This window comes from Capsicum annuum, chromosome 6, assembly GCF_002878395.1.
Source record: "Capsicum annuum cultivar UCD-10X-F1 chromosome 6, UCD10Xv1.1, whole genome shotgun sequence".
NCBI classification, from domain to species: domain Eukaryota; kingdom Viridiplantae; phylum Streptophyta; class Magnoliopsida; order Solanales; family Solanaceae; genus Capsicum; species Capsicum annuum.
Window position 1 is genome coordinate 171,224,032 of NC_061116.1, and position 62,303 is coordinate 171,286,334.

The 62,303-nt window shown below is 34.2% G+C and overlaps 2 protein-coding genes across 3 annotated transcripts; one reads left to right on the forward strand and one right to left on the reverse strand.

The window, feature by feature from the left end:
* The first annotated feature begins 9,141 nt into the window (after window positions 1-9,141).
* Window positions 9,142-13,743, forward strand: LOC107873011 (aspartic proteinase Asp1). The gene is made up of 9 exons (XM_016719700.2): window positions 9,142-9,545; window positions 11,310-11,427; window positions 11,587-11,813; window positions 12,027-12,260; window positions 12,352-12,490; window positions 12,566-12,760; window positions 12,844-12,916; window positions 13,175-13,259; window positions 13,359-13,743. The coding sequence occupies exons 1-9, from the start codon at window positions 9,379-9,381 to the stop codon at window positions 13,471-13,473; spliced, it is 1,353 nt and encodes a 450-aa protein (XP_016575186.2). The 5' UTR covers window positions 9,142-9,378; the 3' UTR covers window positions 13,474-13,743.
* On the reverse strand, window positions 13,484-37,996 carry LOC107873012 (kinesin-like protein KIN-7C, mitochondrial). Of its 2 annotated transcripts, none has more exons than XM_047414965.1 (26): window positions 37,519-37,996; window positions 37,343-37,440; window positions 35,878-35,967; window positions 35,057-35,109; window positions 31,594-31,659; window positions 31,449-31,502; window positions 28,958-29,017; window positions 26,560-26,638; window positions 25,645-25,712; window positions 24,345-24,404; window positions 24,051-24,155; window positions 23,717-23,821; window positions 23,438-23,545; window positions 23,199-23,342; window positions 22,533-22,715; window positions 22,183-22,353; window positions 19,887-20,123; window positions 18,855-18,995; window positions 18,627-18,752; window positions 17,578-17,628; window positions 17,446-17,493; window positions 17,057-17,365; window positions 16,263-16,985; window positions 15,205-15,294; window positions 14,552-14,610; window positions 13,484-13,802 (listed from the first exon to the last, which is right to left on the reverse strand). In XM_047414965.1, the coding sequence occupies exons 1-25, from the start codon at window positions 37,731-37,733 to the stop codon at window positions 14,590-14,592; spliced, it is 3,405 nt and encodes a 1,134-aa protein (XP_047270921.1). In that variant the 5' UTR covers window positions 37,734-37,996; the 3' UTR covers window positions 13,484-13,802; window positions 14,552-14,589. The 2 variants fall into 2 exon arrangements, with proteins under 2 accessions (XP_047270921.1, XP_047270920.1); XM_047414964.1 differs by having other exon boundaries at window positions 28,952-29,017.
* Between the last annotated feature and the right edge of the window lie 24,307 nt (window positions 37,997-62,303).

Consider the following 62,303-nt stretch of genomic DNA (forward strand, 5'->3'; position numbering starts at 1 on the left):
TTTAATTATTGTGATTTATAATACTTTTCTTCTATTCCAATTTCAGTGACACTATTATAATTTCAAGAGTCGACCAAATATTTTATATCTTTTAAATTTTTTAAGTTGTTAATTATTGTGATCTCTAGTATTTTTCATGTATATTTTTTTGAAATATATAATAGATTAAATTATTTTTAGATATTTTAAGTTGTTAACTATCGTAATTTATAATACTTTTTATGTAATTTTTGAATAATGTATGCTAATCTCCTTGTCCAGAGTTTTGTGTCAACGATAACCAATTATATTTTTTAAATAATTTAAATTTTTTATCATTGTGATTTATAATATTTTTTCTATTTCAACTTATGTGGCACAATGCTTAAATGATCATAATAATTAATTAGGGGTGATATAGTAAAATCACGACTGAAGCAGTGAAGCATAAATGTCTTAAATGACTTACAACACCTAATTAGAAGTGACATAGTAAAATTACTATAAAAAATACTTGTGAAAAATTTAAGTGGACCTCATATAAGACGTCAAGTTAATTGAAAACATCAAGAGTTAATTTATCATTTTTATATCTATTTTATTTTTATTAAATATTATTAATATTTTAATTCTTAAATGACTTATAATAATTAATTAGGGGTGATATTTAGTAAAACTATGGTTGAAGCAGCTAAAGCAGACATGTCATAAAAATCTATTTTAATTTTTTATTAAATACTATTAATTTTTAATATATAAATGACTATAGTAATTAATTAGGAGTGATATAATAAAATCACGATTGAAGCAATTTAATCAGACATGTCATAAATATTTATTTTATATTTTTTAATTAAATATTATTTTTTTTGATACATAAATAACTTATAATAATTAATTATAGGTGATATAGTAAAATCATGGATTCAATACTATTATTTTTTCAATACATAAGTGACTTATAATAATTAATTACGGGTGATACATTAAAATCACGATTGAAACAGCTGAAGCAGAAATCAGTCAACTTTTTAAATTTTTTTGTTAATTATTGCTATTTGCAGTACTTTTTATTTCATTTTCAAATAATATGTTGTTTTATATCTTCTTCTATCCCGTCTCAATTTATGTGGCACTAATACAATTTTGATAGTCAATCAAATATTTTATGTTGACATATCATTTTATTCTTCTTAATTTTCTAATACATACAACAACAACAACAACAAACCCAATATACATAAATGACTTATAATAGGGGGTGATATAGTAAAATCATCATTTGAAAGACGATAATTTAATTTGAAACATCAAGAGTTAATTTCGTATTTTATTTCTATTTTATTTTTTATTAAATATTATTTATTTTCTTAATACCTAGATGACTCTTAATAATTAATTAAGAGCGATTGATTATGTTATTACTATAAAAATTAATATAATTTTATCATATCCAATAGTAATCATCGATAACTCACCGAAGTGGTATATTAATTAAATACGGGATGTTATATTTTGCATATGCAAAATATGATTTTATTAAACATTATTGGATAGTGCATTATATTTATCTTTCACAATAGTAAAATTTTACTATATATTTTTCTTTATTTCTTTTTAACTTGATACATATTGACCCAACACAAATTCTAAGAAAATATTTATTAGAAATTTATTTTATTAAATTAAATTTATTAATTTTGTACTTTAAAAATTTAAAGTTAAGTTTAAATATTAGTATTTCTATATAAGAAAAAAATAAATTTAAAATTTAAATATACTGAATAAATAAATAAAAAGATTAATTTTCTATATAAAAGTCAATTAAAATAATAAAATTGATTTAATTTAAATTTTTAGTTGCAATTAATTAAGATAATTTTTTATTTTGTCATGATTTATGCTGCACCGATAAAATTTTGAGATTTGAATAGAACTTTTATCTATTTTTAAAAAAGTATTTTACCTTTTTAATTATTGAGGTTTATAATAATTTTTACGTAATTATTGAATAATATATTTACTCCTTGTGTCCCAATTTATGTGGCTTCGATACAATTTTGAGAGTCAACTAAAACTTTAATATATCTTTTAAATATTTTAAGTTGTTAATTATTATGATTTGCAGTACTTTTTTTTGTCTCAATTTATGTGGCATTGCTAAAATAATGAGAGTCAATAAAATTTCTATATGTTTTTTAAATACTTTAAGTTATTAATTATTGTGATTTGTAGTAAGAATTTAGTTTTGAACATGATAGCCAATTAAATAAATAAAAAAAAATTACTTCCAATAATATAATTTTATGCTGCACCGATAAAATTTTGAGAATTGAATAGAACTTTTATCAATTTTTAAAAAGTATTTTAACTTGTTAATTATTGTGATTTATAATAATTTTTACGTAATTATCGAATAATATATTTACTCCTTGTGTCAAAATTTGTGTGGCTTCGATACAATTTTGAGAGTCAACTAAAATTTTTATATATCTTTTAAATATTTTAACTTGTTAATTATTATGATTTGCAATACTTTTTCTTTTGTCTCAATTTATATGGCATTGCTAAAATAATGAGAGTCAATAAAATTTCTCTATGTCTTTTAAATATTTTAAGTTATTAATTATTGTGATTTGTGGTAAGAAACTAGTTTTGAACATGATAGCCAATTAAATAAATAAAAAAAATTTACTTCTAATATGTAGTTATAGTTAATTAATATAAATTAATAGAATATATTAAATATTTAAACAATTATGATGAAACAATAGAATCATTATATATTGGGCATGGTATGTAATTAAGTGGAAGTAGGTGGGTTTTTTGGTAATTACATGAGGGGTCGAAACCACCTATTCTATATAATAGATTTTTTTTTTTACTTTCAATATATAGTTATAGTTAATTAATATAAATTAATAGAATATATTAAATATTTAAACTATTATGATGAAACAATGGAATCATTATATATTAGGGCATGGTATGTAATTAAGTGGAAGTAGGTGAGTTTTTTGGTAATTACATAGGAGGTCGAAACCAGCTCTTCTATATAATATTAATAATATTAAATAAATATTAAATTAATAGAATATATTAAATATTTTAACTATTATGATGAAACAATGGAATCATTATATATTGGGGCATAGTATATACTTAAGTGGAAGTAAGTGGGTTTTTTGGTAATTACATGAGAAGTCGAAACCACATCTTCTATATAATAGAAATAGTTTGGCCAACATTCTTTACCTTCCTTGTATATAATTTGATACTCCCATGTCTTATATTATTTGTCAACATTATTTAAAATATTTATATAAATTAAATAATAATTAGTTTTTGCTATTTTGTCTTTAATATTAATTATTCTTAAATGAACAATATTAATTATATAGCATAAAACTTATAAAACTGAAAAGTTCAAATAGTAATTATTACTTGGCGTTTTATATATATATACACACACTAGTAGGATTAGCTTAGCCATGTTAAACATTTAGGCTTTGTTTTTTTTAAGATTCAGACGTCTAAATTTGAATGCACATCTGAATGATTAAGATGTTGTCTCTAGATCTAAAAACTGAATGATTAAGACTGTTTGTTTTTCAACATCTGAATGTGCAAAAAATTTTAGATGCATATATAATAAAATAAAAAATACAATTCAAGTAAAAGACTAATTATATATCAGAAAAGTATGTAATTTAATACAACAAAATTATTATTTAATTAAAAAAATACTTATATTTGTTAGTGATAGTGGAGATGATTTATAATGGTGGTTGCGGTGACAATGATTGATATTAGTGATTAGTAATGTTGGTGGTGATAGTTGTGATGGTTGGTATTGTGGTGACTATTATGATGGTGGCGGTTGATAATGGTGCTGATAGTTGTGATGTGACGTTACTTGATGTTAGTAGTTGAAGGTGTTGATTGTGATAGCTGAAAAATGAATGCATGATGGTTGACGATGTGTTGGTGCTAGTTGGAGACGTTGTTAGTTGCGATGATGAAGATGGTTGTTAGTAGAAATAAATTGTAGCGATAGTAGTGGTTGAAGTGGTGGTAGAGGTGGCGTTACTAGTGACAATGGTGGTGGCGACCAAAGAATGTGTGGAGGTTGTGATGTATTAGTGATAGTTCGCGGTGGTGCTAGTTGTGATAGATGAGTTGGTCGGTACTAGGGATTGACGGGTAGTGGTTGATGATGGTGTTGTTGTTGACGGTGGTAGTGGCGGTGAATATAATTAGATCAGAATAATAGAGGTAGTAGGTGTAGTAACGGTTGACCATAGTGGTTAGTAGCGATATTTGTTATCGATGGTAGAGGTGGGTGATGGTTGACAAAGGTAGTGGTGGTGACGGATGATTATGAATAGAGTGACAGTGAATATTACCCAACACCAGAATACCTCTTCAGACATATTAAGACTTGATTCTAGATCTGAATGATTAAGACCTATTCAGACCTATTAAGAGCTAAAATTTTAATAAAAAATAAATGTGCTTAATGGTCTGAAGTCTGAACCATTCAGATTCAGATCTCCGTTTAGTGCAAACAAATGAGCCCTTAGTCGAGACAAAGAAATAATGTGTAAATTTATTGAAGAGAGGCAAGAGTAATTAGTAAAGGATACTTCTTGTTTATAATCTCTTAAGGGACATGTTTAAAAAAAGTACTAATGACAACTAATTGAAACGAATCGAGTACATGTTTGATGAAAATCTCTCGAAATCCTTGAAAAAAAATGAAAAAAAAAAAAGATGAAGGGAATACAAATATTAGCAAATTTTGTATGAAACTAATTATGTGTGTTTTCTCATCCGGTATTATGGTACCCGTGTTAAACCTAACTAAATTCAGATTTAGTTATTATAGATCCCATTTTTGGAGGCGACACTTTCAATAGGATTTTTTTCATTTCTAAAAACTCTGTGTCGAGATCTCTGGTTAAGATCGGTAAAAGGATCCCAACTATTCCACCACAATCCTGATATCCTTGGTCGTTTTTGACTTGTAATCACGGGTGAGAAACTAATTTTGGCGCTTCTAATTAAAATTACATTAGTATTTATTTTTCAACTAGATGTCGGGGCCCCGTGCCAGCACGAGCCTAATATATGTTATTTTCTAGTCTCACTTTATGTGACATAAATAAAATTTAAATAATCAATATCCAATTATATTTTAAAAATAATTTAATTTTTTAATTATTGAGATTTATAATAATTTTTTTCTATTCCAATTTAAGTGGCACTGATATAATTTCTGGAGTCAACAAAATATTTTATATCTTTACAATTTTTTGAGTTGTTAATTATTGTGATTTATGGTACTTTTTACATTATCTTTTTTTAATATATAACAAATTGTTTTTTTAGATGCTTTAAGATGTCAACTATTGTAATTTATGATGCTTTTTATGTGATTTTCAAATAATACATGTTACTCTTCTTGTCCCAACTTTTGTGGCGTTCATATTCAATTATAATTTTAACTATTCTAATTTAAGTGGCAGTGGTATAATTTTGAGAATCAATCATATATTTATATCCTTTAATTTTTTAAAGGTGTTAATTATTATGATCTATAATATTTTTTACGTATTTTTTTGAAATATATAATAGATTTAATTTTTTAAAGATATTTTAAGTTGTTAAATATTGTAATTTATAATACATTTTATGTAAATTTTAAATAATATATCTTAATTTTCTTGTCCAAAATTTTGTGGCATAGATAGTCAATTATATTTTGAAAATAATTTAAGCTTTTAATTACAGTAATTTATAATACCTTTTCTTCTATTCCAATTTAAGTGGCACAATGCTTAGATGACCATAATAATTAATTAGGGGTGATATAGTAAAATCATGATTGAAGCAGTGAACTAGACATGCCTTGAATGAATTATAATACCTAATCAGAAGTGATATAAAAAATTATTATAAAAAATATTCGTGCTAAAAAATTAAATGAATCTCATATAAGACGTCAAGTTAATTTAATATTAAATTTTATTATTTTTTAATATCCAAATGACTTTATACTAATTTTTTAATATTAATTTTTAATATTTAGGTGACTTATAATAATTAATTAGGGGTGATATGGTAAAATAACGGTCGAACTAGCTGAAGCGGCCATGTCAGAAATGTCTGTTATATTTTTTATTAAATATTATTAATTTTTAGTACATAAATGACTTATAATAATTAATTAGATATGATACATTAAAATAACGGTTGAAGCAGCTAAAAAAAATCCTCCAATAATAATAAGTGAAATTTTGAGGAGTTTAGTTGTCATTTTGAAAATTATTCTTTTATTAAATATTATTAATATTATAATACTTAAATGACTTAAAATAATTAATTAGGGATGATATAGTAAAATTACACTGAAGCAGCTGAATCAGATAGATGAACCAGCCAGGATGACCCTAAGCTGCTCAACATTCATGGTTCTTATATATAGTAATATGAGATTATTTTTCGATTGAAGTCTTATCACGTTAAATCGATTTTATAATTTTTTTAATGAATATAGAAATTAGTGTATGAATAAAGAGTTTTAATAATAAAATATTTTAACATGCTTAAAATTTTGTTACTTTACATTTTTTTATAGATAGATATATTAACAAAACACGTTGTAGTTAAATGTAAAAATTTATTTTGCTAAATAATTTAATAATAATTTTTGTTTCCATAACATTCGTAGAAAGATGTGGCTAAAATTTATTTATCATTTTTAATCGTCTATGATTAAGAATTTATACTCATTGCTATGAAATTTATTAATTTTTAGACTGTAATTATAATAAAATATTTATTTTACAAGCGATATACTTCAAATGTACCAGTAAAATTCGAATCAAATGATTAACACATTTATTTATCTTAGATCGATGGTGTTTGATTTTATAATAAAGATTATTCAATCACTATATAGACATAATACCTCACTATCAAATGTGATCTTTTTTAATTTCTAGTGTTGTTGCAACAAATTTCTACTCATAATAAAAAGTAATTATTAGGTACAAAATTTTATCAGAAATCATTTCACTACTATATGAAACTTGAAGAAAAATTATTTAAAACTTGAAATAAAAATACTTATTTAGTTACATTATTTTGTTTGAGGTAAATTATTGTACCTAAAAAGTTAATAATATTGCTGAAATTTTATTATGTCAGAGACTTGTCAAATTATACTTATGCGAGAACATCTTTTTACTGACAAAGGATAAGAGTAGATTTCACTTTCAAGCAATTAATGATTAATATGTGTAATTTTTCTCTACTGTTTTACTCCTCTTATGCCTTCTTTTTTAAAATTATCATGAAATTGAACCAATATTTTTGATGAGTAATTAATTCTCATTTATTATTTTCATTTTTTTTTTAAATAACCGAGGTGTGAAAAAATTGTGGAATTGCACTAGGCATGTTGTAGGTGAAAATTAAAAGAATTAAAAAATTGAATAACTAAAATTAAATATAGGTAAAATTTACCTGCTATTACCTAACACTGATTTTATCACATAAAAAATTAATTTTAATTTTTTAAACATAAACGTCATTTAAATTTAAAAATTAATATATTTGTGTCATAAAAGTATTCTATCTTTAAAAATTAGTACACAAATTTTTTTTATTTATTTGTTTAAAAAGTGTTTACAAAATTTATTATCCGACTACATATACTAGTGCAAAAAAATAATCAAATCACATTTTCTTCAATATTAATAATATTAAATTAGAATTATTATAGAGAAATCAAACTAAGGAAGAAAGTATAATATTGTATACCCCCAAAAAGTTGTGTTAAGAAGTAAAATATTAGAGATGTTTCTAATATCATCCTGAATCTATATTATATTAAAGGTGTGAAGTGCCCTATAAATATTGTTTGAAATTTTTTGGCCTTCATTAAAAGTCTTTACTGTAGACAAAATCTTCTTTTCACTATTTTTTTCTGATATTTAAGAGTTAAAAATTATTTAAATATATTTATGGTAAAACATTTTCTTATATAGAAGTCATCAAAACTAATGACAACTAACACTTTTTCATTAGTTTAAGAATTGTAAATAAACTAAATTTAATTTTCAGATGATTTAAAAAATCTAGAAATAAATATCAAAGCTTTAGAATAAGAAAAATTTAAGAAGTGGCAAATTTTAAAAAAGTTTTAAGTACGCAATAAGAATGTAATTAATGATTTTGTAAAGATTTGACTTTAAAAATAAGGAAAGATTTTAAATATAGGAAAAAAAGAAAAATAACTGTACTATAAATATGGTTCAAATTGATACGTCTCTTTTAGCTTTGACAACAAGAGAAGAGGTACTACATGAAAAACGCAAAAGTAATGATCTATTAACCATTTAGGACTTCTGGTGGTAAAATTTCTATATGCCTATACTAAAATATATGTTTATGTTTACACTATTATATTAAAGTGTGAAGGATCTTCAAAAAATAATTTAAATTTTTTATATTTTATTAAAAATCCCGCAATAAATAAAATTATTTAATTTTAAATAAGCAAATGTTACACATGCAAAACACATGTGGTTACACTAGCGTAATTAATTTGTTTTGAACCTCTGTTATATTGATTTAGCAAAATTCAGATGAAATTTAATTTTTAATTAACTTGATATCATCCATTTTCTTTCTTTTTATTTCTCAATATTTACTTCTTGTAATTTTATATAATTGCTTGTAATTTTAATTTTTATTTATTTTTTTCATTTAGCAAAACTGATTAACTTCATTATTATTATTTTAATTTTTGAATTAAAGTAGAATTACATTATTGAATGAGGTTATAGACTCATGTTTATTTGTCTTTTGGATGTATTTAATTAAGTTACATGAAAAGTTATTGAATAATATGTATTAATTACATTTAAAATTAGTTACAAATATATAATTATTTATATATTTTTAATACATAATATATGTACATTAAATTTATTAATTATTCTTATATAAATTAATTTTAGTTGTTCAATAAGTTTAAAAAATAGTAAAAAATTACTGTATTTATTAAGAAAACTTGGAGGAAATTTATTTGAAAAAATATGATAAAATCTAAAATAAAGCTATATAAATCTTTTCACAATTATGATTAAATTTGGGCCAAAAAATTATGGCCATTTATCACTTTCCGAATATTTTGTAGAGTGTGCCTGAAAAAAACTTAAATACCAGACACCGAGTTAAAAAAAAAACATTTTAAAGTAAATGTGCATTGACTGCAAGTGTGCAACTCTTTGTTCTCTTTATCCTTGAATTGAACCTTTTCTGCTTACCTTTTTGAGATCAAGAAAGTGCCTTTTTCTTGATTTTGCTCCAACTACTTTTGCCAACAAAATGATGATGAAAGCGCCATTTTTGATACTGTTGGTGTTGCACTTTCTGCTGCCATTCCAAAGCTGCTTCTCTGCTTCTATTAATCTTCCTTTGTGGAAGAAGAAGCAGTTAAAATCTGGTTCCTCCTCTCTTGTGTTCCCTCTTGCTGGAGATGTATATCCTAATGGGTATTCACTTCTTTGTAATGTGATTTTCATGAGCTTTGTTAATTTTGGAATTTTGATTATTTTTAGATTTTTTTTTTATTTTTTTTTAATTGAAGTTCAACAATTTTTGAAGGTTCTGATGGGTATTCACTCATTTTCTTGAATTGTGATGTTCTGTCAATGTGATTTCATGGGGTTCATTTATTTTGGAAATTTTGATTGTCAATGAGTTATTTTCTTGATTGAAGTTCACAAATTCTTGAATTGTACTATCACTTTTTCTTCCATCTGTGTGTTCATTAAATTTGGAATTTTAGTTGTGCTTGAAGTTAACAAATTCTTGAAGGATTCTGTTGTAGCACTATCATTTTTCTCCTAAATTATCATCTATCTCTGTTTTTCATTAAGTTGGGAATTTTGATTTTCAATGAATTCTTTAAAAACTGGCATGTGATTAGGAGCTCACGGGTTGAAGCCGTGGAGACACCTCTTGCAGAAATGCAAGTAAGACCGTGCATAATAGACCCTTGTGAGCTGGCCTTTCCTCGAACCCCGAGCATAGATAAGTTTTTTTTCTTGATTGATGTTCACAGATTCTTGAAAGGCCCTATTGTACTATCATTTTTATGCCAAAGTATCATCTATATGTGTTTTCATTAATTTTGGAATTTAATTGTCTTTTTGAAGTTTTTTTTTTGTTGATTGAAGTTCACATATTCTTGAAAGGTTCTGCTGTAGTATCATTTTTCTTCTAGAGCATGATCCATATGTGTTTTCATTAATTTGGGAATGTTGATTGTCAATGAGTGTTTTTTAAAAGTTTCTGGTAAAGTTGCATGTGATTAGGACGCCATGGGTTCAAACCGTGGAAACAACCTCGTGCAGAAACGTAGGGTAAATCTGTGTATAATAGACCCTTGTGGGTCTGATCTTCCCCGAATCACACACATACTGTGGGCTTCAGTGTACCGATCTACCCTTTTTTAAAATGATTTTTTCGTTAGTTTTTTTTTTCTTGATTGAAGTTCACATATTCTTGAAAGGTTCTGTTATAGTATCATTTTTCCTTCTAAAGTATCGTCAATCACTGTTTTCATTACTTTGGGAATTTTGATTGCCAATGAGTTTTTGTAAAGGTCTGTTTTTCTTGATTGACGTTCACTGATTCTTGAAGGTGCTGTGTATTAAATTAGTACTGGTTTATTGATAAGTCATGGATGTTTGTTTTGTGATAAGGTATTAAATTGTGCTTTTCAGGGGGAAGGGAGATTTAATCATGGTTTTGTGCTGCTTTTCATTATTCTCTTTGTTCCCTCTTCCTTTCGCTAACTGGCAGGTCATTTGCTCCAGTCTTAGCTATATGAAAGGAAATTAAATGAAAGTAATCAAGTATCAGGAGTTGAAGGGAAAGTTGTGACTGATTTGAAAACTTCAAAAGAAGTGCTAAGTGATGGCATTTTGGTGTGTTTACATGACCAACTCAATAGATGGGGAAAAAGAAGAAGAAAAGGCTAAAGTTATTTATTCCCCATTTCATAATGTTAGTAGAAAGAGTTAGACAATACCTAAACAGTGAGAAATAGCAAGTTTTATAGATTAGTCGAGGTGCACGATAGCTGGTCAAGACACCACCATCATAAAAAAAGCTAAAGATTAGAAAAAAAATAAAATTATCTGTATGTTTCAAGATCTGAAATTTACTGTTTCTCTTTCTGAACTTTGAAGTACTCTTAATTTTCTATGCCTGTTCTTTCTTGTAAATCCAGGTGGTCTCTTTTGGTGCAGGTATTATCAGGTGACACTTGAGGTTGGCGAACCCCCCAAACCTTATTTTCTCGATATAGACACTGGTAGTGACCTAACTTGGCTGCAGTGTGATGCACCATGTGCAAAATGCACCCCGGTAAATTACTCCCCTTTCCTTGTCTGTAACTTAAATCTTTAAAGTACATGTCACCCTGAAAGATCATCAATTTGTCTGATCTTCTATACCGATGCACATTCAACCCTTAAGCATTACTCTTTGTTTGTCTTAACATCTGCATGAATATGCGCCTTGCAGGCCCCTCACAGTCTTTATAAGCCACATAAAAATGTTGTCACATGTAAGGATCCTGTATGTACATCCCTTCACTGGCCCGAGAACCATCCTTGTCACGACCCTGATGAGCAATGTGATTATGAGGTTGAATATGCAGATCGTGGTTCATCCTTGGGAGTGCTGGTCAAAGACAAATTTCCACTAAGATTCACCAATGGTAGCATTGTTGTTCCTCGTCTAATATTTGGGTGAGAAACATTTAGAGTACCTATAGTTGACCTTCAGGATTAACTCAAGAGACCTTTCTGTTAATATCACTTGTATTCATTATTAAATATCCGACACTTCTAATCTATGAGCTCCTGACTTAGTCGTCTTACGTATCCTTTGGCACCAACTTCTTGTTTTCCAGTGAAACTTTTTGACTTGCCCAAAAAACTGAATCAAGTCACATTCTACAGTTGTGGTTACAATCAAGAAGTGCCGACTGCTACTCATCCACCTTTTACGGATGGAATTCTTGGTCTTGGCGATGGAAAATCAAGCATTTTATCACAATTGAGTGGCTTGGGTCTCATCAGAAATGTAGTGGGTCACTGTTTAAGTGCGCAAGGTGGAGGGTTTCTTTTCTTCGGTGACGATGTTCTCCCTTCTTCTGGAATTGCTTGGAGACCAATAGAGCAAACATCTTCTGAGTATGTCCTTTGCTATGTTATAAGGTTTGGGTTTGTGTCTGGACCTTTAGAACTTTCTGAACAAGATGTTGATGCATTCCTATGATTTCAGAAAGCACTACTCTTTGGGACGAGCAGAGCTCTTATTTGACAGGCAGGTCACAGGAGTCAAGGATCTTCCAATTATTTTAGACAGTGGAAGTACCTTCAGTTACTTTAGTTCTGAAGCATATAATATTGTGGTATCTTCGGTAAGTTGGGGAAGTGTTATTATAGTCCTAAATGCTTGACTTTCTTTGTGTGGGCTAACAATAATCTGTCTTCAGATAAAGAAAAACATAAACGCAAAGCAGCTGACTGATGCAGCGAATGACAAAAGCCTTCCCATCTGCTGGAGTGGCTCCAAACCCTTCAAATCTGTTAATGACGTCACGGTCTACTTCAAACCATTTACACTGAGTTTCATGAAAGCCAAGAATATTGGGTTCCAGCTTCTGCCCGAGGACTATCTTATTCTTACTGTAAGCACCTTTTCAACTGCTCCCTAGGCATTAAATTATGGTTAGACAATATCAACGACTGACTTATGCTTTCGTTCTCTCAGGAGCATGGTAATATATGCCTGGGCATATTGAATGGTACAGAAGTTGGATTAGGAAATTATAATCTGATTGGAGGTACGAGGTGTTGCTTTTAAAATATACATTCACAAAATCAGTCTGTGCACCCCAGAGACAATGTCCTGGTAAAAGTATCCACACATGTTTGGAGGATTGCTTTGCCATAATATTTTAAAATAATGATGATAAGAGTATCCACAAAATGACGAGAAAATTCAGTTCTTAATCTGCATAATAATCAAGGGGAGCACCAGATTTTGATAAGTCTCTGTGCATCTGATCTTTGCTAATTCTGTTCATTATTTTCATCCACAGATATTTCTCTACTAGACAAAATGGTGATATACGATAATGAGAAAAAACAGATTGGATGGCTTCCAGCAAACTGCAACGAGCTCCCGTATACTTCATAAACTCTATTACTATTTGTTTTCTTGCTTTTCCCATTACTGTAGTTGGTGCATTTTGCTCAGCAGAAACTTTTTCTTTTCATGAACAGCATCAGTCATGATCATGGGGAGGATTGTTATGATGCATACCCTACCAACATAGGCATACACGAAGGGATGTGTCCTGCAAAGTTTGACTCTCTGAAGTGGAAGACTAGAAAATAAGGAGATAAAGTGAAGCAAATGTGGCTTTCACGCCATTTTCTGTAAATGTGTAGAGTAACAAATATAATTGACGAGTCATTGGGAGTACAACTATGTTACTGAAAAGTTCCCTATGACCTATACCACAGATATCGGGTAAATCCCAAATACATACAATAGTACAGGAGTAGCCCACATCACAAGATCATCTCCTAAGTTTTGAATTTTCAGTTAGCTATGCACTTTGGTCCCCCATAGCGTCTGCTGCTTATACAAAGTTTTGTTGGTAAACGATGAGTTAACCATTTCATTTTACATCTGCAATTGAGTTAATGCAATTGGTGTAATACCTGTGAGAAATGGAAACCACCATATCAGATGGATTGAAAACAATTTCTTGAGGATAACATTAAAATATAACAAGATGAAATTGTTAACTCCAGATAGCAATTAAAAAATTTAACAATGAAATCACAGAGTGAGGTATTAGTGGTGTTGAAACAGTTCATCTACAAAAATAAATACCATCAGTGTTGTCTGCGACATTTTTAGCTTCTCGAGATCCCAACCAAGTAAATTTTCTTTTACATCTAATTATGTATTATTTTGCCATTTTAATACAAAAAGAATTGCAACTAATCGTACACTTGATCTAGTGTCTGGATATCTGACTTTTACTTTTATAAAATATGAGCTGATCTAAGTCCACAGTAGTAGAGAAAATTAGTCATATATCTCCACAGACTAGATGTCTCAAACAAATTAAGGTAGAAGCGCATTTCTGAATAGCAAATGAAGATGATGTTTCCGGTCTACTATATTTGGTACCCTGGAAATAGAACCGGGAGGCCAACCTTAACTGAGCACATTTAAGGGTTATAACAGAGAAAATTGCGAAAGAAATCAAACTTTAATCAAGTAACAATGCAATTCATTTTCATGAATGGAGGGTTTTAAAACCATGTTATTATCTTTACCTATGCATTTACTCAATTAATCATGAGGACCAATAACATAGCTATCTCTTCAGCGTAAAGATCATTCAAGACGTTGGAGAACAATTAAGAAAATATATTTGCTCGAGTTGTGGCAAGCTCACCTTAGATGTCAGGGAGTTCAGGAACTCCAAGTCAAATGCTATAGAACATCAACCATGCACTGCAAGTTAGAACAAATTAATGTCAATGTGAGTCCCAAGCGCCAAAAAAAAATAGTTAAATCGTTTTAAAAGTTTTTTCCTGTTACAAAAAAATATTCATTTTAAAATATTTATCCCTTCCAGATTGTGAGGGGAAAACAAGAGGCAAGCCAATGTACTTACAGAGGGCCATTTGAATATGCGAGAAGAAAATCCTAATTGTCCCAACAACCTAATACAACATGCCAATTCATTCACACCTACTACCAGATGTCAATAAAGACCAATTGGAGATCCTCGATATAAATGTGTACTAAGTTCTCTTATATTGCTCATGGAAGGCCAACTTTCCAGGACATGTATAAGTTAGTTCTCTGGTAATCATAAGAAAAGCATCTCTGGGATGTATTGACTGATTTTGTGTGTTCCTCAAAAGCATCCTCTATCATTTCTAGTAGATGCAAGTTCTAATAGTAATTCTTGCAAGAGAGCATGAGTAACACAGCCAATAATTGATCTAAAGATTCTTTAACAGAACCATAAACAAAGTGGAAAAAAGAACATTTCCTGTACAGTCAGTTGATTAATAAATATAGGGCAGGGAGTGCTCTAACCTTTGCACGACAAATCTTGGTAATGGCCTCAACATGAAGGCTCTGCAGCTCTTCAAGTGCATTAATATCCAAGCCATGCAAATCATCACCCTAAAATTCATTAAAAATATGATTATCTTGTAATGTCCAAATAAATGTCAGATTGATGACATTGTGTACTGAGTGACGAGTACAATACACGACAAAACTCCTGAGTCTTTAAGCAAGAAGTAATGCTCATAGTTATTCAAAGTAAAGCGCACAATTTACAGAAAATAAAAGTGATCTGAAAACAAATAGTTAGTTCTTTTAACATGAAAGTTGCTATTCAAATTATTGTTTCGGCATCCAATAAACAACGACGACACTGTTAAGCTTAGAATATTTGAATCAAACACCATTAAAATATAATTGCAACATTCCCACAAAAGATAACCTCGATTAAGAAATTGATTATTACTTTTCAATCAATCAGCCATATAAATAAGTAGGTTACTGCATTTAATTTCATATTTAATTGCTTTAGTAATTCTACTTAGCTAGCTTCAATGCAAGAGTTAGTTTTTATTTGCAAAACATCAGCTTATAAATCAAGAGCGAAGAATAGTAAATAGAGCATGGGACACACGAGAAGGAAAAAAGGAAAACTATTGACATCAAGAAAAAGTAGAAGAAACAAACAGTAGAAAACTATTGACATCAAGAAAAAGTAGAAGAAACAAACAGTAGAGAAGCTCAGAAGCAAAAGAAAGCTGAATAATAGTCATTTGATGAAAGTGTTTATAGTTCACAGAATTAGTTAGCTACAATGTTCACAGAGTTGGTTAGCTGCATTCCAGAATCAGTTGATTGTGCAACTCATGGACAGATCTCTTTAAACTTTGATTCAATGTGAAAAATCCACCCTTCTATCTATAGTTTGTTAAGCAGTTCTTTCTTTTGAGCTCATTAGAACTCTTAATTCCATACTTTGCTCTAAAAACATGGTGAGGTAATAGCAAGACAGTAGCTACTGGAAAAATGCATATTAATCAGAGGCACCAACTTAAATAAGGTGTGGAAATGAGAAAAGAACATACCTTTAACCTTGAAACTAAATCATCTAGTTCCTTGCACCTTTTCCTTTCCTTATGGTAACGAGCCTTCAATTCTTCCGATGTATCTGGAGCAGGAATGTTCTCAAGTGTTTCGCTAACTTTTTTATCTTTGGACAAAGAAATGTCATTTTTTGATTTTGCTTCCAAGATATTAGACACATCCGACCCCTCAAATGAGAGAGTCTGGGGAACAGGACCAGATTTCCTCATCTTCCCAATAAGTGCCCACATACTGGCAAGCTCATTCTCCATATCTTCTTCTCGCCTCTTCGTTTCATCAAGTTGTTTACGCAGTTCACTTTCTATTTTATCTCTCTCATACAATGCAGCAACCAAAGAAGCTTCTCTTTGGTATCGTGAATTCAGTTCTTGCTCCAACTCGACCACTGATAAACAATCTTCTGTCTTCCTAACATGTGCATCAAGCCGACCTCCACCATCACCATTTTGCTTCATATCAAATGAAACAGATCTCTGACAGCAGCTATTTTTGCAAGGCGCATCTTTTTCAGCAGCAAGTCTGGCATTTAGGTAGGAGAGCTTAGTTACCTCTTCAGCTAAATTCCGAAGTTCAACTGCTGCTTCCGCCGCCAGCTCTTTTGCATAAGAAGCTTCCTCGGCTAGCTTTTGATGGTGAATTTCTAATGCTGCCTTCTCCTCAATAATTTGCTTTTTCTCTTGTTTCAGGGACTCCATCTCAGCAGTCTAAGAGGAGGAAAAACATGATATTATATTTACATAATTTACATCAAAAGCTCAATTGAAGAAAAGCTTACCTGTGAAAGAAGCTGAGAATTCAAAAGTGCATCAACACCAGAATCATCGGAGACTTCGTGCACAAATCTTTTATTTGATCTCATATCACCCATTTCCGTATTTTCATTCATAGTTCTCTCTTCATTTGAATGAGCCCCGGACTCCCTTACAAAATTAGCTTCCATAGATCCCTCCGAGTACACTGCAAGTGCAGCAGTGCCATGGTCTGCGTCCTGCTGCTGGCATGTAAATGTTTTTTCTGATAATAAGGAATCAAGTTGTTGCCTCAGCAGAAGGATGGTTTCTTGCATCTCAGAATTCTCCACCATCTTCAGGACCAACGATTTTCATTAGAGTTCAGAAGAATGTAACATCTGAACAACAGATCATAGAAAGACAACAAATCTACCTTCAATTTAAGTTGCTCTTGCAGTACCCTGTTGTCTGCAGATTTAATCTTATCATGAAACAAACTAAATTGAGTTAGTCCAGCAGCACTTTAACTGGGTAGTTAATATTCAAATGATCGAGCTGACCATACCTCCAGCTCAAAAGTCTTTTCATTTAGTTGAGTAGCTAACTTGGATAAAGCCTACATTTAAGTGAAGATCAGAATTCAAATGCCATTATGTGATAAGAAATTAATCATGGTAACAAACTAGGCATGGACCTGGGATGCATCCTGCAACGGAAGGTACTAACAGAAGCTTTTGTTATTCCATCCCTCTTTAACTTTCCTGTTTGGTCTAGGAGTTGGACACCTTTCAATATATAGTGTTAGGATTTCCAAAGGGGTTTAAATGGGTCATGAGCATCTCCAACCATGCCTTAAAATTTCGGGTTGGACGCTCAAACTCTTTACATGATATCAAAGGCAAAAACACTGGTAAGCCCACTTGAATAATCGCTCTCTCTCTCTTTCACTCTGGGATTATCTCTCTCAACTTAGCCCATCAAGCTATTAATAATTCTCCAGGCCCAATCATTAGCTTGTTGAGCTTAATTTTTCTCCTTTATTTCAGACCCGCTGCTGTTGTGCAACATCTGTTCCTAATCGGTTGCTAACAGGTTTCTGAAAGGGTTTAAAAGGCCCTAAACTACTCCATCCATTGCCTTAAGGTCTGGGATTGGATGCTCAGATTCTTTCGATCCAAGGAGTTATACTGGAGATCATTAGGGATTTTATCTGAGGAATTTCTTTGACCTAGATTAAGAGTTTTTGGTAATTTTAGAAACTGCAAGATTCTTCAAGAATGTGCTATAAGAAGAGTATTGCTGAAGATGGAAGTGAAAGATGACAAGAAATGAGCCCAAGATCAAACAAGCCTTCGGAAAGGGATAATTTCTCTCTCAAATTGGGAGACTAGTGGAACCTGCCCAATTATGAACCAAACCAACAAGTGTAAGAAAAGTGAAAGAATAAAGGTTTTATTGGACTTCACGACAACACTCGATGATTCTGGACTTCTATCAATTTAGGCCCATTTGGGATTAGATTCAGGAGGTTCACTAGAAGTATGTATGCTCCTATTAAACTCCCAAGTTTTCAAATAGATTACAAGAAGTTGTGCATATCATTTTTTTCAATACCTGAGATATCTCAATATTGATTGAACCCTGCGGCATCACTTCCACTGATCCAACCATGCGTTGCTCCAGAACACGTATCTGAAGCTTTTTTTCTCTTATTTCATCCTTTAAGTTTCGCATTTGTTCCTAATCATGGGACAAATATATAGGCATGACTACTAATATAAACATTCAATACCCATTACATTTGAAAAATAATATGAAGTTCAATGTTAGTAAATGGCTAACCTGAAGTTGCAAGTCCCCAGGATTCTTGACTGCTTGCTCTGATACTCGCTTAAGAGAACTAACACATAATGCAACCTCTCCAGCAAGCATCTTTACTTGCTCGTGAAGAAGATCCATTTGATCAGTTATAGTGGTCCCCGTCTGCAAAAGAAGATTGAGCATCCTAGCAGAGTTATAAGCAGAGGACAACTGTAAAATCATTATCCATGAAATTGCATACAAGCTGATGGTTTAGCATAAATTAACCTGACAGTGTGCACAAGAACATGATTTTGAAAATCATGACTTAGTCAAACCTGGAAGCCATTGTACATTTCAATTTCTAAGCATCTTTAAACTAAAGTGAAATTTGATCTCACCTCTTAGGCACCATAATAAGTTTATTAAATCAATTTCTTCCAATTAAAAAAAAAAATTCATCAGCTCTCTAAACACAGCCTTCCATCTCAAGCTATTTAAATAAAACACCTTTAAATCCAACTGTTTCAACTGAAGAAAATGCATTCATAACCATGTTATCTAACTCTTCCAGCAGAATATAGATGAGTTTGATGCCTTGTGTCACAGAAAAAATGCCTGAATGCCCTTACAGTTGATGAATATGCTAAGGAGGACAAGAGAGCATGCCTTTTGTCATAGCACATTAAGTGAAGAGAATCAAGGGTAAAATAAGTAGCATAAGAACGGGCAAGAATCATCTTTAAAATTTATAAAAACATAATTTCTATTGAATTAAATTCTTTTGAATAATAAGAGGGAAAACTCAACTGAAGGGGTGGATGCATAGCAGATTTTTTCAGATAACTGCAAGAAACTGGCAGGCTAAAACACAGAATGAATTTACTGGATCAACTATACTTTAAGTAAATTTCATGTTATTGAAGAAACCAGGTGGGACATGTCACCTAATTACATCAAATATCCAAGACAAACTAATTTCTTTAAAAAAAAAATAAAAATGATTTCCAATGTGCTTTTGCTCATTCTCGATGTCGACTGAACAGAAATTAAAACAACAATGGAAGAACTTACTGGTGGAAGCCGACCTCCAGTAGCTGCACTAAACAAATCACCTGCTTGGGTTCTATCTGAAACAAAATCTACTGCTGGAGCATCATCCCCTTTCTTACTAACAGATCTTCGCCGCCCTTCCTTCATATCACTGAATGTAACTCTACTTTGCAATGACTTCAATGAAGATGCAGGGGAACCACTTGCAGAGCTTTCATAATCAGCATTTGGTGATGATCCAGTCACATTTTCAGGCTTCTGCATGATCAACTATTCATTAGTAGGTTATTCTATGAGTCAAATTTCTTCAGTTGATATCATACCAAGACAGTAATCATTAGTATTTTAGAAGAGAGTATTTCTAGAGCAAGGAATAATCATCATAAATTGGCAGAGCTTTTGAAAAAATAACTTCAGAGTAAGAATTATTCTTTGCACAGATCATAGTTGAAGGACAAACACAGGATAAAATTCTGATACTTAGGAGACGACTATTACTGTGCTAATATTGTGTTTTTTCTTTTCCTCTTTTGATCTTTCGTCTAGCTTGTTCAACTCGTGCATGACTAGTGAAGATGGAAGATAGGGAGAGACCAACAGCTCTCAGTCAAATCATACTAGCACATGCTATTGGATTTTCTGCATCTTTCGATTGGATACCCAGAAAAGTGTGCTTATTTGCGTGCTTTGGCTGCTAGGGAGAGATTGACTGCAGAGAATATGACGAAAGGAGAATCTTACATGCTAGTTGGTGCTATATGTTGTAGATGTTTGGAAGATGTAGATAGCCTCTTATTACATTGTCAAGTGGTTACGCTCTTGTGGTGAAAGATCTTGAGTTGGTTGTCAATTTTGCTGAACGAATGACTCTCAGATTAGAGAGTTCTTCCATTAAATAGATTACAACAAACCCAGTGTATTCCCACCTAGAGGTGTCTGGGTAAGATGTACGCAGTCCATACCTTCACCTCTAAAGAAGTAAAAAGGCTGTTTCCGATAGACCCCCGGCTCAAGGCACGAGATACCACACAAACACATAGTAAAGCACAGAACAAGAATGTTTAATTTTATACCCCTAAAGATATGCTATTCCTCTCCCTGAATATCATCTATTCCCAGCTGTAACATCCACGAAGATGAGATATAATGACCCCTAAATATCTCCTATGTCTAAGTATGGAAAGCTAAATCTGTACAGGTATTACATATCTATATTACAACTATTACGATATCCTGATATCAGTAGACGCATAACTGTATGGACATCAATGATCTGTCAATTATGCTTACATCCCCCTCAAATTGATGTCGGTGAATCAAGAATCATCAATTTGCCTACTAGAAACTGATGAAGTTTCCGTGTCTTGGATTTTGTGAACACATCAACCATTTGAAACTCACAAAACACATGCAGAAGAGTAACAGCTCATTTATCTACAGCTTCCTGGATAAAATGACAGTCCACTTCAATGTGCTTAGTCCTTTCATGATAAATCGGGTTGATGGCAATCTGAATGACATTTGTGTTGTGAGCATGGAGAGGAGTAGGATTAGATTGAGGAAATCCAATCTCTGCAAGTAAACGTCGAAACCAACCAATCTCGGAGCAAGCAGCAGACATGACTGATATTTAGATTATGTTGAAGATTTTTAGTCATGATATTGCATCTAGTTCTTCTAAGATATCAAGGAATCTCCAAGAAACATGCACCGACCAGGCAACCCATGATGGAGTGACATGCATGCATGCATACATACATACATAACCCCAAAATGAAAAATTGAAAGACTAATAAAGTCGTAAAAAGTTGATCGACTATTTTGTCCTTCCAAAAATCAAATGAGCTATTCTTTATTAATCTACAAAAATGTAATTTCAAATTATTGTTTTTGATTTTGAAAACAAATTTTTGGTATCAAAATTACAAATGAAGCAATAGTGCTTTGATGCTTTGGACACTCATAGGTCAACAACAATGAATTCAGTGAGGAGTGGGGAGTAAATTTACTCCATTTATTCCACAAAACTTTTAAATTGCCCCTTCACATTAAAACATTAGATTGTCTCTCACGTTTTCTTAATAGAAGAATCTTTTCCACCCACCAACACATATGCCAATTTCTTGTATTCTTAATCTTGCTCTCAATGATTCCCAAATAGAAAACATTCACCTTATATTTTACCAGCTGAAAATCAATGACTGAGATTCACTGTTGCAGTAGCATTAGAAACTTATATCGCACTTGTGACTTGTCATATTCTAACAGGATCTTATACCACATCTATAAAGAGTATGGAGAAACATTAAGAGTTTACTTTTAACTTGAACCAGCCAAGCATTCCTCTCTTCCTGTTTCTTCTGAAATCTTTGACCAATTCATCAAGGTTTATGACACCCTCTCTTCCATCAGCTGATTTTTCGGAATCAATGCTTCCAACATCCTCGTCAATCATGTATTCTCGTTTTCTATCCGGTAAGTAAGCTAGCTGCATGATCAATGAAGATAAAGATGAAAATGATGAGAAAGCTTTATCATCATATGAATACATTCATTCAGCAAAATAAAGTGCTCCATATCTGGTAATATGTCTTCAATACTTGTGTAACACGGTATTATCAGTTAGATTACTAGTCGGCACATCATGTATAAGAAGCTAGTTGCTACCTCATCTTCTCCAAAAGAATGTCTACGTCTATGGCCAGGCTTTTCGTGGATATTAGGTTGCATCGTACTTTTTGTGGAAACTAAGATTAGTTTGGTTAATCTTTGAATCCTTCCCAGCAATGCTGCTTTCGCTTGTTCCTCCTCTTCCAATCGTGATTGTAACTTCACCTGCCCAGCTTCCAACTGCATCACATATAGAAACAAAGAAAAATATAAAGCACTTAAATGGGCATGTGAAATAAGCCGTAATATCCTGGGAAGCTGCCTTTTATTTTCTGTATATAATTTTAAGTGATCACTGCATTTTATTTATGTGTATATCTGTTTGGGATTTCATATAGTATCGTAACAATTTATAAAAAAAAGGTGTTTCCCCAGCAAATTGGTGTACCATCCCTTGCTGCATAATATACACCCTATGGAGAGAGAGAGAGAGAGAGAGAGAGAGAGAGAGAGAGAGAGAGAGAGAGGAATAAGAGCAAGTATTATTCCAATAAGCAAGCAAAACTATTATTGATAAGCTCCTTGTGTCCTAGGTCTACAGGAATCTCTGTTGATACAGACGTGGATCAGTTGGACAAAACAGTTATTGACACGATTTCTATACAAAGGGTTCTCTGGAGCTTCACATTAACAGGTAAGCTGGTGTGTAATGATGTGATGTACCTGGAGCTTCAGATTAACCAGATCATCTTGGCTAGGTCCCGCTTTCTGATTTTCCATAATGCCACGCTTTAGAAGATCAAGCTCTTCCTTCAAACAGGATATTTCTCTCTGATACTTTTTGATGAGAGACTTCTCGTCTATAATCTGAAATGTTAAAAACACATAAGAGGTATGCTTGCAGAGCTAGGATGGTTCCGTTATAGCAACAGAATTTCGCTCCTTATATTTTCCCTCATCACCTTGTTTTGTGATGCTTTTGTTTCCACATGCTTACTTCGATATGCAAATTTCAAGGTGTTGTGTGTCTCCTCTGTGTTGCTGGAGGCTGGTGTTACTGTGCAAATGAGCTTTAGAAACATTCAAAAGAGTGAATCAGTGCTTACATTTTTTTCCCCTTCTTTTGCTGGGGTTAAATGGGGACAGGGGTCCATCCATGCAACTCAAGCTCAGAGGAGAAGATTTGAAAATATCGTAAACAGATGATAAATAGCTGGCATAGCAGATTTACTAAAACTTACAGAAACTCGACCATGTCCACTGAGTGATGATTGCAACAGACGTGTGAGCTTTGAATCTCGATATGGGATGTGGGTGGATTTTTCATCTGTTAATTTAGATATAACCTACATTATTCATTGTTGTGAGTCAATATACAAATTCCAGCACTATACTCCACAAGTAGCAGCTAAATCAATTATTTTGTGCATTCTAACGAAGAATTCAGCATTCAATCTGGGGGAAATGAGAGAGACTGTATGATGCTCAAGGATAGTTTTAAACTAAGAAGAAGTGGAGACATCAAATTAGACAAGGGAAGCCCCCATGAGTAAAAATATGAAAGAAATATCTTACAGTGCCAAGAGTAAGCAAGCTTTTGTTTATGAATGAACCTTCTCTCCTCCTTAACCCAGTTGTCTCAGTCTTGGAACTCTCAGAGCCTGCCAAGTCAATAAGATGCTACAAACAAGATTTGTGTACAGCATGCATGATTAGCATAGTGAAAACAGAAAAATGATAATGCCTAAACACCATAATGACAATATTAGCAAGAAAAATTGTATTTTTACTGAACTATAGGACTTCAACATCAAATAGCCAACAGATATATTTCAAAAAACAGGATTAGACAAAAGTAACACAATCTACCAGTTGTGATAGTGCCACTTCTTCCCCTTGCTTTCCTCTTCGGGGACTGCTTTCAATTGTCTGGCACAGAAAACCACTCGTTAGAACTCCAATATCTACAAAAGCCATGAAGATGTGCAACAGCAATTCAGGATTTCTCCATCAATACCATCTAATTAAAAAAGGGCAGCCCGGTGCACTAAAGCTACCGCTATGCGTGGGTCCGAGGAAGGGCCCCATCACAGGGGTGTATCGTACGCAGCCTTACCTTGCATTTCTGCCAGAGGCTGTTTCCAAGGCTTGAACCCGTGACCTCCTGGTCACATGGAAGCAACTTTACCAGTTACTCCAAGGCTCCCCTTCATCAATACCAACTAATAAAAAACAAAATATTGGAGATGGTGAACAATACTAGGTCTAAATTTAGCAGTGGAACTTGCAAGTTTGGCTTCACAAATCCTATCGAAATTTATGAAATATAGAAATCCTTTCTTGCACTCCTCTGTCCCCAATACATCTAACAAAATGATTTGCTCTTTGAGAATCAAACAAGTGTATCTTTGACCAGAATTTTCTTGAGAGTTTTGATGTTTTACCACCATATGGCACTTCTAACAATGTTCATCTGTTTATGTTTAATTTAAATATCAAACCATGTCCGGCATTCAATTTTGACAGTCCAAAGTTGACTTGAGGAAAATCATTTTGTGACATAAAATGGGAAGACAAAAGGAATACATATAACCTATTGACTATTGAGCATCTATTGTGTAATCGACAACATAATCAACTTCATTCTCAAAATCAAACAGAAGATGAAACATATTTTTTCCTTTTTGAGTCAAAGACAAAGCAACCCAATATCTTAATAAACTCCATAATTTCTGGCTGAGAATCCAACTCTGCAGCTTTAGTCAACTTGCATCTCGATCTTAAGTAAATAAATACATTGAGTTAATTACTTATTTTGTCATTGCCACCAATTTTTAAGTTCCAAAACATATTTTTGAAGTACAAAGGTGGGAACTTCATTGTACTTTCCTAAAACGTGTGCCAGAATTATTCACTTTCAGTTTTGCGTTATTATGTACAAAATGTTCTACTTGCCTCTCTCACTTACCTAGACTGCATTAGTCTTGCACAAAAGTGCGCTCAAACAGTGAGATTATAATCACTAGCTATTGAATATCCAACAACAAACCATTAGTAGACAGATAAATTGTTTAAGCTAGAACACAGCAAAAAGACATCCATGGCCATTTTCTGAACTCAAAGAATACACTAGAAACAGTTTTAAAGGAACAAATGAGATGGCTACTACCAGTGTGAATATTGTATGGCTCCGACTGCTCAGTAAATTAAAGTTGTTGGATCCCACGTGTCTATGCTCTGTTTCAATGTTCCATCAAATCCAAAGATACATGTTAAGAAGTTTGCCTTGGAATCAAGCGAAATAGAGACATATTAGTACTTGGTATACGGCAAGAATGTCAAGCTAATTGATTAGCAAATGAAAGTGACTGCAAAATTTGCTTTTGTTGGAGCTGGCCTGTGTGATGGACACAATCTTTTGGGGGAGAGGTCAATACTTATGCGTACATGTTAAGATAAGTGTAGATGAAACTACAACTGAGCAAATGTTGCAAATTGTTTTGTAAAACATAGCCTAAAATACTTGTACTATACATGAGATGGTTCATACATTGGTTAGAGCAGATTAAACTAGAGAAGTGGATATTTTTCTGAACAGCCTAAAAGCTAAAGGACAAGTCTAGTTAAAACCATAAACCACAGACAGGTGGAAATAACTTAAAACGGCATAGGGAAACCAGGTTCCATTTTATCTAACAAGTGATAATTGACGAAAGATCATAAAAAATGGAACTACAGTCTTTGGAAAGATACAACCTAAAAAAGTGGAGGTGATGGAAACACAAGTATCATGGCATGCTAATTACGGCTCATGGGGACTTCTACTCTATTTTGGTATACCATTTAGACAAACCGTAAATCAAGATGATTTGAGATGCAGTTCTATGCATCCCCTAGACTCTACCTAAGGTATTCTCTTGTGAAACATTTTTATGGTTGTACATATAATCATGACCTGGTCAATAGAATATGATTAATTATAACAAAAAGCATCACAAATTGTTCACTGCAAGAGAGAAACATGGACTTGTAATGATAGCAGTGTCTTCTTTAGTATAAAGAGACGAGAAGGAATCTCTACAACCTTCACCGGACGCTATTAAGGAAAGTGCATGAGCAGGAGACAAAACAACTTCCTCCTTGATCCCTTCAACATAAGTCCCCTGAAATTTTCATCAAATAAATTGTTCGAACTTCGAACAATAAGCAGCTTTCAAGAAAACTAATGGCGTCAAGTAAAAAGAAGTCTCCAATTTCTTAGTAATTAACGAACTGAATTCATAAAAGAAAGCTCCCCTCCACCCTTCTGAACAGAAACCGAATCATGGAAAAGTAAGTTCACATGGAAACAAAATAAAAGAGAATCAACATGAGTTCAAAGACAATTTCGGATCCAAACAACTAAATTCCGTTGTTCTGGCAACTCATGGACTATATTTCCATGCAGATGTTTCATAATCCTCTATAAAGACCATTGAATTTTGAGACAAAAAGGGAACAACCAAACAACCCAAACTAAAACATACGATGCTGTGATTTCTTTCATTCCTCCTCTATAAAAAGTAATCCAAATTGAAAATAACTTCATGATGATCATGGCTGATATAAGAGCCAGTCATACTAAGTACACTGTATACGTGCTTTATCAATCCCTTCACGTCTTTTATTCGTAAATTACACATTGACTCGCTGCACTATGTAATCAATTTTGTTTTTCCAGAAATGTCATTACATTTGTTGGCCTCCAATCACATCATGTGTAAGTCCCCCCTTTCCCCCCCCCCCCACCCCCCACCCACCCCAAAAAAAAAGGGCAGCTTGGTGCACTAAAGCTCCCACTATGTAAAGGCTCCGAGGAAGGCCTGACCACAAAGGTCTATTGTACGCAGCCTTACCACATTTCTGCCAGAGATTGTTTCCAAGGCTTGAACCCATGACCTCCTGGGCATCAACTTTATCGGTTACTCCAAGGCTCCCCTTCCTGGTGTAAGTCTCCAAGAAACTTCAAAAACAAAAAAACTTGACCAAAATCCCCGAGAACTGATTTAAGCTGTCATACAAAGTGTTAAAAATGAATCTTGAGCCTAATTCAGCCTGACAAGCTAGCTAATAAAGTGAGAATTGCCCAAGACCATATAAGATAACAACAGTCTATTCTCCAATGTGACACAATTAAAACCCTCTACTCCCAAAAGCTGGATATCTAGACCATGAACAACATAACATGGAGACTCACAATTGGGTAAACCAACAGGGATTAGTTTGACTCTAAACTTTAGGCCAATTAGTGGAATAGCTTAGAACCATTTAAACCTATTCGGAAACCATTACACAACTGATAAGGGACAATTGTAGCATTCCCTGACAATCTTGCAGCACGTGTAACTCAATTCTAGGGCTTACACGTGGATTTGATTTTGTTTCGACTTTCTTTTGCTTTTTGTTTTTTCGTTAAGTAGAAGAGGGGAGGCTCAACAAGAGTGGGCCTTAGAGTACAGAGACTGATTGGGCTCAACAAGCTAATGAGCAAGCCTTGAGCAATGTTATCGGCTCAATTGGCTAAATTAGGAGAGAGATAGAGAAGCCCATAGCAGCTTAATGGGCTGACTGAGGAAAGAAGCCTAAGAGTGATAGAATATAAATAGAGAAAGTAAGTTTGAAATAAGCTCATCAAAATCTGCCTTTAAAATCTTAGGTCCCTCTCAATCCCATAAGCTACCTCATGAGAGAGGGTTGCCCAGGATCATATAAGGGGAAATATGGAACAACAGACACAAGAAATTGGAATCATGCATACAATGTAAACCTAAACTAACAGCAAAGAATGGAAAGAGTACCATAAGCACCTACTACATGACCATGTCAAAATGTCTAAAAAATTTAGACTAGAGTAGAATGAAATCTTCTGTTCTAGGGTGTCACATGGCACAAAGATCCATTACAAATGTTTGGTAAAGTTACCATTAACCAGATTATATACATAGAAGCTCAACTTCTAGGGAGTAGCATGTTCTAAGACATAATAGAAGAACCTAAATACCTAATGCATATTATTAATAGAGAACAAAAGGCTGAATTCAATTCTCTGAAGCGACAACCTCGACGCGACCTACTCCTACAGCAGCTGTAGTAATTACAGGGAATCAAAGCTCACAAACACGAGCTCTTGCTACTATTATTCTTATCCTTTGGCTTTTGTTGTTAAGTGGAAAACTATAACTTGTAACAGTGATTATCTCCTAATTTGGCGTGTACAAGTTAGTTTGAGTAGGAAATACTACCAGGATTAGGCTGTACAGCTGAATAGTCAGCTTCAGTTTTGTTTTGTAACTGCTTTTTTGGGATGAAATAAAATTCAACTTTCAACCCGGGGCCACTAACGGCAACATAAAACAAGATTTTAAGAAAGCTTATTATATAATTAAACAATTGAAGTAAACTTGTACAAAGAAAACCATGAACATGCATGCACTCACACGAACCTGAGCATCTTCTCGAACCCTTAGATTCTGCCCTGTTGGATCAAGCAAATCATTGATGACCTAAAATAAACATAAAGTCAATTTCAATGCATTGGTATTGAACCCTAAAATAAGAAATGAATACGGCATTGTATACCAATATCCTGAGTTTTCGATGTTAATTTTCTAATTGGTTCAAAGTGCAGCATGGAACCGTTTAACAAGTGCTTATTTGAGCAGCTTATCACCTTGATGTTTGATCATTTATACCCCTTTGCTGCAGCTTATACCACTTTGATGTGTTAAGCTTATTAGTTTATCAGAACCACGAGCTACAAGCAAGTCAAATGCTGCTTCTGTTTCCAGCTCATAGCTGGGACTAACCAGCTTATCTTGTGGCAATTTTGACAAGCATAAAACTGGTTTATTCAACTAGCAGACTGATCACTTAAATGTAGTCTACTAAACTTAAACCAGTTTTGGAGAACATAAAACTAGAACTCACTCAAAAAGTAATTGAGCAGATAACACTTGTAAACTTGAGAGACTTAAAGTAAGTTATAAAGGCAGTAAGTAAGGACTCTAATTTAAAAATATATCAAAACACATACACTAAATGTTGTATCTGTGTGTTGAAGGAGCAAGATTCAGGATCAGTATGCAAGCTTCTCATGAAGCCTTTAGGCTCAATGAAAGTTTTTGTAAAGAAAATGGATCTAGGACCTAACTCAACCCAAACTAGCTCATGAGGTGAGGACAGTCCAAAACCATACAAGGAGACAACAGTGAATTCCTTCAACCAATGTTGGACACGTAACACGCCTCGGCATGCCCAGTTATGGGCATGACGGGCATAGACAACATTACATGGGAGCTCAACATTGGGTAAACCAAGAATTTGGATGAATCCAACTTTGGTACCAGGTAATGAAAATGGACATTGATGCTAACTTAGCCCTAAAAGCTTAGCTCATGGGGTGAGGATTGCCAAGACCATATAAGGAGACAATAGCCTATTTTCTCAATAGGTCACCTAGAAATTTCAAAGCAACTAAGAATTTTAATTAACATTACCAAATTGAGAGAAGTGAGAACATTTAATTCATTTGGATTTTGATGGCATTTTCTACTTCGGGTCATTTTCAAATAACAACATATACTAATTCAACATTTTAATGATTGACGTGCAAGTAGATGACACAAAATGAGCTTGCCGACCTTTTGTTGATTATGATTTTAACATTTTTATACCAGATCTACTTTCAAATTTTCAAAACACAAAGAAGAGGTCGGGGATTAGGGTAGAAGGCTAGTAAGTAGTTGAGCGTCGGGGTCCTTGGGGACAATTTAGTAGTCCTGTAGTCTCTTATTCTTTATTGTGTATTGCTTCATTTGCTTTGTATCTTGCTATTTTGTTGTCATATTATTCTTGCAATTCTGTTTCTAAAACTTTTCTTTTGAGCCAAAGGTCTATCGGAAACAACCTCTCTACTCCAAAAAGATACAGGTAAGGTTTGCATACGTCATATCCACCCCAAAACCCACGTGTAATCCCACTGGTTCTGTTGTATTGCTGCAAAGAAGGGGATAAAATCAAAGTTGTGGGTTTCCTTTCTCTGAAATAGGGTAAGTAGAGTTCCCTCACAAATTAATGGTCAGCGAAGCCAGCTCAAAAACTCATTGTTTAGACACTAAGCTATTATGTAAAGACAGGCTGCCAGCAGCATCGTACTCAACCATCTCTTCATTAGATACCATTAGCTGCTGCAGAGCAGAGGTCCCCAGACCCCAAGCAAGTGTAAAGTCCCAATCTGACTCCTCGTGCTTTTAGCACTGGCATCTCTATATGTGTGCTTTATTCATTCTTTCCGTACAATTGCCCCAGGGAATAGATTGTTGTTCACCTACTGGACAATTTCTTAAAGCTACTGTTTAGAACTGAAGCTTGAGGTCGCCTGAGCATTTCAATTCACTAATTCAAAGTTCTACACATGGTGGTTTGCAATGTGTACCAATTTTTATTTTTTTTCAAATCATTAATTCAAAATTCTACACATAGTGCTTGCAACATGAAAGAGGTTGTTCCTTTTACCCAATGTCTAAAGGCCCTAAACTCATTCTGGTTGGATATGGTGATGACGATAGGATACAAAATAGAGATATATACCTCCAGAAGGTAAAGTCAGAGCACAAATTTAACAGTATAACCCACTTTTCAGTATATATGCCACTCATACTAAAGAATATTACACCTGTGTTTCCCGCCTTTGAAGTAAAAAAAAAAAAAAAATGAGCCAACTGGTATTAGAGCAGCTCTAAGTACAAGACATGAATTCAACCAACCACACAGAGCTCCTCAAGGTCTGCAGTTCTTTTATCTTAACTCAATTCTATCTCTCTCTGAGAGTAAGTACGTTAAATGTTGTTTTGATCAGAATGGAAAAAAGATTGGAGCGTGAGCTACACATAGATCAAATTAATGACTAGAGGAAAATGTCAAATCATGCCTTACCTCATTGTATATTTCAAGATAGGAGACGCGAAGGAGAAACTCCCGCTCAGGTGTCTGATAAAAATACATTTGAAAGTCAGCTATAAACCATGAAATGATCTCTAACTACAGAACCAATTTTTGCAAAGCTGTGAAAGCTAGGTACCTCCTGTATAATGCCAAAGACATCCTTCACCGCTAGTGGAATAATACCAGGAGACTTTTGCTCTCCCTATAAAACATGACAAAAACTTGGTCGAATGTTTCAGATGGAAAGGGATATATCTCTGCTCAACTTGACCGTGGAGCTAACAATAACTCTTACAATCAAGAACCAGCACATAAAATCAACATCAAGAGTTAACGTTTGTGTATTAACACCACTTGATTGAAAAGGCATTCTGCATGAAAATAATACAACCCTCTTGTCCAGTAAAACTTTTCCTTGATATTTCTTCTAGATAAGGCTTCGTATAGAGTCAAAATGTTCACTCACCATAAATTAGGCACCCACCTCTCACCAAAGAAATCATTTTGATAGTTTATGCTGACAATAATGATAACAGGCAATGCTAATAAAAATTATCCGAGATTAAATCCTATTCAGCTAAGAAGTTTGAAAAAAAATCTAGGCCTTCGAAATAATTCCTTTGAATGATGGTGGCAAGATGAAAAGAGTAGTTTATCTTCTTCAGATGCTTCTTGCAAGCTTTTCTTTTTAGCTGCTGGAAGTTTTTCATGAGTTATGCCTTCCCCAGTTGAGTTCCCCCAAACACTTTGCATGCTCTATGGTAGCTTTTCTTTTTAAATTTTAACAACTTAAATTTCCAGCAATTACATTGCTATTTCAGTGACATCTCTGATTGTTTCTAGCACTCTGAGGTTCAGTTGGATTCTGCAGTGCACCAGTTCAGTTTTCCCGGAATTTTTTCAAGCAAAATCTGATTCTATTCTCTGAAACATACCATCGGCTATATTTTGTGGTTTTTTCATAATGTTTGGTTTGAATTTTCTTCAATGCAACCATGTTTTTTGGGTTTGATGTGTCTGGTTTCAAAAATGCAGGATTTAGCTATTCAAGTCTCATAATTAATTTGGGAACCTTAATGGAAGTTCAAACTATTTAGCTTGGGCTTCCGCAGTTGATTGAGAGAAGGATCGATGACCTGAATGGCACAATTTGTCGGAGGAAACGCCCATGGGCATCTGAGGGCACATTAAATTTATATTCTTGAGGTTCTTCTATGTCAAAATGGGTTGCATTAGTGGATTACAAGGCTATGAGCCCATTGTAAAAAAAGACTTTGTCTTAGCAAATGTAATTTTTTCAAGACACCTCCATACTTCTCACCAGACTCAAAGAATAGCCATGCTCATTATTCTTCTCATTTCATTCATCTTATTATCTTGGTGTTGTTACTGCGTGTTATTACTTATTTTCATCTTTTCTTGAGCCGAGGTTCTCCCGGAAAAAGCCTCCCTCCCCTTACAAGGTAGAGTAAGGTTAGCGTATGCTCTACCTTCCCCACATCCCACGTGTGGGGTTATTGTTCACCTATGTTCAAGATGAATCTTATGTGGGGAACAAGCGGAGACAATAAACCATCTCTTCTTACATTGTAAATAGACAGAACAACTCTGGAGAATGTTTATCATCTTGAGAAAGATAAATTGGATAAAGCCAGGAACATCAGAGAAGTTCTAAAGGGCTGGAACAGTGATGGTGATGCAGCTACAAAGGAGGAGACATGGAAGATTGTCCTAGCACGTATATGATGGACAGTGTGGAAAGAGAGAAACCAGAGGCGTTTTGAAGAGAGGCAGAATGGACTTCAGAGTTTCAAGATGAACTATCTAGTTGTGTTTTAATTTTGGTGTAAACAAAGTATATGAACTAAAGCAGAAGATATTTTCGATGTTTTAGATTTTCGTAAGAAATAATGTTGATAGGGGGACGGTATGCTTCAGTCTGTAACACCTTTTGAAGGGGAAATACATATTGTGGAAATCGTATACCTGTGTAGATATAGATTATTGTTACCATCCTCAAAAATAATTGTTGTTGTTGTTGTATGGGTCTTCTCATTCCTACTTTTCCTACTCGACTTTTGCCCATCACTTTAGGTTTTACTTTAAAAGACCTCAACCAAATCATTCGCCATGCTAAGCCAATTGACAATTCTTCACATTATACAGGTCCACATACTAAGCATGATTCATCACCTACATCAATATCATCCCCTACTTCAATCAAGCACTCATCCACTAAAGTTAATCTTCCAATTGCTCTTAAGTAAAGGTAAATGAACTGCTCCCAACTCTCACCTTGATTTAAGTTATCACCATCTGTCACCTTCCTATCATGCATATGTACAAGTTTATCTACTGTCCAAATAAATTCCTAAGACTGCGGTAGAGGTGATGGTTCACCCAAGTTGGTGTCAAGCTACAATTGGGAAAAATGACAGGCCTTCATAGCAATTGGTACTTGAAAGATAATTCCTCTACCACATTGAAAAATAACAGCAGAATGTCACTAGATGTTTACTGTTAAAAGGGACCTGATGGTAAAGTTGGTCGTCTAAAAGATAGATTAACACCTAAGGGATATATTCAGACTTATGGTCTTCATCATGGTGATACCTATTCTTTGGTAGCCAAAACTGCATCTGTCTGTCTCTCTATCTCTATGTCAGCCATGCTTCATTGGTCTCTCATCAATAATTTTATATCAAGAATGCATTCCATTAAAGCAAACTTCATGAAGAGTTTACATGAAGCAATCACCTAGATTTGCTGCGCTGGAGGAGTCTGAATTAGTATGTCAATTGCATCAATCCTTTTGATGGTCTTATGCACATACCAAGGCCATGGTTGCCATTTTAGCATTGCTGTATTAAACTTGGCATGCTTTGAGGTCCAACTAATCATTAAGCATTTTCTAATGTCAAACGCATAATCTTGGTTGTTCATGTTGATGGCATTGTCATAGCAAGTGATGATCATGAAGACAATCTTGTTAGTCTACAGACTAAAGATTTGGGTAAACTGAAAGACTTCCAAGAGATCAGAGGTGGCACAATCTAGAAATATTGTCATTTCGGAAAGGAAGTATTGGCACAAGCTAGAATTGTCATTTTGAAAAGGAAGTATACTTTGGCTATATTGGAACAAACCAGTATGTTAGATCGCAAATTCGTTCATACTCCAATTATCAAAATGTTAAGCTAGTTATAGTACAAGGGCAGCTCTTGAAGGTACCAGGACAATATTGGAGGCTTATGACAAGCTCAACTATATAGCTATTTTACGCTTTCTTTTTTCATACTTCCTGTACATACTATTCAAATATCCAATTGGTTGAGGGAATAATCAAGAAGTTATTTCTTAAAACTTTTCTTTCTCCTTTTTCACATTTTTCATGTCATCATATGGCCTTTACATCTTGGCATACATCAGTTCTTTTGATGGCTGGATTTTCATTTTTCACTGCCAGCAAATTAACTACAATGTTGGATCTATAATCATTTTCAAAATGCCAGTGGTGTAGGATGTATAATCTTCTTCAAGTTAATACACCAAAAAGCATATTGAGATTAAAAGGATTACTGAAAGCTTAAATCACTTACATGCATTGTATGAGTTTTTCCACTGCTAGTTACACCATAAGCAAATACAGTTCCTGCAAATGTGGAGGAATGAGTGGCGTCTTTAGTCTGATAACCGCCTCTTCTATCCATACCATAGAGCACTTAAGTGTATGATAAATGCCTAACCATAATTCTCATCTTTCACTTAATTTGCCCCAATACCTTGTCAATTGATGACTCACATGTTTAGTCTGACACTTCAAAGCATATACCAATACGCCAACTTATGGCTTCCAGTGATAATGACCGAATTATCCTTCCCATTTAAAGCAAGAACATATAGAACCGAAATCTAAAGAGTTGTAACTTTAGTTTCCACATTCCTCTAACAAGAGATGGAAGTAGAAATCTTACAAATTTTGCAGTTAAGTTAACGCCTAGTTCAATCAATTTGATGCAATATGAAGCAAAACTATATTATTTCCAAATGGTTTTTATCTGAAAGAAATTAATGCGAAAGGAGTACCAAGGGATCAATTGATACATTTATGGAAAAAAAGGAAATTGCTTTTGGTAGAGAAAACCGAGGTCAGGATATAAAGGTTGTTTTCTCCAACACGGACATTACTGCATGATATAAAAAATTTATTATAAGTAAACTGATCTTGTATCCATGGTTTGCAGTTAAAGAAAATTGATATTAAGTTTATTCAGCAGGTGAAACCCTGGGAAAAAATGAGACACCATTCTCTTTAATTTCTATTTAAGATACCAAAACTAAAGATGGAGACAATGTATTATGTCTCTGCTCCAGTTCTAAAGTTGCAAGTTAAATTTAACATATATACAGGAATAACTACCATTAATTCCTTCCATGGAACCACCCACCACATGCCGAGCTGCAACATCATAAACATGGCGTGTAGTTGTTGCAGGACCAAAAACTCTATCTGCATGAAAGAAACAACATTTCCATATTTTTAGCAAATAAAAGAAACGACATGTCCATGGAAAGTGACAAACAAGTTAACCTACGGATAGGCGAACAAAAAGAGTAACAACGCTAAACAATCTAGCATCAGAACTCCATTAAAACTGTGACAACTAGATGGAGAAATCTAAGCTGATTTGCAGAATAACAAATGTCAAGTTACGGTTCAAGATACATAGTTATTCTTCTCCTTGGCAAGTCATTCTAAAAGTAATAGACACCATGAGATGGAATAGATACTCCAATCCTCTGAATTTCTCCATAGATATCCCCCTGAATCATCGGATAAGAGTAGCACAACAGAGGGACAATAACACACATTGAAACTCAAGCCATGAAATGCGTAACATGTTTAGTGGCCTCACAAGTTAAAAATGAACAATGTAGGTCACTTTAAGCTGGAGAAAGATAAAATGTGGGAACAGAAAAGAAATTTAATTCATTAGTCAAAGACACCCCATTTTGGTAGTATCCATACCCTGAGGATATGTTACCCATGATCAAGGAAATGCAGTTCCATTCATAGTCATAGGAAAGATATAGGTCGAGACGTTTCGTATTGAGAATTCAAGGACAATTACAAAGAACAACAGGAATGATGGAAGAACATAACAATAGTAAAGCACACAACACAATAAATAAGTTCTATGCTTGTATCTCCTTTTCGATTAAGTTGCGCATACTCTTCACTTTCGATGCCGCATCCGTGTCGGATTCTCCAAAAATACACTCCTTTTGAAGAATCCAACATGTACCCCTTGACATTTTTTAAGAGTCCGAGCAACATAGCTTTTCGTTCCTTTAGTATTTAAACTAGTTGCAACCCTTGTTTTCCTTCTCTTCATCCAAACTTGTTTCTTATTTCCTTTTGCATCTCCTTCCTACTGAAGCTCTGAACAAATTTAAGCTTGGAATCTATGCATTTAATTTTCCTCATATAGCAACATAGAATAAATTCTTAAACAGGTAGATATGACCAATAAAGAAAGGTTTTTGTAGTGCCGGGTTGTATAGAGGACTGGGTGTCTTTCATAGAGAACCATGTCTTGTTGTAGGTTCTTTACTTTTTAGTATATTTCTTGTGATTAATGAAATTGTTTACCTGATTGTTTAAAAAAAAAAAAAAAAAGAAAGAGAGAAAGGTTTTTGATGGACAAAGAGCAGGGCGAAACATCAGACAGCAGCCCTGCATGAATGATTTGTACCTCCTCCAGCATCAGTTGTATTTTTTTTATAAATGAACTACTACATTACTTTTACAAGTACATACATTTCCAATTTTCCATACATACAGATATAAAGAGCTAACTAACAGTCCAAGTCTTAACACTAACCAAAACTATAAGCAATTTTGGAACTGTTCTCATTGCGAACTGTATAATCTCCATCAGCATACCAAGCCAACTCATCCCCTTTCCCAATCTCTCGAGCGCTACAAAACAGATGAAAATATCAGCAACAGCTCATGTAGCGCTTAACGGACCAGTCTAAAAGTCGAGAAATTACTCACTTGAGCGGACGAAACCTAACGGTAACAGTCACATTCTCCTTACTCTTTCCAGAAGATTCCGGTGTACACTCCAAACTCGGAGAAAGAGATGCTTTCGCCGGCGCAGCCGAAACCGTAGTAGTAGGCCGTTTGGAGGAAGACGACTGCGGAGGCGGCGTAGGCGGTTTCCGAGACCGTAACGGCGATAATGATGATCGGAGATACCTGGAAGACATCGAAAATAGAGCGTGTGTAACTCACGCGCTGGCCGGCGAAATTTTGCCGCCCTTTGTATATCCCTCCAGAAATACACTTGTTAGTTGTTACTATGATTCTATCTATTTAAGCGGGTCTTCAAAATCTTTTGACGATTGAAATGACGAAAATAACCTTCTGACGTTATGATCTCCGGCCTGGGGACCCCGGACCGTTTAGTTCAAAATGGGAGGATTCTTTTTTCGTCTCTTATGACTTTGTCTTTGTCATATCATTTTCCTCTTATAATAAGGTTAAAAAGTAGTGCACGATTAAATTTTGAGCCTTTTCTGAAATTTATAGCAGCAGGACCGTGAAATAATGTGGAGGAAAATGATAGAGTTTTGGTTGGTTAAAAGATTGATGTTGATAAAGACACCTTTGAGATATTATTTGGGATTGTTCTATTATATTATAACTAAAGATAGATTCAAAATTTGAAACTTTGAGATGTTATGTTGCATTTTCCATAAGCTATATTAATATTTAAAAGAATGAGTAGAATTTATCATTATTTATTACGTGTACAAAGTAGAGCCTTGACTCACTTGTTTATGAGTTTTATTGGAGGAAGCTAGATATTCTATGCATATTTTTTAAAAATCTTGTATAATATTATCTGATGGAATCTATGTTATAAACTAAATGGTGAACTTAGGTGAAAATTGAGTTTTTTACCTAGGGAACTATGGACCAATTCATACTAAATATATTCATCCTTCTTTAGTTTAGTGGTGCACTCATATTCTAAAAAGTTTAAATTTGATATTGATTCGAACTCACATTCACGAATGTAAAAATCTGACTTTCCACTAGTGGTGCTATATGCCCTATTATTCCATGCCAAGACTAAATTTTTTACATTTTATCATATATATGTACATAGAGATAGAGATAGCGGGAGAGAGTGGGGATCAACTCAGACATTTCCATGCCCCCACCCCCCACCCCCCACACACACATACATAAATTTGCCTCAGGTAGTGATAAAAAGATAATAATTTTGAAATAAATATTAAAAGAAATTATTATATAATTGAATAATGTGTTTTCAATCTAAGCAAACTACAGAGAGTTTATATTCTGGTTGTGCAAATCAATAATCTGAATTGGTAATTGGGTTATTATCAAATTAATGATTCAGCTTATTAAATTAACACTCGAATCGATTCATCATCATAGCTTATTGGTTTAACTATTTTTTGAAATTGGTGAACTGATAACCCATTAGTAGTTTATTAAGGTATGCTTTTACCTTTCAATATATAAAAGACACTAAGGTTTGTTTAATTTATTTTTCGATCACAATTTTACTTCAAGAATTCTCTTATGGTTTCTCATTTTCATTTGAGAAAATGATATATAGTTTTGTCACTGATTTTATTAAGAAAATGATTTCTATTATACTCATTTCTTTCTATTTTTTCAAGGTATCATCCCTCTCAATCTCTCCATCTATCTTTCTATATGTTCATATGTATGTATGTATGTATAATTTGTTCAATAACATTTTCTTCATGTTGACTAGATATATTTTGTAGTTATTTTCATGGAGTTCTTGTTAATTCTCAAATTAAAAATGTGTATGGAATCTTAACGGTAAGATTGATAAGATCAATAATCGATTAGTCGATAACCGATTGATTGATATTTTAATAGATCTTCAATTATTTAACATGTCAACAAATTGATAAAATAAGTTAAACCTGTAACTTTAAAATTTGAGCTAAACCGACTGATATGCAACCTTGATTTATACCATAATTCTAATATTATTTTTATATCATATTTTATGTGAAACGTCGACTTTATGATATGTCACGGCATGAATCAAGGCCTGGCCTTGACGGGTATCTCAAGTCCAACAAGGACCAGAGACCACCCGTATAAGATAAACTCGAAGACTTCAGGATAAGTCAGTGGCCGACAACCAGCTAAAACAACCGATCAACATCACAACCCAAGTTCATAATAGTCCAACAAAGCCTTCTAAACAAAACCGAAATTAATAAAGTGTCGAGACATGTCCTCGACCGTGACAATGATAACAACAATGTCAATGATAATGTAAACTCTCAATTTCAGTCTATGATAAGAACTGATGAAATATCTAAGTCTTTTGTAGAATAGAAGTTTACCATTTCACAATAACAAACCGACGAACCGAGTCGATCCACCTAACTCTGCGCAGAAAAAATAAGAGTATCTCCGGTGCCTGCATCGCGTAAGGATACATCGTTCAGAGACGGTTAGTGGGCTGAGTACTAGCATGTAACTCAGGGATAGGGGATAAAATAATGTCATGGATAACCATTCAAAATCAGTCCAAAATTCAATACATATAATCAAATGCAAATACATATATATCATGTGTCGGGGTAGGGAATAAGGCCTAGTATGCCTTTTAAAATTTTAGCCTGAATTTTGTAGTTCAACCGTCATAACATAAGAAAGCACCCACGGGCTATATGGATCAGCTTTCCCCTAGCTGGAAGGGTACCAGTGCGTGTGGCCGCACGAACCAGAGGTATACATATGCACTATGGGGGACTCTGTAATAACCCATAAGATCCTAAGCTCAGTTCAGTTATAGTTGCATGTTTAAGGGGTCCAAGGCTTGAATTTTTCACTAAGTGTTAGGCACTTAGCCATTTTCAAGATCCCTAAACTTCACGAATTTTATTTTGGCCTTTTCAACCTTGAGACGTTGGTTTTTGAGTTGATTCATGTTTAGTGAGGTTAATAGGATGTCTCGGGAGTGTTTAGGGATATTCGGACGAGTTTTAGGACGTGTTTAGATGGTTGAAACAGAAAGCCATGCGATAATCCCACGGCGCGTTGCTCTCTTCCATGGTGAGATGGTCTGTGATGCGTTGCTTTCTCTCCCGAAGTAAGTGACGCGACACATTGCTTTCTTCCGAGAAGAGAGAGGCGCGGTGCATTGCTCTTTCCCGCACAACTTCTGAATTTAGGTGTCCAAGAGGTATTTGAGTCATTTTCCTCAATCCAATTCGTCCTTAACACGATTTGGGACTTCCAAAAGGGAATTATTTTCCCCTTTCACTCAAAACTACTCTCAAGAAACCCTCCTCCCTTCCCAAGAACAAATCCAAGCTCTTTCTCCAAAAAATCAATAGTTCAAGCTTCCAAGCCAAGAAATCTTCAAGAATTCAGTTATTGAGGTATGCGGGATTTTGAACAAGGTTAACTTTTCAACCTTGTGTCCAATTGCATGACTTTTCAAGTTAAATTTATAGATTTTGAGATAGAAATCATTCTCAAATCTTTATGTGTTGAAAATATGGAAATATCATGTGATTAAGGAACTAAAGATCATGAGAGTATATTTATTCATGTTTTCAACTACAAATTTGATGTTGTATCTTGAATTTCATAATTTTGAAGAGAAGTTGCTAGTTTTCTAAGTTTGATATATTCATGCCTAAATTCATGTATTATGTTTATATATTGAAATGTCCAAATATTTTGGGTCTCTTATTATGACTTCATACTACCATTTTAAGAGTTGTTATTGTGCTTTGAAAACATTCAGTGTTGGCGGGTTATGAACACCTGATACCTATATGTTTACTTACTATTTTCAAGTTCCAGTTGATCTTTGTCAATACAGTATCGCGTTATGTTAAACCATGAATAATACAGTGTCATTCCATTAGGAGTAGGATTTAGCATCAAGAGGAAAATATGGGTTCAGTTCATCCTACTTTTCAGAAACTACGTGCCCCTGTAGGATTTAGGGACTCACCACAGAGCGTTTTCCCTTGCCCAAATGGGCTCAGTATAGTAATCATTCCAGTTCAGGTTCCACTCTGATGGCAAGGATGGAACAACCCTCCTCAACGTAGGTCAGACATTGGACTCCGGGTATTAACCATGATTTATATCGGTTACATAATAGCTCCCACAGTTTCAGTCAGTATTAACAATCTCTTTCAGTTCAGCTTTACTAGACCAAGTAACCAGTTTTCAACATTTATTCAGTCGGTTATACAAATTGTATCAGTTACTCAAATAATGACAGTGTATTAAAATACTTGGTCTTACATATTCAGTTTTATATATTCATGTGATTTCATTCAATTTTACATGTATTTCAGTTAGTCTTTACCTCACATACTGGTACATTCAAAGTACTGATCGTATAATTTTCTATTGCGCTATGTTATCTTATAACATAGGTTCGGATGCTCAGTTTCCCGATCATTCTTAGACAGCTTAGCAGGTTACCACAGCAGTAATGGTGAGTCCTCATCCATCGAGGACATTATATGTTTTCTTAGTTATTTCAGTATTTCCTCATGTTTAGTCAATCAAAGTTAGTTGGGGGTTTGTCCCATTAACTCTTCATGATGTTTAGAGGCTTTCAGATAATCAGTTAGACAGTCAGTCAGTTCTTTCAGCTTTACCAATTGTTTCAGGCATGTCAGTATTATGTATTTCAGTATTTCAAATTTACATTATCTTACTAGATTATTTTCAGCACATGTTGTTTTATTACTCTTTTATTCAGTGCTCACAACAGGTATCAGCTCATGGGTTAGTTTGTGGTCACTTGTGACTGTAAGCACTGTTGTCGCTAATATGGGTAACCTTGGATCATGATAAACTCGAACCTCCCGGCATATCAAGGTAACACAAGCACCCAATCATGTAAAACAGTATGTAGGACTCGAACCTTCTAATCATATGATAATAATAAGGGGGACTCGAACCACCCGGTCGTGTAGATTCACGTGTCGGCAACCTCGATTTTTAATATTGGTCCCTCGGGACCTCCAATTTTATGAATCAACTACATAACTCTTATTAAAACCCAATTAAATCATTTATCATACATTTTCATTCATTAAACTATGATACACATTTAGGTATACATTGTTGGTATCGTCATACAAACTATATTTGCAAGGCAACATCAACATGCCAAAATAATTTTGGTATTTGGGGAAATTTACATCCTCATTGGTTCAATTGTGCATTAGCTTGGGGAATTACACAACCCCATAAGATTCAATTCAAAATCATTAGCCTTCATTAACTTTTCACATTGTTCAATAGTTCAAGAGTATTTTAATATGCATACTTTTCATATTCAAAATCAATTTCACAATATAGGGTTGAGGTCATTACCACTTCAAAAGTCATAAGTTGGGGGAAATCACAACCCCTTAGTTATTCACCATACTCATGCACCACATCAATTGAAAACCATAATCAAAGCATGAACGAGCATATGTAAAATATGGGAAAACATTGTTCAAAAATAAACATTCAAAACCCTCAACCCATGTTTCAAAATAATCACAAATAATTTATGAAAAATTCTTTAAATATTATGCTTTTAACAAATTATCAATTACATGCCTGAAATAGTCAAGATTATAGAGAGAATTCAACCCTTGAGTCCTTGGATGACCTACTTCTTGGAAACCCTAAGCATCTTGCTTGAGAGATTTTGAGAGAGTTCTGAGAGTATTTAATTATGTTATGAATGAGAAATAACCCCCATTGAGTGCTTTATGAATGTGGAATTTAAATTGGGTAAGAAGAAAATTGTCCAAAGTGCCCTTAAATTAAAAACTAGAATTTAGTCGTTAGTGTCTACGAGTCACTATATGACTCGTAGGAATTTTTTACAACTCGTCACTAAGAGTCGTAGCCAATCCTGTTTCAAGGGCACATTAAGACTGTCAATTGGGCTGGTTTGACCCGGCTTGGCCTAGCCCACAAGAAGGCCCGACCTGGTCAGCCCTCGGGTTGTAGGGCTACCGGTCCCAAGCTGGGCCATTCTTTTAGGGGCTCGATTAACCCGGCTCAGATGGTAAGTCATCAATTTGACGACTTGCTAGCACCTTGTAAGCCTAAATTATTATGATTTTCCATTGATTTGATGGTACTCTCTTACGTAATGCCCATTTATATAGGTAAAAGTAAAAAGGGGAGATTAGGCAAGTCATTCAAGTCATCAAGAGGCCAAATGTGATGGAAATGAGTCATAGCTTCGCATCCGCTTTGCATCCACTTCACATCTGCTTTGGAGCTGCTAGCCATCTGCTCTCTGTCTGCTCTTCATCTGCTTTGGATCCGCTCAAGAAGATCAAGAACAAGGTGACAGTTATATAATTTCTATCAAATATAGAGTGGAGTTTAAAAGGAGGATTTTATCTCCTTTTTCAAGACCTAGTTTTCATCTCTTAGCAAGATAGACTCCCTTTTAGCTTTTAGCTTCTTTCTTTTCTTTTAGCATCTATCTTTTCATCTTTTGAGAAATTTGTACTAAACTTGAATGAAAAATTTCCTTTGAAGAGTTATTGAAACCCTAAGTGTGGAATTACATTGTCTCTATTTTTCATGGATGAAGTTAATGATAACTTTGGTATATTCTTATCCCTTTTATCTATGAGTAGCTAATTTTCACTCTTAGGATTATGCTTGCTTAGGCAGTGGTAGTACATGGTTAGCTAATTATTTTTCTAATTAGTTAGTTGTGATGGGTGTTGCATTTATTTCATGAATTAATTGTGAGTTGGGGGTTGCAAACTCCAACCACACTAAAACCCATGTCATTCTTGAAAGAGAGGACATAGGTAAGGAATAAATGTAACTAATAACTTGATTCATTTCATTTAATGATATCTCTTAGATAAGAATGTCAATTGGGGCAATAGATGTGGGAAATTATCACACTTGTGAGGTGTTCGAAAGAACCCATTTGTGAAATTTGGTGTTGTAATTGAAAGATTGACACCAATACATTGACATCTAGCATACCCATGACTTTTAGCTAAAAATTGAATAAATGGCCAAATACCCATACATGATCCCACACCTATAATTGCATAACCCCAAGGCTTATTCTCAATTGAATTCACTCTTAGCATTCTTCAATGTCAAGCTAGTGCACTAAAATTGAAGTAGTTGTCGTTTATAAACACATTCAAACTAAATCCCGCATTTTACATTTATGCTTGCTTTATTCACACTACGGGTCATTTTTTAGTAGACTATTAATACTCTTGAGTTTTGAATTCCTTGCTTTCACTCCTTGTGGATTCGACTCCAGTCTAAGTTGGGTTATTATATTGACAACAATCGCTTACACACATTCAAGAGTGTAATTTGAGCGTTACCAAAAATGGCGCCGTTGCCGGGGAGTGAAACATAGTTTTCACTCTTGTAGTATTTTTAGTTACTTTGGGTTAGCCGTAGTACTTTATTTTACATTGTTTGGTGTTTTTGTTCTTTCTCAGGTGCGTATAATAGTATGCATGATACTATGAGCCAACACAGTAGTAATGTCGGGATGGTTGATGGATATTTGGAGGATGCGGATCAGCTCGGTGATGTGGGCCGAGCTAGTGCTATTTGTATTCCACTGGTGGAAGGAAATTGAGTGTTTCACGTTACTAGCATGATGTTTCATTTGCTTTAAATGAAAGGGCTATTTGGAGGCCAAGCTCATGAGGATGCTAATCTACACTTGAAGAATTTTATTGATGTGTGTTCTCCATTTGACATAGTATACATATCTCAAGAGTCAATCCGATTGCGTCTTTTCCCATTCTATTTGATGGAAGAAGTGGTCTTTTGGTTGCGGTCTTTGCTCGCGGGATCTATCACTACATGGAGTAAACTCATGGAGGCATTCTTGGAAAGATATTTTCCTTCTTCTCGGATGTTGCAACTAAGGGATGAAATCATCAAATTTTGCCAACTCAATGGTGAACCGTTATATGAGGTTTGACAACGATTCAACAAGAAGTTAATGCAATGACCAAATCATGAGGTTCCGGATAAAATGCTTTTCCAAATTTTCTATAAGGCATTAGATCAATTGAACAAGACGGTAGTCGATAATGCGGCTAGGGTTCTCTTGTTAGACTATCATATGGTGTTGCATCAATTTTATTAAATCAAGTGACCAAGCAAAGTAGAAGGTGGCACATAAAAGATACCGAGGTGACCATGGGGGCTCCCTCTGCATCTTTTGTGAGCCAAGAGCAAAAGAAAGAAGATGAAGAAAGAAATGTAAATATGGCTAAAGTGATGACGCAACTTGATCTTCTTACCAAGCATGTGATGGTGGATCCGCCTAAGGCGGTTAACGTCGTTGCTTCTAAGAGTGATAAAGCTTATGATGATGAGATAACGGAGTCTCTTGATGAAGAATTTTGGTTTTTGTCAAACCAATTGGTAGGTTCCTTCCCTACCTGCCAAAGGCAAGGTGGGAATCAAGGTTGGAAGGAAAGAGATCGTGATAGAGATTGGCGTGATAGAGATTGTGATTGGAGAGATAAGAATAGAGATTATGATCGGTATGTACCTCCACATGATCGGGTAAAGGGTAAAGAGTCAAGTTCCATTGACCTGGACAAGCTCAAAAGTAAAGATGTCCTTGCTCGGATTCTAATGGGTGTTGAGGGGACCAACAAGATAGTAAGAGAAATGAAAGGTGACTTCTCACAACTAAATCAAACGGTGACCTCTCACTCGACCTCTATCAAGCAACTAGAAACTCAATTGGGCCAAATCTCGGCAAAACTCAATGTAACACCAAAGGGTGGATAACCTAGTGACATGGTTGTCAATCCTAAAAATGATGCTCACATCATAGCTATTGTCACTATGAGTGGTCGAACTCTTGGTAAAGATGTTATTGATCTTAGTGAAGACACCAATGAAAAGGCAAATAAAGAACAAGCCAATGCAAAGAGAAAACGGCTATAAAAGCCAATTGATAATGATCCAAAGCCTAATGAGACAAGTGTTGAACGACCAATGGTAGTTGAAAAAAATGTTGAAAGTAAGAAAACTCCGAAGGTGATTGAGGATGATACTCCAAAAATGGATGAAACTCCAATTGTTCCATTATCACAAATATAAATTCCTCCCCCATTTCCATAAAGGCTCAAGAAGAAGGATGGTGATACCAAGTTCAAGAAGTTCCTTGCAAAGTTTAGTAATTTATCGGTGAATATTCCGTTGCTAGAAGCCTTACAAGAAATGCACGGTTATGCTAAATTTATGAAGGACTTGGTTACAAAGAAGTGAGTCATGGATTTTGAAATCATTAAGGTAACCCACAATTGTAGTGCTATAATGTCTAGCACCATGGTGGTGAAGAAAGAAGACCCAAACACATTTATTATTCCTTACATATCGGAGTCTATAAATTTGGAAAAGCATTGTGTGATCTTGGGGCAAGTATTAATTTGATGTCATTTGTCGTGTTTTGAAAGTTAGGCTTAGGTACTCCTAAGCCTACCACTATGAGACTTCTAATGGTTGATTGTTCAATCAAAAAGCCCATGGGTGTGTTGTATGATGTTTTGGTGAAAGTCGACTGGTTTATCTTTTCGGCCGACTTCATTATTCTTAATTGTGAGAATGATCATGAGGTCCCAACCATTCTTCATAGACCATTCTTAGCCACCAAAAAGGCCTTAGTAGATGTGGAATGTAGGGAGATGAAATTTTGGGTGAACAATGAAGAAGTATCCTTCAATGTGTGTAAGTCCATTAAGCAACCTATGGACTTGCAAGTTATTTTGGTGATTAATGTGGTTGATAATGAGGTAGCTAACACTGTTAAAATAGATCTTGTGAATGACCTCTTGGTGGGTGTGTTGTGGAACTTTGAAAGTGAGGCAGTTGAAGAATATGATAAGGTGGTAGCTTCATTGACGGGTCTTGGATCTTACACCAAGAACCCGGTCAAATTGGATCTTGATTTGAAAAATCCTGAGAGTCCACCCGCCAAGCCGTCTATTATTGAACCACCTCAACTCGAACTTAAGTCATTACTATCCCATCTCCAATATATTTTCTTGGGTGAGGATAATACATTGCCAATCATTGTAGCGGGTGATATTAAACCTTGTCAAGTAGATTCCTTGAAATCAATTATGAAAAAGTTCATTCGTGCTATCGGGTGGACTATCGCGGACATTATAGGCATCCCTCCCGAAATTTGTTCTCATAAAATCAAACTAAATGTTGATCATGTTCCTAGTGTAGAACGCCAAAGGAGATTAAATCAACCGATGCAAGAGGTAGTCAAGAAGGAAATCATTAACTGGCTTGATGTGGGAGTTTTCAACCCAATTTCAAATAGCACGTGGGTGAGTCCGGTCCAATGTGTTCCCAAAAAGGGAAGCATGACGATGGTCCCGAATAAGAATAATGATCTTGTGATCTTATACCTATGTGCCCGGTCACGGGTTGGAGAGTGTGTATGAATTATCGCAAATTAAACTCGTGGACTGAGAAAGACCACTTTCCCATGCCATTCATGGATCAAATGTTAGATAGTCTAGCTGATCGAGGTTGGTATTGCTTCCTTGATGGTTACTCGGGGTACAATCAAATTTGTATCGCCTCTAAATACCAAGAAAAGACCACTTTCACTTGTCCCTATGTCACATTTGCTTTCAAGCGCATGCCCTTTGAGTTATGCAAAGGGCCGACCACATTCCAACGATGCATGTTGTCCATTTTTACCGATATGGTAGAGGATACAATGGAGGTTTTCATGGATGACTTCTCCGTGGTTGGGGATTCCTTTGATTCTTGCCTTGCTCACTTAAGTAAAGTCCTTGAACCAATCTTGTTTTGAATTGGGAAAAATGTTATTTCATGGTCAAGGAAGGCATTGTTCTAGGCCACAAAATTTTGGGAAGGGGCATCCAAGTGGATCAAGCAAAAGTTAAAGTTATTGCTAAGTTACCTCCACCGATCTCCGTGAGGGGCATTACAAGTTTTCTTGGTCATGTAGGGTTCTATCGGCATTTCATTAAAGATTTCTCGAAGATCACTTATCCTTTGTGCAAGATTCTTGAAAAGGAGGTAAAATTTGAGTTTGGTGGTGGTTGTATAAAAGCTTTCAATTGTTTCAAGGAACTCCTTATGTCGGCTCCTATCATAGTAGCCCCGGATTGGTGATCACCTTTGAATTAATGTGTGATGCAAGTGGTGTTGCTCTAGTTGCGGTTTTGGGCCAAAGAAAAGAGAAGTTGTTCCACCTAATTTATTATGCAAGCAAGACGTTGAATGATGCTCAACGTAATTATACGGTTACGAAACAAGAGTTATTAGCGGTGGTGTATGCTTTTGAGAAGTTTTGGGCTTATTTGCTAGGCACGAAAGTGATTGGACACACGGACCACACCACTATTCGATATCTCATGGCAAAGAAAGAGGCAAAACCTCGATTGATAAGGTGGATATTTCTCTTGCAAGAGTTCGGTTTTGAAGTGAAAGATCAAAAGGGGTGCGAAAATCAAGTAGCCGACCATCTTTCCCGCCTTGAATCCAATCATAAAAAGCGGGGTGAGATTGATATTGATGACACCTTCCCCGATGAGCAAGTCATGTCACTTTCGGGGAGCATTACACCTTGGTATGCGGATTATGCGAACTATATTGTGAGCGGTGTGCTTCCCAGCGAGTTAAATTATTATCAAAAGAAACGGTTCCTATTTGATGTGAAAAGTATTTTTGGGATGAACCATTCTTGTTTAGGGAGTGTGCGGATGATGTAATCCGTAGGTGTGTCATGGAAGCAGAAATGATAGATATTCTTGAGGCTTGTCACTCTTCTCCATTCGGTGGTCATCACGGTGGGATCAGAATTGCCGCTATGGTTTTTCAAAGTGAATATTATTGGACTACCCTTCACAGAGATGCTTATGAAATGGTCAAAACATGCCCTCAATTCCAAATGCAAGGTGGTGTTTCGAGGAGGCATAAGATGCCTCTTAGGCCTAATCTCGAGGTTAACTATTTGATGTATGGGGATCGACTTCATGGGTCCCTTTGTGAGCTTATATGGTAATAAATATATCTTGGAAGCCATCGATTAGGTCTCAAAGTGGGTGGAAGCCATTGCTTTACCGAACAACGAAGGCAAAAGTGTCACCTTTTTCTTGAAAAAGTACATCTTTACAAGGTTCGGGACTCCAAGGGCAATTATTAGTTATGGCGGCTCTCATTTTTGTAATCGGGTCTTCGGTGCTGTAACGCCCTAAAAAGGGTCTCGAGATGTCACACGGTGCTTAGGGTCACAAGTGATCCCAAGCTAACCCTTCTACTGGCATACTTATAAGCAACTAAATAAAATAAATAAATATGAACAAAATCAGTGGAAACATAAAACTTATCTGAACTCGGTCAATACAAATCTGAATTTACAAGATTACAACTCTGCTTTTGACAACAAAACTAAAATAAAATACACTAACACTACTGACTTTCTATGAAGCCTCTACTAGTACTGACTATAGGTAGCTGGGTCATGACTCCCAACTATCCCAACTCAATACGATTGAATAAAAAAAATACAATACTTCTCACACTGTGTAACTGACTCGAGCCCTTGAATCAAAAGGACTTATCACCTTCTGACTGAAAGCTGCGAACTGACTGAATATGGTATATGCGCTACAACTTGTACCTACATTATGAGACAATGTAGCACATAGACATATATGTGGATCAGTACTTTTAGGATGTACTGAGTATATGAGGGTGTATGCATTTACATAAATAATATCATTACTCATGCTGACATAAATGACTCACATAGCTTGAATAAAAATCTGAAATATAAATCTCATAAATCATGAATAATGACACATATAGTATAAATCTCGTGAGTCATTTCACTTTCTTCTAAAATCTGTATTCTCCTCTTATTCTCACAACTTCTAAGCTAGATGAAATCTGAAACTCATTCTGTATAGTAAACTCTTTAGCACAATACTTTAAATCCATAAAACTGTTTCAAGAGTGTGGGACATCTTTGGGAGAATGGAACTTCTTTGAAACTCAAGGTCTTAGAACTTTAGAAACTTCAAGACATGGGAAAAACTCTAGACTCTTATGAACTTGGGAGTTTCTTCTAACCGACATAAACTATGTAAGCTACATGAAGTCCAACGTCTTGCGCACATTGGGGAGATCTGTTTTATCCTTGCCATCAGAGTAGAACCTTTTACTTTTTAGTGATCACTAGCTTAACCCACTTGGGGTAAATCAAATCCTACGGTGGCTCGTAGTGCTGGGGCATGAGACTTTGGAATCAAGCCCAACTCGGTGCTAAATACTACTCCCTTAATTAAGCTCAGATCTTTTAAGAAAAATCCACCTTAAACAACTTAGAAATATGAAATGGAAGCCAACTAGGCTTCCCTTTAGCTTAAATCAAATGGTGTGGATTTTCTTTCTTAGCTTAGGATTAAAATCAACTCTTTTCTTGAAACTTTGGTAGACTATCACCAATAAGCTTTAAAACTTTAATAGCATGGAAATATCAATACACTTCCTGAAACACTTTAGAAAGTATCAACAATTCATCCTTGGACTTAAGGCATGTATATTCTTAAAGGATCACAATTTCACAATAAAGTTTAATTCATGACACCAATCTCGAAAACATTTGAAGATATCACATCAATATAGAAAGTTGCAATTTATAGCATGAATTATCAATTCAAATCATAAATAAGTGAAATAATCATGCAATTCAAAACTTGAACAACTTATCAATTCATATTCTCAAAATTATATAATTTGGGTATAGAACCAGTTGTAAAAACATGAAATTCATTTATAAAAATCAAATCTTTGGGCACAAGAACGAAAGAAGTGTTCTTGTTCAAACCCCACATACCTTGAATTAGAAGCTTTGAATGAACTCTCATTTTTTGGACTCTATTCGTACATTCGTACTCTTGAATGAGGGTTCTTGAAGCCTTTGACTTGAGAACCTAGAATCTTGACTCAATTTAGAAAATCTATGGTGAACCTTGTGTGTACTTAAGGTTTTTGGTTGAGGGAAATTTTGAGAAAATCTCATATAATGCTTGTAGTGGCCCTAAATTCTGATATTTGTATGGTTTAAGAGGCTTGGAAAAAGTCTAAAGTGACCTTTTTAACTTCTGTATGAAGCTGAAAAAATTGAAATGGAAACCCAAATTTATGGGCCACCGTGATGTGCCACTATCGCAGTGGCTCACTGGAAATTGACAAATGGGAATCTGGGAGTCACCGCGATGCGAAGCCATCGCGTTGTTCCACTGGTTGGGACCTGGAACTTCAGCGCGACACGTCACGATCGCGCTAGGCCACTGGAAATTGACTATTGGGAAATTGGGGTCCTCCGCAACGCTCTACTATCACGGAGTTCTACTGGAATTTGAAAATTGTTAAATAGACCCTCTCCGCGACACACCATACACTAAAATGATGGTGTTTTACTGGAACTTCAATTAGTCATAACTTCTTGCCCGGTTATCGGATTTGGGCGAATCTTATATCATTGGAAAGCTAATTCAATTCCACATGATAAAAATTCAAAACTAGGAAAATTCTATATGATTTAAACATTACTCACTTTGAAAGTCATTCCTCAATCTTATAGAGACGAAATTAGGCTTAAAAAAATTTTAGGGTATTATAATATCTCCCCCCTAGGAACATTCATCCTCGAATGTGGCTAGCTAGGCTAAGAATACAGAGGAAAATTGAGGGTGCACGGTTGAAATAACTTGCTATTATACCTCATTCTAAACCTCTGAGTACTTCTGTGAGTGCACGAACTTATAATAAGAATAACTATATAGCTGAATCTTTGATTAGGAAAGAGCTGAATGATGAAAGACTATTACCTTCGACTGAACTTATCTTTACTTATCATAAGGAGCTAATTCATGCTGAGAGTTTAGAACTTGCTTGATGTGTTCATGGTGCGATCGTACTTATAGATTGCGAAATGATAGTTTATGCAGGCATAAATTATGAGAAAATAAGGCTAAGATCACACAATGGGTATTACACTGTCTGAGTTGGAACACTTGGAAAACGAAGATCGTTCAGTGAATACTTATGCACTGAATCATGACTAGATATCTGAATTCTGAAACTGATGCTTGATACATATACTGAGCTGAATTCGCAAATTTTCATGGGTGCGAACATTTATTTATTGGAATGACTGTACTTATGAAACTCCAGGTAGTAAAACCAGACTAGTTCTGAAAATGGAAAACTAAAGAAATCTATCCGTCTGATTGTTAAACTGGACTGCTGGCTATCCAAACTGAATCATACTAGATACTCATACTCAAGTGGAGGATTTTATCAACACCCCCTAGGGAGTTCTAACGATATAAGGGAGCAAAGTACTTTGAGCATGATCTGACAAAGGCATCCGAATTAGAGATTATAATATTTCTACGACTCTATAGCTTGGAACATAGACCCTTTTGAATCATAGACTGGGATAGAATTTCTGGGTCTTAGGCAATGCAACACCTTACTAGCAAGCTTAGACATACTTCTAAAATATTCTCTCAACTATTCATTTCCCTTAAAGACCATACTCATTGATTCATTTTCTAATTCTCACATGGCCGTTGATATTTCCATCTACTCATGTTCTAAACTGAACTAAATTCCCTCACCATCTTCAAGCCTAACCCACAATCACAGGATACACCACATAACACTGTAATCTAGTCTGAACCGTAATTCAACACACCATGCACTTCACAATTTCTCATCTCATACAAAATTCTCATTACCACTCTAACAACCACATTCAACCTCGTACTAGACATTTACTAACATACAGTGCATTCATCCAGATATATACAAACATGATGTTCAAGCCTCCTTCTATAACCACATATGCACTTCTAAACACACTCTCATAAAATACCCTTGTCACAACCTACAAACCTCTATCAAGAACTACTTTCATGCACCACTCTTAAGAAGACATACATAACATATTTTGAACTGACCAGGTCATATACAAAAACTTCACTCAATATTTCTTCAGACTCATAGAATTATATAAAGCAAGCACACGACCATCTTCCCCAACATGACATATTTACTCTCTCCTATCTACACAACTGGTCATCATCACTATTTTTGACCTAAGGAAAATGTCACTGAGAGGTTAGAAAATAAGGACCTGTAGCATGAAGGGATACCGTGTGTAACTTGGGCACTCATCTGAGGCCAGAAGAATAGAGCATTTAACATCATGAACTTATAGAAGAGGTCTAACCTGAGGACATGCATGATATAAATCTAAATTTCGCTGCTCATTAAAAGGATTGCTTGAGCACTTGAACTGAACACACCATAAAGCTTGAGTACATGAGTCATAAGCAGCATGACCCAGATTTGGAGTTCATAGCTTATGGAATATGATTCCAACTGCTGAAAGAATTGGAACTCCTCTTTTTGGGAACTAGGAGAGTACATAATTCTCCATTATATGCATGAACATCAATTAAGATCATGGAACTAACACGTAAGGCATGAGTAGGTATTGGGACTACTAAAAATAATGAAATAAGATTGGGTCAAGCATCAATCTTTCTCACAGCTATTCTACAACTTACTGGTACAGGTACTAGAATCTCAAAGCTTGACTTGGTTACTCATTCTATCATCTCCCCCTTAGCTTTAAGCCATCACTCTAAGTTTGTGAACCGCTATATTAACTCTAACCTAAACTGCACTCACTTTGCTCTAGAGTCTGGGATATAATTAATACACAGGAAACTGAACTTTACCCTGAAGGACTATATCTTTACGTATATCACCTAAAGTTAATAATTCTTTCTAAGATTTGACTCTTAAACTTCTGTGACCCCAAAAGTCATCATATAACAACTTAAACACTCACCAACTTAGATTTTTAACGTTTGACACGGATATCATCATCCTTTAATAAACCATGCTACTCCTTTCATACTCTGCTAACATCACATACTATCACATCTCCAAAATTATATTTTTTTAAACTATAGGAATCAATATCATACCAACAAGGTTCAATACTATGAATCAAAACTCCTGAACTTAGCTATTAAGAACATCATATACTATACAGCTAGTCTCCTTCCTCTTAGCAACTTAATGGTACTACTAACCACACAATACTTAATAAATTTGGAAAATAGCGAAGCCCCATATCACCTTGGGCATACCTCAACATCATACTTACAAAATCATACTTATTCACGAATAGCTAGACTCAAACACTTGCATCCACTGTTCCCTATAACTAGTACCATTAACCAAGAAATCGTCATATCCTCCTTCATGACCACCAATCGTTCAAACTTAATGTCTAACGCTTAATATGATTTACAACCCCACCTCACACACAACTCTCACTTGGAAACTATAAAACAAAACATCAAGAAACACTAGCCCACTCAAACCTCATAACAACAATAATCGATCATAATCATATGGCCTATCTTAATCACAATCCATTAACACATCCTCCGTCTACACATCATTACTATATACCTATCTATACACCTAAACTTTTTTCACAGCTCTATAGGTTTCAACTAAACTCCTTTTTGCAATCTCAGGGAACCCTAAATTAACAACGTTCATCCACTAAGTTCTTTTATCAATAACCTATACTTTTCTAGAACAACAAACTCCGTCAACAACTCTTTTCATACTTCAAGCAAACAGCAATTCACCTCAACTAATAACTCTTTCCCTACCTTCTACTAAACTAACATACAAGGACATATCACTTCATTACTAACTCAATCATATGTAAAAAAAAATTGGCTATACATATATTCAATAAATCGTAATTACCACCCTTCTTGTCAATACACCTCTAAACCCCCAATTCCAACCAACACAAGAACACCAAGGTGAATAATAAGTTGCTAGTGAATTGAAATAGGCCTTACACGGCTTCACTAGACTTTAATTTTTGTGTTTTGAACATGGAAATGAGAAGAATAACAAGGAAACTATGCTAGTGAATCGAAAAAGCCCCCTACACGGCTTCACTAGATTTTTAGTTTCAACAGCACAATGATAATAAGATTACAAGAGATAGAAACTTGGCACATAATATTCAATGATCTAAGAATACATATCTTACTCTGTCTTAACTGAATGACTCATAAGAATGAGGGCATAACTTTAAACTTTAGGGGCTTATAACACATTAGAATGCCCCTCTCAAGCCGCTTTGTGAGACTTCTGAAACTTCTTGCTAGCAAGTTTGAGAGCATTATCAGGGGAGAAAATTAGAACATGCCGATCATGTTACCTCAAAAATAGTACATAGACAGAGAAGTATAGATTATTGTTATGGAATTTGAGGAGGAATCTAAAAGCACATCTGACTTGGGTGTGGTGCACGATTTTTATGAACATGAATAAAGCTCTTCAAAATTTGGAATTTAAAAGCACTGATGGGATAGTTTCTAGTCTGCTTAAAATTCCATAACTATCTATAGAGACTATCTGAGAAAGCTTTATCAGTAAAGACTTAAGCTTGACTATTTCTGATACCTTGAAAATAAGGCAGAGATGGCTTGGATAGAGTAAGATTAAAATCTGTATAAGTTTCTTAGAGAACCTTTCTATAGCACGATATGAGACTTGAAAGAATGAAAATATTTTCTAAATGCTCCGTGGCCTCACAAAGAAAAGTACAGACATTTTCGTACCGTTTCGCAGGACTCTACTAGACATGGCTTCACAGACACCCTAGGACACTTAAACTCTGTGCTCTTATACCGAGTTTGTAATGCCTAAAAAATGAGTCCCGAGATGTCACACGGTACTTAGGGTCACAAGTGATCCCAATCTAACCCTTCTACTGGCATACTTACAAGCAACTAAATAAAATACATAAATTTGAACAAAATCAGCGAAAACATAAAACTTCTCTGAACTCTATCAATACAAATCTAAATTTACAAGATTACAACTCTACTTTTGATAACACAACTAAAATAAAATACATTAACACTACTGACTGTCTATGAAGCCTCTACTAATACTGACTATAGGTAGTTGGGTCATGACTCCCAACTATCCCAACTCAATACGATTGAATAGAAAAAATACAATACTTTTCAAACTGTGTAACTGACTCGAGCCCTTGAATCAAAAGACTCATCACCTTCTGACTGGAAGCTGCAAACCAATTAAATATGGTATATGCGCTACAACTTGTACCTACATTATGAGACAATGTAGCACATAGACATCTATGTGGATTAGTACTTTGAGGATGTATTGAGTATATGGGGGTGTATGCATTTACATAAATAATATCATTACTCTTTATAAAATCATGCATGCTGACATAAATGACTCACATAGCTTGAATGAAAATCTGAAATATAAATCTCATAAATCATGAATAATGAAACATGTAGTATAAATCTCGTGAGTCATTTCACTTGTTTCTAAAATCTGTATTCTCCTCTTATTCTCACAACTTGTAAGCTAGATGAAATCTGAAACTTATTCTGTATAGTAAACTCTTTAGCTCAATACTTTAAATCCATAAAACTATTTCAAAAGTGGGGGACATCTTTGGGAGAATGGAACTTCTTTGAAACTCAAGGACTTAGAACTTTAGAAACTTCAAGAAATGGAAAAAACTCTAAACTCTTATAAACTTAGGAGTTTCTTCTAACCGATATAAACCATGTGAGCTACATGGAGTCCAACGTCTTGCCCACGTTGGGGAGAGCTTTTCTATCCTTTCCATCGGAGTAGAACCTTTTACTTTTTAGTGATCACTAGCTTAACCCACTTGGGGTAAATCAAATCCTACGGTGGCTCATAGTTCGGGGGCATGAGACTTTGGAATCAAGCCCAACTCGATGCTAAATACTACTCCCTTACTTACGCTTAGATCTTTCAAGAAAAATCCACCTTAAACAACTTATATTATGGATAAATTAAGAAACCCCTATAAAAGTGTCAAAAATTTTTGTCTCGGAAGTGGTAGTGATAGTAAAAAGTGAATTACTAGCGGTAGAGGTAGTTCAAGCAGTAGATATACCCGTGTGCCTCAGGTACCGCTTAGTCAACCTTTTGAGGAAGAAGTAGGTGTAAGTGTTTACGATATGGATTATGCAGAAGTTTAGGAAAATTACGGTATAGAAGAAGAAAATAAAATAGATGGGTTAATTTAGATGAAGATGGTGAAAATATTGGTGAGACACCTACAGTAGGAAATGCTAATGTTAGATCTGAATAGGTTAATCGCCCTCCCCGTCCTCCCCGTACCCCAAGAGCTCGTATACCAACTAGTATTGCTTGGGAATTTTTTACATGTATAGAAGGAGAAAATAACGTGCAATGCAATAGTTGTCAACAAGTATATAAGCATAAAAAAGGAGGCAATCAAGGGGGTACGGGTACGTTAATGTGACATATTAGAGACTATCACCAAAGAGAGTTATTTATTGCAAAAGGTGGTGAGGTTATTGGTGGGACAACACGAACTAGAATGGACCCAGCAATCGGTCAAGTAATTAAGACTTATAATAAATTGAGGGAACGAGAAGAAATAGCAAAAATGGTAGTTGTGGGTTGTTTGTCTTTTAGTTTTCCTTCTTCGGATGCTTTTATTCATTATATTTAAGCAATTTATAATCCTATTTTAATGGTATTTTTAGAAGTACTTGTCGGGCCGATATTTGTAGACTTCATTCACAATATGTTTATTATTTATCTACATTGTTAAAAAATATTCAATGTAGAATGACTCTAACTTTTGATCTTGGTCGTACTGTTAATAGAAATGATTATTTAACAATTACTTGTCACTAGATAGATAATAATTTTGTTATGCAAAAACATATTCTAGCTTTTTTGTATGATGAAGATCGTAGACATACTAGAGAATTTATTGTTGATTCGATTAGTAAAGTTGCAAAATTTTATAGTACTGAAAGAAAAGTTATATGTATTGTTTTTTATAATGCTTCTAACAACAACACTGCTATTGAAGAATTAAAAGTTAGTCTCTCTCCGCCGTTACCTGAAATATTTCATGTTAGGTGTGTTTGTCATATATATAAAATTTAATTGTAAGAGATGGTCTTGAATTTTTTAAGTTTTATATTAAAAAAATTTGGCTTGTTGTTGGCTTTATTCAAGGAAATAATCGAAAAAAAGAATTAGAGAATTTAAAGTTAAATGTGAACAAAATGGACTTACGCCGATATTTATGCTTGAAGAATGTGATACTAGATGGAATGCTACGTATGATTATTTAAAAACTTGTCTTGCGTATAAAGTTCCTACTACATTGACTTTTAACCAATTTTGTGGTTCATTTGCTAATTCGGCCGAATGTATGCTAAATGATTCTGATTGGGCTGCAATTGATGATCTTGTTAAGTTTTTGAAAAAAATTTATATAGCTACGGTTGAATTTTTCAGTGTTTATTAATCCTACTATTTGTAATATTTTAATATATGTAGCCGATATTTCTGTTTGCCCAAAGAATTTAAGAATAAAGAAGGTTACGAAGAAGCTGTTAGTGCTATGTTTGTTAAATTTAAAAAATATTTTTTTTCGATTCCCTCTATTTACTTGGTTGGTGTTAAACTAAATCCATGAATGAAATTTACTACTATGTGCCACTTTAGTAATCTTATTTATTCTAACTTAGAGATAAATGCTAACAATGATTCTGAAGATGAAGAACAACCAGATTTGTTTATGGCTATAAGTGATGTGAACATTTACTTAGAAAAATTATATAACCATTATGCTGAGTTACTTGATGTAGCTGTACCGACAAATATCACTCCAACTGTCGCACCTTATGCTCCCGAAGAGCCATCATTTTCTAAAAAAGCAGCATGGTGGTTTTCCTAATTTTATGATTTAAATATTTGGAACAACATTGAGGCGGAAACTTACACAACAACTTTTCGGAAAGAGCTTAAGTATTAATTTCAAACGTCGGTAAAGGATCGTAGACGATGCATCAACGCGTTGGATTGGTGAAAGAATAAGGAAAGACATTACACTGTGCTTTCAAGATTAGCTAGAGATATATTGAATATTCCAATTTCAACCGTTGCATCAGGGAGCGTTTTTAGTCAGGGACGACAACAGCTTGGAGACAACCGACATTCATTGAGGAGCAATGCTATGACTGTTCTAGTTTACCTCAGAGATTGGATTAGAGCGGAACGAAGAAATCAAGGAATAGAGGTGGAGCCGATAGACGAACAGAATCTTGAAGAAATTATGACTTCAAAGGAGAACTCAGCAAAATCAAGTCCAATGCATGATTTTGCGCCCATTGATTTTGACTATCCTATGCCAGTTTCCGTTAATATTAACATGAATGGGTTGAGAAAAATGATGCAAAATTTGTAGATTTTTAATTCGTGTAAATTATAAATTTTGGATCATTTTACAATTAATAAATACAACATTCATTCACTTCTTACTTTATAATTTTTTTCATTTAAATTGAATTAAATACTTAGTTTTAATATATTACTAATTTACTATCAAACTTTACACTAAGTAATAGACAATTAAACATAGCAAACATATATACACATAATGAAAAAATAAATTTCTTTTAAGTTCAAAACCTCAAGTATCATTATATTAAGTAGAATATTTTCTATAGTCTCTAAATTATATATATTTAATATTTTAACGTATACATATAGTGTATATAGTTTGTATGTATATCGTTTCAACTTTCAAGTGATATTTTAAGTAGTATATATGCTACATATATGTGTACATATTTTTTTTTTATTAAAATAGTGTATATTTAACGTGTATATGTTTTTAAAGTAGTATGTATATAGTGTATATATGTTGTATGTATATTATTTAAAGTAGTACATATACAGTATGGTATGTAACTATGTATATATGTGTATATATTTTCAATAGACTCTAAAGTAGTATATATTTAATGTATACATGTGTCTATGTAATTATGTATTCAAATTTTGAAAAGTAGTATATATATATATATATATATATATATATAATGTATGTATGTTGTGTGTATATTATTTAAAGTAGTACATATATTAGATCGTATGTATATATGTGTGCATATTTTGTATACACTCTAAAGTAGTATATATATTTAACGTATAGTCGTATACATGTGTATATGTTTTCTAATGTAGTATATATATAGTGTAGATATGTTGTGTATATTGTTTAACGTATTTAAAATGTATATAGGAGGGTATATATAGTGTATATTGGAAAAAAACTTTTAATTTTTTATTTTTTTATTTTTGACCAGGTTTGACCGGTAAACCCTTAATAGGCTGGTCCCGATTTATTTTTTAAAAAGTCACTGTTGGGCTCGAACCTGGCCCATTAACACAGGATCAAAACCAGCCCGACCCACGAACCAATAAAAAAATAGGCCGGATTCGGGTTGACCCGCCCCGACCCCGTTGACAGCTTTAGGGCACATACACTATTGATCCTACGACTCAACTAATATGACTCGTAATAGGACCCTACGACTCGTGGGGTCCATTCGTAGTCAACACAAAAAAAATTTGGGATAAACACTGGACATCCTACGATTTGCACAACACAGCTTGTAACAAATCCTTACAACTCATAGTGAGCCACTCATACTTAGAGCAGAAGACTTAGCCACACACACTGGTTAGGCTGCGATTTGGGTCCAACAACTCATCATGGGTCTTTACGACTCGTGACCCAAGTCGTCATCAGGACAACAACGCAAGCACCATTCACTGGACACCTTACGACTAGGTTCATATGACCCGTCAAGACAGCCGTAGTCAGGACAATGAGGATAAAATTTCAGAAATTCTCGGAGATCAACACCAAAGGTGTTTCAGGTATATAATAAAATGACATGTAAGCCCTTCTTCAAAGCTCTTCCTAATATTTTTTTTTAAAAACGATGATAAAAATGATAATAAAATTTTATCAAGTTTATGTTAGTGTCAAATTTATAATATACTTTGTAAATGTGTTTTCTTAGTCAAGTGAATAAAAAATATAGCAATTAAAGTATTCACTAAATAATCTCATTAATATTTATATTTATATTATAATTTAAAGTTTGTGATTTTTAGAGCAATGTCAAATTAACATACAGTAATAAATAGGTTCGTAGTTAAATGCTCAATAAAATCTAATACAAAAACTTTTGAATTCACATAAAACTGTAAATTACATTGTAGATCTATCTCTTATTTTTTTAGTATAACAAACTTAAATGTCCTGTTAGTTCTTTTTTAGATATATGGATTTATTTGATTAATTTATTAATTATGATTTATTTGATAAAACTAGATTTAGATATTCCCCAAAATATTATTTAAATGAATAACGTACAAAAATATAATGAATTAAAGCAAATAATATCTGAAAAACGTAAAGAATTAAAAATAAGAATAGAAATACTACAATATAACATAATTGCTGGAGTTAGTAAAAACTCAATAAATGCACAAAAAGAAGAAATATCAAATTTAGAATCAATAATAGATAGTCTAGAATATACATACCAACATGATCTATTAACAATTAAATAAAAAATGAACAAAGAGGATTTTATAACAGATGAAAAAATATATGAAAATCACGAAGGATTAAAAATAAAAATAGTGTTTTCTAATTTAGGTAGAAGGTATAAGAAAATAGGTGAACATTTATATTTAGTGCTAGAAAAAGAAGA

Excerpts from the sequence above, each read along its gene's own strand:
- LOC107873011 (XM_016719700.2), top strand. The coding sequence starts at position 9,379 with ATGATGATGAAAGCGCCATTTTTGATACTGTTGGTGTTGCACTTTCTG. Across the intron at positions 11,814-12,026 it reads GTTCCTCGTCTAATATTTGG|TTGTGGTTACAATCAAGAAG; the intron begins GTGAGAAACATT and ends CACATTCTACAG. Across the intron at positions 12,761-12,843 it reads AGGACTATCTTATTCTTACT|GAGCATGGTAATATATGCCT; the intron begins GTAAGCACCTTT and ends TCGTTCTCTCAG.
- LOC107873012 (XM_047414964.1), bottom strand. The coding sequence starts at position 37,733 with ATGTCTTCCAGGTATCTCCGATCATCATTATCGCCGTTACGGTCTCGG. Across the intron at positions 24,156-24,344 it reads AAGTGGCACTATCACAACTG|CATCTTATTGACTTGGCAGG; the intron begins GTAGATTGTGTT and ends TCTTGTTTGTAG. Across the intron at positions 20,124-22,182 it reads TTGGCTGGTTCAAGTTAAAA|AAGCCTGAAAATGTGACTGG; the intron begins GTAAACTCTTAA and ends TTGATCATGCAG.